Source organism: Helianthus annuus, chromosome 17 (assembly GCF_002127325.2).
Source record: "Helianthus annuus cultivar XRQ/B chromosome 17, HanXRQr2.0-SUNRISE, whole genome shotgun sequence".
Lineage (NCBI taxonomy): Eukaryota > Viridiplantae > Streptophyta > Magnoliopsida > Asterales > Asteraceae > Helianthus > Helianthus annuus.
This window is the reverse complement of record NC_035449.2, coordinates 191,352,442-191,424,530: the sequence shown is the minus strand read 5'-3', so window position 1 is coordinate 191,424,530 and position 72,089 is coordinate 191,352,442. Positions and strand designations below refer to the sequence as shown.

The 72,089-nt window shown below is 36.4% G+C and overlaps 3 protein-coding genes across 3 annotated transcripts; 1 reads left to right on the top strand and 2 right to left on the bottom strand.

Annotated features, from left to right (window-relative positions):
- Nucleotides 1–16,074: 16,074 nt before the first annotated feature.
- Nucleotides 16,075–20,160, bottom strand: LOC110925535 (protein RICE SALT SENSITIVE 3). Its single transcript, XM_022169475.2, has 7 exons — nt 19,939–20,160; nt 19,752–19,805; nt 19,452–19,619; nt 19,236–19,341; nt 18,632–18,673; nt 18,457–18,513; nt 16,075–16,663 (listed from the first exon to the last, which is right to left on the bottom strand). Exons 1-7 carry the CDS (start codon nt 20,073–20,075, stop codon nt 16,175–16,177), a joined length of 1,053 nt encoding a protein of 350 aa, XP_022025167.1. The 5' UTR covers nt 20,076–20,160; the 3' UTR covers nt 16,075–16,174.
- Nucleotides 20,161–37,504: 17,344 nt separating this feature from the next.
- Nucleotides 37,505–49,682, bottom strand: LOC110926184 (spermidine synthase 1). Its single transcript, XM_022169939.2, has 9 exons — nt 49,322–49,682; nt 45,348–45,424; nt 44,777–44,899; nt 43,996–44,100; nt 42,940–43,012; nt 42,774–42,845; nt 40,875–41,070; nt 39,192–39,321; nt 37,505–37,902 (listed from the first exon to the last, which is right to left on the bottom strand). Exons 1-9 carry the CDS (start codon nt 49,473–49,475, stop codon nt 37,834–37,836), a joined length of 999 nt encoding a protein of 332 aa, XP_022025631.1. The 5' UTR covers nt 49,476–49,682; the 3' UTR covers nt 37,505–37,833.
- A 17,555-nt stretch (nt 49,683–67,237) lies between these two features.
- On the top strand, nt 67,238–70,951 carry LOC110925459 (DNA ligase 1-like). Its single transcript, XM_022169413.1, has 5 exons — nt 67,238–68,222; nt 68,257–68,393; nt 68,451–68,864; nt 68,973–69,160; nt 70,567–70,951. The coding sequence occupies exons 1-5, from the start codon at nt 67,238–67,240 to the stop codon at nt 70,949–70,951; spliced, it is 2,109 nt and encodes a 702-aa protein (XP_022025105.1).
- The last annotated feature ends 1,138 nt before the right edge of the window (nt 70,952–72,089 follow it).

Sequence of the window (72,089 nt, the reverse complement as noted above, 5' to 3'; positions counted from 1 at the left end):
TGGTCGCTGGAGACGGCAACCTGCCGTCTATCTTTCTCTCTCGTCTCTGCGTCTCCCTCTCTCTCTCGTCTGCCATCACTGCGGCGCGCCGCCACCATAACGCGGCGGCCGGCCGTTTGTTTGAGGGGAAACAGGGATGAGGGGTCGGTAGGTGTGGTTGGGGTGTGGCCGGAAAAATGGCCGGGGTCTCTCCGGTCGCCGAAGGTAAGAGAGGGTGCAGATGGTGTCATTGTGTGTTAGGGTTTGGTTGCAGAGATTTGAATGAAGAGTAACTGGATTTTTAGAGATGTATGTGTATATATGATATATATTATTATATATAACAAAATAATAATCATTATTAATATTATATATATATGGCAAATTGGAAATATATAATCCCAACTCACTGTTATTGGCCGATAATAATCCCAACTCATTTAATCACCAATAATAATCCGAACTATTCACTTTTGTTTGTAAAATACTCCCATGTTAAAAAAACACTAACTAGGTTAAAATATTGCTGATGTGGCTTAACATGTGTGTACTGATGTGGCTGGTTGTAACACCCCGTGTTTTCCAAAGTCAAAGTCAAAGTCAAGTGTTGACTGTTATTGGAATTAAAGATTAATAAAGATTAATTTCATTTTAGTTTCATTTTGATTTTCATATTATTTGGAGTAAGTGTTGTATAATCAAACTAATCGACCGATAATCGAACTGTGAATCAACGACCGACTGTAAATGATAGGAAGTAACAATGCAATAAAGCTAGTCAATCAATAATCAAGCTAATCAAATCAATCATCGAACTCAAGTGTGGGGATTTTAGTACTTTTTATACGTGTGTGTGTGCCTTATGTGTTACTTGTGCATGTTTACTTTTATGTTAAAGTGTGTGGTGAATCAATCAAATCAATCAAGACTCAAAGGTGAATCAAACTCAATGGAAATCGAACCCGAAATGGTTGTAAGGATGCTTGTATGTTAGATATAGTAGTTGGGACTAAAAGTAATTTGATTAGGAATTCTATCATCCTCAAATCATCGTTCTAAGTCGGAATATCAAAAATCGTCGCGAAACACTCAAAACCAGGCAAGCCGATCGAACAGGGCAACCTGATCGAACAGGCTAGCCGATCGAACAGGGCAACCTGATCGAACAGGCTAGCCGATCGAACAGGGCAACCTGATCGAACAGGCTAGCCGATCGAACAGGCTGTTCGATCGGACAGCTGCTCGATCAGGGATGCTGTTCGATCAGCTGACCCTTTCCTCTTTTGGAAGCCTATAAATAGGGCTGTCCTTGTCAAGCTTTCCACTTTTGGAAAAGCTCTGACCGACCAGCCTCTTCTTCTCACTAAATCTCAGATTTCTCTCAAACCGGTAAGTATTTCACTCTAATCCTTGTACGTTTTTGTTCATTAATCGATTCTCCACCTTTCTATCTTTCAAAATCTGAATTTCAACCATGAAATCACCAAGATCTAGGTGTTCTTGAGTGATGTCATCATGGTGTTCTTGGTGTTCATCAAGAACTTCATGTTCTTGACTTCATTCAACCATGAATAGGCTAGATCTAACCGATTTCCACATCAATAACTTAAAATCTACCAAAGATCTTAACATTTCACGGTGAAAAAGGATTGGAAGATGGGTTTCATCTATCTTTCAACTCTTTTACACTCAAAAAGGTGAAAACGAGACTTGAACCGATTTATAAACCATTCTAAACAAACACATGGTTCAAGATCCGGGTTTTACCGAGGGATATACCGATTTCGGGTTAAACGTTAAACTTAGGTTCCAAACCGTCTCTGACCGAGTTTGGGTGATTCCTGCTCGAGTCAGTAGACTAAGTAGGGACTTCAGCTTTGTGGTTCAACTCGTAGTCAAACTATCTCCAAATCACACCAAGTAACGGGAATAACCAAGTGTTAGGTGATAGGTTAACCGAATCGAGAAGCTGGCCGAACGGCTAGGCTGTTCGATCGAACAGCCCAACCGAACGACTACGCCAGCCGATCGGCTAGGCTAACCGATCGACTAGCACTTAGGCCCTCAAACTCAAAGTGTATTATTGACAAAGTGATGTTCGATCGATCAAGCCACTCGATTGTAAGCATTACTACTCGAATCATGAGATACTACACTTCAACACTTAGACTTTTCGAAACATTGGAATGTCACCCGATCGAACATGCTAACCGATCGAGTGACATATTTGAAAACAATGCAATGCTAACCGATCGGTTGGGCTAACCGATCGAACAGCTGTTCGATCGGCCAACTTGAAAGGTAGTACAAACCATCATACACGAACACATCCTTCTCATCAAAGGAAGAAACAATCCACTTGAAGGAACCAGCCGATCGAGCCAGCCAGCCGATCGAATGGATGTTCGAACGGACTTTCAAACCAATCGAACAGCCCACTCGATCGAACTGCTGTCCGATCGAATGGCCTACTCGATCCAAGTACATTGTTTACTTTTTCCGCGTTACTCATCGTTGTGTTATCGAACTATTCAGGCTAACCTATTCTCAGTGCTCCCTTCAATCCACCATCAACCACTGTGAGTATACTCGATCCCTTTTTGCTTTCAGCACTTTTGGGTGTTACATACGTAATCTATCAAATTCACAAACAACACAAACTATTTGAACGCTAACCTACTTGCATGTATTACTTGTCTAAATGATTGCTGTTTATTATGTTTACACGTGGAGTGCTATCTGCCTGCTTTAGCAACGTAGTACTATAGTTTGGACTCAGCACCCGTTCACACGGGGGTTGCTAAGGACAATTACTTGCATGGATTACAGTGGTAATCATGTATCGCGAACTGTCTCGGACAGTCAACTCGAAGTCGTTGGTATCGATGGTCCCATGTTGATAATTTACATGCATCGTTTGCCCTTGTGTACGTGCTTGGTTATGCGTAAACTTTCGAACTCTATATGCTATATCAAACTTGTGTACTCACCTTTACATTATATGTATTGACTTTTATTTTAACGTATGTGACAGGTGTTTAAGCTACTAGCGTGCTAGGGAAGCGAGGCAATAATAAGCTTCTAGGAGCCTGTGACTTTAGGACAGTGTCCATATACCTGCTCCAGGGCCATAATTATTTGTAGATCTTGTACTGGCACCTGTAGTCAGTGAGATCTACATTTAGCCGTCTAGAAGTCTTAAAACAATATTTACATTTGGTCTGTAATAATTAAGAATTTGAGTTGTCGGAACAGTTCCCATATTGTTTAGTTGATTTCTATGATAACTTGTTATTATTTGGGACACGGTATGGGACGTGTCATATAACTAAATTGTATGATAGTTGTTGTGGAAACTTCTGAACAATCTGTTTCGCTCAGTGCCGCGCCCCGATGATTCCGCCATCGGTTGGGGTGTGACAGATTGGTATCAGATCCATAACTATAGGGAATTAGGTTAGACACGATCTAGTCCGGATCGCTGTCTTAGAGACCTAGACTATAGTTAGGAACCAAGAGACCAAGTTTATGTGCTTATTTTATGTTGTACCTTCTATTCTATCATTACATCCGAACTCCGAGCCAAATTTTGTAATTTGGACGGGATTAGGAGTGAAACCCGCAAATTCCTGCCTAAATTACAAAATTTTGCCAATTATTTTGTGCAAATTTCTATCAACAAACGGGGGAGAATTATACCAAATCAGGGTTGAAACCCGCAATTTGATGAAAACTTTCCTCTAGATTTTCTTAAAACAAGGAAGAAATTGCTGAGCTAGGGGTGAAACCCTAACCTTGGCAGTTATTCCGACTTTATTTTATCTCGCCAAGGCAATTGACGGACTCCAACGACCTGAACTCACGAGTATGGCCTAGAATGCGCATGCATAATGCCCAAGAATCGAGGCAGAAACATGTCCCCTAGAGTCGAAAGTGACGACAAGTCAACTGTGAATAGTTAAATTGCCATGGTTAGTCAAAGTCTAGTAGCCGCAGACAATCCATTTTCCGATTTTGAGTATTGCTTCGTTGATTTTATATGATTTACCTGTTTACGTGTTTTAAGATTTGTTGGTTACTCCATTTGTTATCAATCCGCGTGACTTTTGTTGCTATCCTATCTCGATTCAAATCCCTGTTGATGTGATCTAAACGAAACCAGTGTGCTATGCTACGCTATACGACTAAGTTAGACGATACAATGTGATGCTATCCGATACGCAAAACGAACGACACTCGACTTGTGGTTATAGGTTTCTGTTTTCTGACTACCTCTGTGATAAAATTGCGTACGTGTTTAGGAAATTAAGTGCTCTATTTGCTTAATTGCTTATGTGCTCTAATTGCTTCTGTGCTTATGTGCCTCTATGATTATGTGCTTATGTGATTATATATGTTACGTGACGTGAGATGCGACGTGATTCTAAGCTTTAGTAAACTAAGACGTGCGAGATTCGAATTCGTTGTGTTGAGCCCTATGGCGATGTCTATTGCAGACCATGTCGTCATCATCAAGGCCTCGCCAACCTCTTACCCGTCAGGAAAAGAGAGATCGACGTCTCGCCGCGATCATCTCAAGGTCTGTGGCAAAAGCCGTCAGTGATGTGTTCGAGAACGCAAGCAAGTCATCTGAGGAATCCCGAACCCTCACGCCCAAAGACTCCAACAAAGCTACTTTTAGCTTCAAACAATTCAAGGCATGTGGGCCAAAAGAGTTTACCGGTGAAGATGGCCCTACGGCTCTGTTTCATTGGTTTGACTCGGTAGAAGTCACCCTTCGTCAAAGCGGATGCCCAGATCACCTCCGTACTCTCAATGCTACCGGAGTCTTCCAGTCGCGAGCTTTGGACTGGTGGACCGCAGAAAGGAACAAGCGTGGGAACGACGCTGCATACGAGCTGACGTGGAAAGAATTGAAAGCGATCATGATGGACGAGTTCTGTCCTCCCCACGAACGCCAAAAGTTGGAGGATGAGTTCTGGACCATCAAGCAGAAGGAGGGCGACAACGCTGGTCTCACCGCCCGTTTCAAACAACTGAGCATTATCTGTCCAGACCAGGTCAAGACTCCCGAGATGACCATCAAGAAATACATCCGTGCTCTTCCGGATTGTGTTGCAGATTATGTGTTCGCCGCCAAACCCGCATCAATCGAGGAAACCTACCTACTCGCTGCTGAGATTAACGACAAGCGAGTTAAGGCTGGTGTCTGGGATAAGCCATCCAAGTCGTTGCATCAAGTTACTGCCGCATCAACCGACAACCCTACTGCTCAAGCCTCCAAGTCCTCGAGAAGAAGAAAGAAGAACAAGAATTGCGCTGCTGCAACCAATGCTACTCCTCTTCAGTCAGTACCGCCACAACAGCATCAACCACAGCGCACTGCGCCAGTGATCAATGCGCCGCCAGCGAAGCGTGCGTACACCGGCCCCCACCCACTCTGTGCTACATGTTCTTATCATCACCCGGTGGGTGTGGCCTGCCGTTTCTGTGTCCACTGCAACGTTTACGGGCATTTCACTGCGAATTGCCGCTATGGTCCGCGTCAAACGCAAGCTCAAGCCGCTGTTAACCAAGCCCTGCTACCAGCTCCTCAAGCTCCTCAAGCTGCACAGGCCCCGGCAAACAATGTTCGGACCTGCTTTGCATGTGGTGACCCTAACCACTTCGCAAACCGGTGCCCGAACAGGGTGGTGAAACAAGAAGCTCAACAACCCTAGCAACAACAACAACAGCCTCAACAACAAGCCGCTCACGCCAGAACTTTCAACATCAACGCACGCCAGGCTCAAGCTGATAACAACGTGGTCAACGGTACGTTCCTCGTGAATGGTATATATGCATCATGTTTGTTTGATACTGGAGCCGATAACTGCTTTGTGTCATTTGAATTTGAGAAGCTTCTTAGACGTAAGCGCTCTTATCTTTCGTCACCCTTCGAAGTAGAAGTCGCTACCGGAAGAACCATTGCTGTAAATTCTGTGCTCCGTGATTGTACTCTCGAGCTCAACAATCATGTATTTCCGATTAATCTCATTCCAATGCAGCTCGGAAGTTTCGATGTCATAGTAGGCATGGACTTTCTTCGTGAAAACCGTGCTGAAGTTGTGTGTTCCGATAAAATGATTCGTTTTGTGCTAGCTAGTGGTGATATTCTATGTGTTTATGGTGAAACTACTGCAAAAGATCTCAAGCTCATGTCCTGTCTTCAAGCTCGCAAATATCTCCGCAAGGAATATCGAGCCTTCTTGGCCAACATTGTTGTAGCTGAGACGGACAAGAAAAAGAAAGTTGAAGTCAAGGATGTCCCCGTTGTCCGAGAATTTCCTCAGGTGTTCCCTGATGATCTTCCTGGATTACCTCCTAGTCGTGATATCGACTTTCGAATCGACCTTATTCCAGGAGCCAACCCAGTGGCCAAAGCTCCGTATCGACTCGCTCCATCTGAGATGCGAGAACTCTCAAACCAACTCCAAGAGTTACTTGAAAAAGGCTTCATTCGCCCGAGCACTTCTCCATGGGGCGCACCAGTCCTTTTTGTCAAAAAGAAGGACGGATCGTTCCGAATGTGCATCGACTACCGGGAATTGAACAAGCTGACCATCAAGAACCGATACCCCTTACCAAGAATCGACGATCTGTTTGACCAATTACAAGGTGCTCAGTGTTTCTCCAAGATTGATCTACGTTCAGGCTATCATCAGTTGCGGATTCAAGAGGAAGACATACCCAAAACCGCTTTTCGAACCCGATACGGCCACTACGAATTTGTTGTCATGCCTTTTGGTTTGACCAACGCACCCGCGGTCTTTATGGATCTGATGAATCGCGTGTGTAAACCGTTCTTAGACCGTTTCGTCATTGTATTCATCGACGATGTCCTGATTTATTCCAGATCGAGGGCCGAACATGCGCAGCATTTGCGATTGGTTCTCGAGTTGCTTCAGGGAAACCAACTCTACGCCAAATTCTCCAAGTGTGAGTTCTGGTTGGAGGAAGTTCAATTTCTGGGTCACATTGTGAATAGTCGGGGTATACACGTTGATCCTGCAAAGATTGAGGCAGTCAAGGGATGGGTTACGCCAAAGAATCCGTCAGAAGTTCGCTCTTTTCTCGGATTAGCTGGTTACTACCGGCGATTCATCGAAGGATTCTCAAAGATTGCTGTACCGCTTACCTCCCTTACTCATAAAGACAAGCCTTTTGTGTGGGGAACCGCACAGGAGACTGCTTTCCAAACCCTCAAACACATGCTGTGCCATGCACCAGTTCTTACACTGCCGGACGGAAGCGATGACTTCGTTGTCTATTGTGATGCTTCAAACCTTGGACTTGGCTGTGTTCTCATGCAACGAGACAAGGTTATAGCTTACGCATCTCGACAGCTCAAAATCCACGAGAAAAACTATACAACCCATGACCTTGAGCTAGGCGCAGTTGTCTTTGCCTTAAAGATTTGGCGACACTACCTGTACGGTACAAAGTGTACGATCTTCACCGATCACAAAAGCCTACAACATATCTTTAACCAGAGAGAACTCAATATGCGTCAACGCCGATGGGTAGAACTTCTCAACGATTACGACTGTGAGATCCGTTATCACCCAGGCAAGGCGAATGTAGTTGCAGACGCCCTCAGCAGAAAGAATTACGTGATAGGTGTTCGAAACATCCAGGCTCAGTATAACCTCGAAGCTCTCATCCGCGAAGCACAACACGCTTGCTTTAACGAGCGTACGTTGAAGAAAGAACGAATCTATCACGATGGAACTCAGCTCGTGAGCAAAGCCAACGGGATATTCTATTATCTGGACCGAATCTGGGTTCCGAGGAGGACAGATTTGCGAAAGATCATCATGAACGAAGCCCACAAATCCCGATATTCCATTCATCCCGGTGCGGACAAAATGTACCAGGACCTTCGCTACAAGTACTGGTGGCCTGGGATGAAAAGGGATATTGCTCTATATGTTGGTAGCTGTTTAACTTGTGCAAGAGTCAAGGCTGAACACCAAAGACCCTCAGGCTTACTCGAACAATCGCCGATACCCGTATGGAAGTGGGAAAGCATAGCTATGGATTTCATAACTAAGCTTCCGACCACGCCATCAGGTTACGACAGTATTTGGGTTATAGTCGACCGTCTAACCAAATCAGCCCACTTTCTGCCAATACGAGAAGACTATAAGGTGGCCAAACTAGCCCAAATCTACACCGACGAGATCATTAAGAATCATGGTACGCCTCGAGACATCATTTCTGATCGCGATGCTCGGTTTACATCGAGATTGTGGGAAACTTTTCAAGCAGCTCTTGGTACGACGCTGAATTTGAGTACCGCATTCCACCCGCAAACCGACGGGCAGACTGAAAGAACGATTCGTACTATTGAAGACATGCTCCGTGCGTGTGTTATCGATTTTGGTGGTAGTTGGAGCAAACACCTACCGTTGGTCGAATTTTCGTACAATAATAGCTATCACTCCAGCATCGAAATGGCACCTTTCGAAGCCTTGTATGGTAGGAGATGTCGCTCGCCTATTGTATGGCACGAGGTCGGTCATTCACAATTGACTGGGCCCGAGATTCTGCAAGAAACGACTGACAAGATCCACCAGATAAGGGAAAATTTGGTAAAGGCCCGGGACAGACAAAAGATGTACGCCGATAAACGACGCAGGCCCCGCGAATTTGCAGTTGGCGACTACGTGCTCCTAAAGGTATCACCTTGGAAGGGAGTAGTCCGATTCGGCAAAAGAGGGAAACTTGCGCCTCGATTTGTTGGACCTTTTAAGATTATGGAAAGGATCGGTAAAGTTGCCTACAAACTCGAATTACCGGAGGAACTCAGCAATGTCCACCCGACTTTCCATATTTCAAACCTTCGAAAATGCGTAGCCGACCACGACGCAATAATACCACTCGACGATCTTCAGGTCAATGAGACGCTACACTTCGTGGAAAAGCCTGTCGAGATCATGGACCGACAGACCAAGCAACTCAGACGCTCTCGCATTCCTATTGTAAAAGTACGATGGGAAGGCAAACGAGGCGCGGAGTTCACTTGGGAACTCGAAAGTGACATGAAGGCCAAGTACCCGCAGTTGTTCAGATAGATCTGAAGCATCAAATAGGTAAAAATCACACGGCGATGTACGGTTCTCGGCCTAATTTCGGGACGAAATTCCCTAAAGGAGGGGAGACTGTAACACCCCGTGTTTTCCAAAGTCAAAGTCAAAGTCAAGTGTTGACTGTTATTGGAATTAAAGATTAATAAAGATTAATTTCATTTTAGTTTCATTTTGATTTTCATATTATTTGGAGTAAGTGTTGTATAATCAAACTAATCGACCGATAATCGAACTGTGAATCAACGACCGACTGTAAATGATAGGAAGTAACAATGCAATAAAGCTAGTCAATCAATAATCAAGCTAATCAAATCAATCATCGAACTCAAGTGTGGGGATTTTAGTACTTTTTATACGTGTGTGTGTGCCTTATGTGTTACTTGTGCATGTTTACTTTTATGTTAAAGTGTGTGGTGAATCAATCAAATCAATCAAGACTCAAAGGTGAATCAAACTCAATGGAAATCGAACCCGAAATGGTTGTAAGGATGCTTGTATGTTAGATATAGTAGTTGGGACTAAAAGTAATTTGATTAGGAATTCTATCATCCTCAAATCATCGTTCTAAGTCGGAATATCAAAAATCGTCGCGAAACACTCAAAACCAGGCAAGCCGATCGAACAGGGCAACCTGATCGAACAGGCTAGCCGATCGAACAGGGCAACCTGATCGAACAGGCTAGCCGATCGAACAGGGCAACCTGATCGAACAGGCTAGCCGATCGAACAGGCTGTTCGATCGGACAGCTGCTCGATCAGGGATGCTGTTCGATCAGCTGACCCTTTCCTCTTTTGGAAGCCTATAAATAGGGCTGTCCTTGTCAAGCTTTCCACTTTTGGAAAAGCTCTGACCGACCAGCCTCTTCTTCTCACTAAATCTCAGATTTCTCTCAAACCGGTAAGTATTTCACTCTAATCCTTGTACGTTTTTGTTCATTAATCGATTCTCCACCTTTCTATCTTTCAAAATCTGAATTTCAACCATGAAATCACCAAGATCTAGGTGTTCTTGAGTGATGTCATCATGGTGTTCTTGGTGTTCATCAAGAACTTCATGTTCTTGACTTCATTCAACCATGAATAGGCTAGATCTAACCGATTTCCACATCAATAACTTAAAATCTACCAAAGATCTTAACATTTCACGGTGAAAAAGGATTGGAAGATGGGTTTCATCTATCTTTCAACTCTTTTACACTCAAAAAGGTGAAAACGAGACTTGAACCGATTTATAAACCATTCTAAACAAACACATGGTTCAAGATCCGGGTTTTACCGAGGGATATACCGATTTCGGGTTAAACGTTAAACTTAGGTTCCAAACCGTCTCTGACCGAGTTTGGGTGATTCCTGCTCGAGTCAGTAGACTAAGTAGGGACTTCAGCTTTGTGGTTCAACTCGTAGTCAAACTATCTCCAAATCACACCAAGTAACGGGAATAACCAAGTGTTAGGTGATAGGTTAACCGAATCGAGAAGCTGGCCGAACGGCTAGGCTGTTCGATCGAACAGCCCAACCGAACGACTACGCCAGCCGATCGGCTAGGCTAACCGATCGACTAGCACTTAGGCCCTCAAACTCAAAGTGTATTATTGACAAAGTGATGTTCGATCGATCAAGCCACTCGATTGTAAGCATTACTACTCGAATCATGAGATACTACACTTCAACACTTAGACTTTTCGAAACATTGGAATGTCACCCGATCGAACATGCTAACCGATCGAGTGACATATTTGAAAACAATGCAATGCTAACCGATCGGTTGGGCTAACCGATCGAACAGCTGTTCGATCGGCCAACTTGAAAGGTAGTACAAACCATCATACACGAACACATCCTTCTCATCAAAGGAAGAAACAATCCACTTGAAGGAACCAGCCGATCGAGCCAGCCAGCCGATCGAATGGATGTTCGAACGGACTTTCAAACCAATCGAACAGCCCACTCGATCGAACTGCTGTCCGATCGAATGGCCTACTCGATCCAAGTACATTGTTTACTTTTTCCGCGTTACTCATCGTTGTGTTATCGAACTATTCAGGCTAACCTATTCTCAGTGCTCCCTTCAATCCACCATCAACCACTGTGAGTATACTCGATCCCTTTTTGCTTTCAGCACTTTTGGGTGTTACATACGTAATCTATCAAATTCACAAACAACACAAACTATTTGAACGCTAACCTACTTGCATGTATTACTTGTCTAAATGATTGCTGTTTATTATGTTTACACGTGGAGTGCTATCTGCCTGCTTTAGCAACGTAGTACTATAGTTTGGACTCAGCACCCGTTCACACGGGGGTTGCTAAGGACAATTACTTGCATGGATTACAGTGGTAATCATGTATCGCGAACTGTCTCGGACAGTCAACTCGAAGTCGTTGGTATCGATGGTCCCATGTTGATAATTTACATGCATCGTTTGCCCTTGTGTACGTGCTTGGTTATGCGTAAACTTTCGAACTCTATATGCTATATCAAACTTGTGTACTCACCTTTACATTATATGTATTGACTTTTATTTTAACGTATGTGACAGGTGTTTAAGCTACTAGCGTGCTAGGGAAGCGAGGCAATAATAAGCTTCTAGGAGCCTGTGACTTTAGGACAGTGTCCATATACCTGCTCCAGGGCCATAATTATTTGTAGATCTTGTACTGGCACCTGTAGTCAGTGAGATCTACATTTAGCCGTCTAGAAGTCTTAAAACAATATTTACATTTGGTCTGTAATAATTAAGAATTTGAGTTGTCGGAACAGTTCCCATATTGTTTAGTTGATTTCTATGATAACTTGTTATTATTTGGGACACGGTATGGGACGTGTCATATAACTAAATTGTATGATAGTTGTTGTGGAAACTTCTGAACAATCTGTTTCGCTCAGTGCCGCGCCCCGATGATTCCGCCATCGGTTGGGGTGTGACACTGGTTAACATCTTACATGTGTATAAAATGATTATCAGACTCATTTGCACACATAATCGCACTCTCCTTCAAAACCCTAATTCTACAAATTGGGCAAATTCAGTCGATTGTGTGTGCAAATGAGGCTGATAATCATTTTATACATAGGTAAGATGTTAACCAGCCACGTCAGTCCACACATGTTAAGCCACATCAGCAATATTTTAACCTAGTTAGTGTTTTTTTAACGTGGGAGTATTTTACATACAAAAGTGAATAGTTCGGATTATTATTGGTGATTAAATGAGTTGGGATTATTATTGGCCAGTAACAGTGAGTTGGGATTATTTATTTCCAATTTGCCTATATATATATATATATATATATATATATATATATATATATATTTGTTTTTTTAAGAATTGGATCAAAATGGCAACTGAAAAGATTTAAATTGAAAAGAGTAACTGGATTTTTAGATGGAGTTAGGCAAAGTGATCAAAATGGCAATAAAAGGGAAAAGTCAGGGACCCAGATGCAAAAAAAAAAAAAAAAACTATTTGGATCAAAATGACAAATTTGAACAAAACTCAGGGACTAAAATGGCAATTTACTCTTTACTTTTTTATTGTTAAGGGCAGTATAGTAATTTAATATATGTCTAAATGAGATATTTAAGATAGGTTAGTGATAGGGATCACCTGGATGTAAAAATTACAACCACCAGGATTAAGTGTGTAATTATTTAATAACTGAGACAAAGTCTGCAATATTAGCAAATCACATAGACCAACCAAATATTTAACTCGAAACTTTAATTAAACAAGATTACATGTTAATAGAAACTAGAACAATCAAAGTGCATGCATTCCTAAAACTTGGCTACGGTATAAAAAAAACCTGTCATACCAATTTTTAAACCAAATTAATAGTTTGGGCTTTACTTTTTGGGCCGACCTATTTTGTTGACCTTCACAATTCACATTCCGTCACAGAACTGCAAAAGTATTTCCCCCTTTTGGGCCTACCTATTTTAGAAACCTCCAAAAATATTTTTAAGAATTAATTAGGTTGTTGGCTTTGTAAAGATTTGCCATAAGATTGCATAAGTAGATAGAGAGAGAGAGATAGAGATAGAGAGAGAGAGAGAGAGAGAGAGGTTTAGCTTGTTGTCTATTTTGCAAGGATAATGGATAATTTTAGTTTCTTATATATGATGAAATGTAATCACACTTGTTTGAAGATTTAAAATATTTGGATCTTATGTATTCTAAGTTGTTACGCTATATCTTATTAGGCAAATTGGAAAATAATAATCACATGTTTCTGAAATTGGCCGATAATAATCCCAAGTTAGTTATTAGCCAATAATAATCCGACCTCATCCAATTTTTTTGTAAAATAGTCTGCCGTTAAAATAAGCTTAACGGAGTTAAGTGTTTTTCCGAATTACAAACCGATGTTTTAGGGCTTTTGATCAGAACGAGGATACGAGTCGATTGATGTAAAACTTACCTCGAAATTGTGTTCGAAATGGCTTGAATTTTGTTAATTGGAAGTTAAACACCCGAATTGAAGCACCGTTTTCGTGGGTTGGGGGCAGTATTTCGAGGTAAGTTTTACATCAATCGACTCGTATCCTCGTTCTGATGAGAAGCCCTAAAACATCGGTTTGTAATTCGGAAAAACACTTAACTCCGTTAATCTATTTTAACGTCAGACTATTTTACAAAAAAACTGGACGAGGTCGGATTATTATTGGCTAATAACCGACTTGGGATTATTATCGGCCAATTTCAGAAAGATGGGATTATTATTTTCCAATTTGCCTATCTTATTAACATTTTTTAATGATTGGTTTGATGCACACAAACATAGATTATAGTCCATTACGTGGATTAGAGGTATAAACATAACTAATTAGTAATTACAATTATGTTGTAACTTGTAAGCTTGCACATCACTAGGGCATGCACTGTGTTCTCTTATATACAAGTGGACGTTTGGTGATATGCATATTCTAGTAGATCATGGGGTAGTGAGAAAAGTAGAAAAATTTAAGCGTTGCGAAGCGGATTGAGCCTGATAATTGGTTGTTAGCAAAGTAGTAAAACACATGGTATTTAAAATTTGGGAATTTTTAACTTTCTGAAATGATTATACTTCTATGTTCCTAAAAACGTCGGAGCGTCCCTAAGATTTTGGATGTCTTGTGCAACAAGTAAAAATGGGCTCCTTTATTGGTTATCCACACGGACGATTGTATGTAGGACCGAGGAGATAAATTGTTAATCGCCTAAGTTGTCAACCTCAGTTCTTCTTCATCGTTATTCGAATACAATGTTAGATTACACGTTTAAATTTACGCGAATTCGTATATAAAGAAAATTTATACATATGTAAGTTTGGCATTTACACATGTGTAAATTTGTTATATTTACACATGTGTAAAAATCTATAAGAGTGATTTTGAGATGATAAATGAATTATTTAATATTGTAAATTCTTTTTTTGATGTTGTACACTAACTACAAGCGAAAACTCATTTTATTGTGAAAACTTAAAAACTAACTAAAAAATCCTCAAAAACATACATTTTTTTAATAAATTTTCGCTACTTTATATATATAAAAAAATTCAAAAAAAAATTGTACTGCACATGTGCAATAATACGGAAAAGCCTAAACTACCTGACCCCCCCCCAACAAAAAAAAAAAAACCTAAAAATAAACCCAAAAGCTAACTTTAAGTATATAATGAACATGTGCAGTACATTTTTTTTTTGAAAAAAGATTTTTTTTTCTATATATAAAAAGTAGCAAAAGTTTGTAAAAAAAAAAAAATAAAACTGACATATTTTTTAGACTTTTTTAGTTAATTTTCAAGTTTTCACTTTAATTAGGGGTTTTTAATTAAACCATCCCCTATATATAAGGGTGCACGGGGTGTATTCGGTGAGTGCATTCGGTGACCACATTCACCTAAGGGGAACACCGCCGCCATCCCTTAGGTGAGTGGTTTAGGGGAGTGAAATGGGTGGGGATTCACCGAAGAGAGGGGGAGGAGAGAGGGAGGAGAGAGAATGAGTGGACCAATGAGAGATTTTCTTGCTTTTTTTTTTTTAATAAAAAACCAAGTCACCTAAGAGGGGAGTGCCGCCATCAATTTAGGGTGTTAGGGGAGTTTAAGAGGGGAGTTGACGTGACACACGAGTATTGGTTTGGCGTAAGAGAGGAGACTCACCTCTTAGGTGAGCACCCCTTACACCCTAAGCCTCCTATCTTTATGAGCAAACGATTTGGTAATTTAGTCATTTTCGCATATGACGTTAAGATCAAATAGTTAGGGGAAGGTTCATTTGAGAAGAAATTTAATGTGAGAAGAAAAAGAAGAAATGGCATATTAGTAAAATACTATTTCATTTATAACTCATAGCATTAATTTTTCTCTCTTTAATTAATTAGCCAACTAATCATTAATTATCCTACATATAATCTACAAAACCTACACATATCAAAATTTTCCTACATATACCCTACACAATATAGAATTTTATCCTACACAGTCGAAATTTATCCTACACACCTCGAAATATATCTTACACAACTCGTAATTTATCCTACACACCTAGTAATTTATTTTACACTTTAAATTAAGTTGTTTTTTGAAATTGAAAAAAATATATATTTTGAAAAGAAGTTACAAATTCAATTTAGTTAGTTATTAAAGAGGAAGAATACAAATTAATGATTTATGTAAGTTTACCAATATACCCTTATATTAAAATTAAATACAAATATTAAATGAAATAAAATGAAGCATTCTTATTAGTTGAAACTTTTTCTTTTTTCTTCTTTCAAAAAAATTCTTCTCATTTAAACCCTCTACCAAATAATTATACACAAAAAAACCATTAAAAGCTAGATTTGAAGCTGAGGACTCAAGTGTTTCTTACCACGTAGCTACTTGAAGGCTCCTTAGCATTATTTATGTCATTAAAATTAAAAATAAAAAGTAACAAAATGCTCAAGAGAAAAAAAAAAGATATTATACATATGAAAAAAGACATGCTAATTAATATATGATTAGTTAGAACTACTACATACATAATTAAGCACTAGTAATTATCAACTAATTCAACTACATATAAGTAACTAATACCTATTATTGGTCATGCAACTACTTACATTTAAATCATGATGTTGAAAATGCTGATGGTGATGACCATAAGATGACATAGAACTGCTGCACTCTCCCACATCTTTAACCTCCTCCTCCTCTTCATCCCCCTCCTTTACCACCTCCTTCTCCGGTTCAACCGCCACAAACTGTGGTTGTGTCGCCTCGCAATATGGTGGAGCTGGTAGCGTTGATGAAGAAACCGGCACGACTGATGGGAGTTTTGATAGGAGAGCCTCAAGACTGCTCATGGAAGGAGTTATGTTGGTTGGTGGAATGTAAACTGCTTGTAAATCACCACCGCCGCTGCCGCCATGGAATGGCCATGCTTCTAGCATGTTGCACCCTTCTGGTTTAAAAGGGTACAATGAGGATGATGGGTGTGGTAATAGTACCCCTGGGATGCTCTCTATGTAGCTTAGTTTCTTTCTTAGCATCACAACAAAGTTCAAATCTTCTATCACCTTTAATTAATATCAAGTAGACATAAAAAATGAACAAAATTTGGAATTATCAACTTATAAAAATGCAATTAAAAAATCTAGTTGTAGGGATTCACTACTAGAAAAAAAAACTATTACTAACAATCAGAGCGGATCCAGCCTTGTTTTGTGGGTTCACATGAACCCACACGGCTTGGAAAAAAAACAGTGAGAACCGTGTGCGATTTGGAAAAAAATAGTGAAAATCTACCAAAACGAACCCACTGGAAAAAGTTCCTGAATCCACCACTGCTAATAGTACATTACCTGTTGGTAACCGGTCGGTGATATTAATCAAGTGGTAATATTCATCGGTGAAGACATTACTAACGCATGGTTTCCCAGCGGATCTTTACAGACGGATTAAATCCGTAAACCCTACCTTAACCGGGTGATAACCGACATATTTAGTTATTTAACATGGTTGATACAAAACAGGAAATTGAGGTTTTTAAGACTTAAGTTTGTAGTGATGAGCATTGTATTTTCAAAGATGCATGCAAGAGTATTTTGTAAATAAGGGCATTTTCCTAATTTCAAGAACAAGTATTTAATTACCTTGAGATCCCATTTAGGATCAGGTATATATATAGTGACAAATTAAGTAAAATGCAGTTTAACTGAACAATTATGAATAATGAATATCTTTAATTTTTATATGTTCACAATATTATTTTATATGAAACTCTAAAATTAGATGAGAAAGTCATAAGGATTCTTAAAGTTAATTTACAAATTTTTAGACATTAAAATGTGTAGTATTTTTAGACATTTTTATGATTTTTTCTAAAAGTAAAATACAATGTTCTCTTCATAACTAGCTTTGTAGAAAATTAAAAAAAATGTTATTATCGTGTGTTTACTATTATTGTATAATAATTATTTTTCATGATTACCATTACTACATTTATTATTTATCTATTACATGATATGATATGACCACACATGTGACATGTCGATTGTGTTTCAACAACAACTGTAAATTGACGTAGGACACATTAATCATGTTCAGGTGTCCGTAAATGTATCAGCTTTTAAAACATCCATGTCTTACATTTTGCAACTCTCTGCAACTCATAACAAACTTTCTCATTACTTTTGTTTATATATATTTAAAGTCTTTTACTGTTTGATAAACATTTGCGAAATAATTATTATTATTATTATTATTATTATTATTATTATTATTATTATTATTATTATTATTATTATGTTTAAGTTTAAGTATTTGATCCATGCTACTAAGAATTATTAGTTTTATTCTTTGTTAAATATTTATAATAAGAACATTAACATGTTTATATATCATTGAAATGATTTATCCATTGTTTACTAGAAATAACAAAATTTAATATAAAAATTAAATGATTTTAAAAGTATTATAAAAGAAAACATCTTAATAAAAAGTTTGAATAAACATTAAAATAGATTAGAAGGTTAGATTTAATTATGTGAACAATATTAATTAAAAAAGACTAAATATATTAACATAAATGTAAACATTTAAAAAGATTCGTAAAATTTGAATTATACTGTTTATTTTTGAATCATACATAACTTGTTTCAAAAACCGAAAAACCAAACCGAACCGTTGCTAAAACCGAAAGAAACGAAACAGAAAAAACCAAAACCGAACGCGAACGGTTTTAAAAAAACCGAAAACCAAACTTTTGGTTACAGTTTCGGTTTTACCAAAAACCGAACCGAACCGTGCACACCCCTAACTCAGTGTGTGTGTGTGTGTATGTATATATATATAGAGAGAGAGAGGCAACCTTGTTAATGGATCCCAGTTGAATAACACCTTCTCTTACAGCAATCAAAGCAATAGTCTTGTAGAAAAAACATTAAAGTAATTTAGATATAATTAGTTAAGAAGATGTATATATATGTGTGCTTTTGTATATACACATATATAGTTCTGTAAATTATGTTCTACTGTATTTATACCTTTATACCAGCTTGAAACTGAGCCTCCCATGTCCTAGGATGCTGTAATTCAAGCAAATAAAGAAGTACCCATAAATAAATAAATGATCTCATTTATAATCAATTTAACTAACCCTACCTAAAAGAGAATGAGAACCCTAGCTAGAAAAACTTTGGTTGATTCTATAAATTTATTTATCTTAACTAGTGAACTTTATGCATTAATACAGTGGAAGTTGGTAGTCACAAATCAGATAGATTTCCTTTAACTACAAATATGAACTTTTAAACATAGTTAAAAAATATTTCAGTTGTGCTTAAAACTGGTTAATGAGTAATTGAATGACTTACTATATTTAATTCTTAAGCAGTCAAAATCTAGAAAATCAACAATGTGATCCATAGCAAACCGATTAGCGACGAAGTGAATTGATAGCTACGGACCAGTTCCATAGCAAGGTGTTTTTTTTTTCGATCTATGGATATGAATATAGCACATACCAGTTTTTGTAGCCGAAGATATTAAAAATATACGTATCGCTTCTATTCCTACAGGGTAGAGGTAAGGTTGTCTACATCTTACCTTCTTCAGAGACCTTATCTTAGCTTTGCTATGATGACTTACCGAGTCTGCTGAGTTATTCCAAGCAGATAAAAAGCTATTTTCTTGATCACTTGGCTCTTTAAAAATCCACTTATGACTATGATCTGCTGCTACTTTCCCAATTAATCTGAAAAACAAATAAAAAAATTAAATAACCCTCAATGAAGATGTTGTAACTAATTGCATGCACCCAAGCAGTTACATGGTAAAATAGAAAAATAATTACAAAAAATATACCCTTCTCCGTAATTGTAGATTTCATGGGACATCTTGAAGAAAAGCTCCGGTTGAAGGCCTTGCGATTGTTGGTATTCGTGGTTTGGATATGCCAGACGGTCGCCGGAGCTCATCTCTCCGGCTGTTGAGGCTGCAAAATTACAGAAACCATCCTCCCATGCCAATATCCTATTCATTTATTTATAAAAAAAAAAATATATTAAGTATTTGGTTAAGCAAGAACTTGTAAATAGTTAACTAAAGCAAAAATATTATGATTGAAAAATAAGAATAGATTAATAAATAAATAAATAAATGTACCAGTTTCTTCTGTTGCCTCTTGACCTATCATATGCTCCACCTTGAGTATCCCATCTGATTGAGAATATATAAGAACATGATACATATGCCTAACTTTGTTTTCAGTTTTTATTGCATATATTGATTGATATATACAACAAAAGAAACTTGCTAAAATTAAAAAAAAAAATGTATAAAAATATTGTACTTAGGAGGAGGATAATTTCTAGGCAAGATCCTCCAAAAAACAGCATACACCCACTGTGAGTTTTCATGGATGCAAAAGCTTCTCAATGTGTGTTGAAGGAGATGAGTTATAGTTGATTGGCTTAGTTGCTCCTCCATTCTCTCTCTCTAATCTTTCTCTCTCTAAAAACACTCACTTGTATATATCTTTCTCTCCAGAGCAAATATTAAACCAAAACACCCTTTTCTCCCTTTATATAATGTCTTCTAAAACACCTCTCTCTCTCTCTCTCACAGTATGTATATATATGTGTGTGTGACATGCATAAGGGCGGACCTAGGTGAAGCCCAGGGTGGGCGGGCGCATCCTTTGAAAAAGTCCCTTGAAAAAGAAATTTAGTGTATTTTTTAGGCAAAAAACCCGACCGAAGCCCCTGAAAATATGCTTGAACCACTCATCCGCACCCCAGCAAATAATTTCTGGGTCCGCCACTAGACATGCAATTTATTTTTTCTATATGTATATTACACACACATACATAATATACTTGTGTTTGTGTAAGTGTGTTAAGAGAAAAATAGATAAATAAAGAGGGGTATTGGATTTTAATAATCCCAAGTTTCACTGATTGGCCGGTAATAATCCCAACTTTAAAAATTGCCTACAACAGTCCCAACTTGTAAGATTTTGGCCACCAATGATCCTTGTCTAACTAGGTTATAACCCAGTTAGTTTTTTGAAGTTTTGAGCGGCGGAGAAGGTCACTAGAGGTTGGAGATGACAAGTGGTGGTCTCCTTTGGTGGTTTCAGGGGTAAAGAAGGTCGTCGGAATAAGTTGCAGGTCACCGGAGTTGCGTAGATGGTGGAAATTTTAAACTTTTGAGAAGCGGAGAAGATTACAGGAGGTCGGAGATGATTGGTGGTGGTCTCGTTTGGTGGTTTCAGGGGTAAAACGGGTCGCCGAAATAAGTTGCAGGTCACCAGTCCAACAAGGTTATAACCCAGTTAGACAAGGATCATTGGTGGCCAAAATCTTATAAGTTGGGACTGTTGTAGGCAATTTTTGAAGTTGGGATTATTACCAGCCAATTAGTGAAACTTGGGATTATTAAAATCCAATACCCTAAATAAAGAGGACATACCAAGCTAAGAGGTTATGATTAAACTCTAGCATTTAAATATGAGAACCTCACTTACTTTTGATTTTCTTAGATCTGCTTACAAATAATGAATGGAAGATAGTAGAATATGAGTTCATTTTTATGAAATGGACCAATCCTAATAAGCATAAAGTAGTAGTTGACTGACAATTATAACAGTCCTTTTGAGTTTTGACCATTCAATTCATCATCATTTATGTCACATATATAGCAAGGTACACCTCTTTTATAAAAGCTCTTGTTTTATTTTTTTATCTTAATAGCTGTGTATGTAACGTTGTCTAGATAACTTGGTCTAGTGGTTAGTTACTTGGTATCTTTTATTAGATCCCAAGTTAACTCTCACTAGCATCACTTTGAAGGATATTGGTGGTTGCAATAAAGTTTAGAACTAGGCCTCTCTGGAGGCCGTTAGTTCGAAACCAAGCCGAACGGGGTTTTACCATAGTGGGCCTTTGGGCGGGCGGGTTTTTACCGGAACTGGTGGCTTGGTGGTTCAGGTATATATGCATCCAACTCTGGCCGTTATGGAGAAGGAAATGCATTTGCTCGATTAAAGGCATCCCGGGATATCCGATGATTTAGTTTAACATTAAAAAAAGTTATGTATCTAATGTTGAGTTAAAGGAAAAAACACGCTTCCTTGCACGAAGAGTTTTTTAAGCTAATTTTGTCATATTAATGTCTTTTTAGTAAAAAAAAAAAAATACATGAAAAGTCTCTCAAGACTCCTTTTACTATATGAAAGTACTTAATAATTTGTCTAAAACACATACAAATGAAAAAAGTTCAAATAATAAGCTTGTCATTGTATCAAAATAAGATGTTACGCGTATCTAATTATTTATTTGTGTGTCATTAATATTATTTTGAAAATGTTGAGAAAATTGACAATTTTAATTGGTAACAAGTCATTATATAAAAATGATTAACAAATATGTGCATTTTAAATAAGCTTAGGATTTTCAATATGACAAAATTAAGTAAAAAAAATAATTTCATATATTTTTAACAAATTTATAGATTTTAGTGTACCAAAATTTAGTTGGGTCACTTTTTTTTATAAACCCTTTATTATAATAGATTTTCATTAAAACAGAGACGATTACAGATTAATGGCAGGTAAACGGGCAAAAAGCTGTATCGCTACCTCCTTATGAATAGCAAACAAGTTGTGTCACTTTTCCATGCAAAATAAGAATATATGTTGGTTTACATACATATATAGTGGTATAAGATTAAGTATAAACAACAACTTTGAAGAAGAAATATCATCTTTACACTTGTGTTATGTATTACCAACATTTTCTTCTTCTTCTTTGTGAAGCATACATAAAAATGTTGTACTACTTTCGTGATTTCTTGTTAAATCTCCCTATATATGTTTACAGTTTGAAAATTATATCAACTGTATCACTTCAAACTACTCTCCATTTGGGGCAAATAATAGTAGGTTGGTTCTCATATTCTATGCTTTTTTGTTCTATTATCCTTGCTTCTAAATATATTTGAAAAGAGAAGTGATGATATATGAGAATCATGAGAACTACTATCATCAATCAGTTTTATTTTTTTATTTTCTCTAATTAAAAGGTTAGTATTACAAAAATAATATATATATATATATATCTCATCCTATATATATAGATTCATTTGTGTGTGTTTGTTTATTTTATCAATTCATGTATATGTGTAAAGTGATAAGGAGACAAGAAAGGAGGCAAAAATCTCAGTGTGTAACACTTCATCTCCAAGGTTTCGAGCATAATCCTCTCATGCTTAGGTGTTTATTTTTTTCATGTTTATTCTAGTCATATAATAATATTTTGGAATGTCTGAAATTGTACTTACATTGTCTTCTTCTACTTTATTTAAATCTATATATATTAAAATATGTAGAGATATGTGTTCTACTGATTAAAATCCAAATATATAAATTTCAGTGACTTTCTTGGAGTGCTAAAATCGCAACCCCTATAAACATAAGTGATTGGTTTGTTCCTAATTCTTTATACTTTTCTAATATACCAAAAATTGTTCAATTTCCAACATATGGTATGGTGTACCTGCAACTCTTGTCACCTTCTAAAATCATAAAAAACACATAAATAAAAACTAACACGTCGTTAAGGAAGGTAGTGTAGTGGTAAGTATTTGTCTTTCGTACCAAAAAATGAATGATTTAAATCCTGTAAGGTGCAAGTATAAATATATGTTGGAGTAGGTTGATTCGTCGTTCAATATAATAAGGTGTGATCATCTTAATAAGATCACATGCGACATAATGTTTTCTCCATCATACTCTTCTTTTTTTCCGTGTGATTTGATCATCATGCATTTTTAAAAACCATAATACAAAACCTATACAATACAAAAGGCGAAATTGTGTGATTGATTAAGACTGTTGGAAGTGTTGGGGCACGCGCATCTATATATTGGTGTTGTGCCCAGCAACGAATGATGTTGGTAGGGTGGTTTCGTATTCGTCTAATCGTCTCCAACAAAAAAGTAAAGAAAAAAATGCATGAAATAATCTTTGAAATAACAATATATTCACTTGAAAAGTATGAATAATATGTATAATTATGTTTACTGAAAGGCTAAAACCATATATGGCTATATATATGCTGTGTCAGGATATTATTATTACTTGATATTGAAACTTATATATTTAAATTCGTTTTAACTATTCTGTCAACAACAAATTTCAAACTACAAAAGAACAAGTACTTTTGATACCCTAAATTTCGGTTTCAAATCCTTCAAAATTTTTGAAAATTAAATAAATCATAACTAGTTTAGTTATAATGTCGATTGCAAAAACATTCGCAAATTTTACAATGTTTCAATTGATTGACGAGGCACTCGAAAAAATAATAAAATAAAATATAAAATAAAATGCCAGTGGCAAACCTGTATCAAATTTGTAAAATAAATAATATAAAAATTAAATTCCAGTCACAAACAGTTGTAAAATCAATTTTGACAAGGGTTTAAGCGGGCATCAAAACCGATTGCTTTATGACAAATTCTATGGAAGCAAATGAGTATAAACCGATTTCTTTACATTTAGTAAAAATGTTAAACTCCTTTGTCCTATTAACTCCATAAGAAAAATACCTTTGCATCATTTAACTATTTATATGGCTTCATTATACGTTGAGTGCAATAGATAGTTAATGCTATACAATATAATCATTCATATGCATGCATTAGCATGAATTATTTAGTAGATGTGTTAGTCCTTTCTGAAACGGAAAATGATGAATGTTGCTGGTAGCATCAATTATAGTAATAGTAATAGTAATAATAGTAATAATAATAATAATAATAATAATAATAATAATAATAATAATAATAATAATAATAATAATAATAAAAATTATCTTAATCTTTTAATTTTGTTAATTATTGTATAATTTTACTTTTATTTTACAATGTGAGTTTACCATATAGCCTAAAACTTATATAATATCATAGTTACATGACCAAATAATATAATATCATATTTACTTGACAAAATAATAAATGTCAAATATACTTGTTCAGAACACTTAAATTATAAAATATTCAAGGAAAAGCTTATGTGAAATTCAAGAGAAACATATTACTGTTTAACAAATACAAGAAAAAGTTTAGACAAAAAAAATAAATAAATGATTATGATGGAGGGATGGTTAAAGTATGGAAGAAAATTATATAGATAATTAAAAAAGATATCTTTTTTAAACAAATAAATATCCAAGTTCAATTTCCATATGTGCACACGTGAACAACTTAAAAAATTACCTCATTTTCAATGTTCATAACCATTAAAATCGGTGTTCACATGTGAGCACATCATCTAAATCCCAAGAAAGGAAAAGACGAGAAGAGAAAATAGAGGCCACTAATATGTGATTTCATATGTAAACATTCGATTTTATGTATTTCACATTTAGTCATCATATACAATTTTTAATTAATTCTAGGATTATACACCAACACGCGATGCTCATGAGTGTCGGATTAACCGAGGCTCAGATGACGTTTTATACAACACAGCCACGAACACCTAACCAATATGCTCCTGGTGGAGGTTGCATTGTTCGCGAGAATGCACAATATACTAAGGATGGTATAATATAACTTAAATATATGGAAGGATACAAGGAAGAAGCCATCAAAGTGAACAGGGTACCAAGCACACATACGTTAAGAATTATGTTATCAAGATAGATATAAAGCTTACAAGTTTTCGTTGGGGAATTTTGTAAACGGATAATCAGAGAGACGGGTAATCACTCTTAAATCAAATTATTTCGGTATTTCTCCCAAATAATTTAATCGGATACAACTCTAAATTCGAGAACATAACATAGTATGTGTGTATTGCAAATTCGTGAATGAACCACTAAATGTGACCAAGAACCCTAATTTCGAAGTTGGGGATGAAAGGCTGGTAACTTCTTGTTGGCAGATATTATTTTTAAAATTAAAATACCTCTAAAAATGGCCTTATTTTCCATTAAGAAATTATGTTCTAATTTCTGGAAGATTAAATTTTAAGCCATTTTTAATAATTTTTAATAAAGTAATTTAATAGAAATAAACTTTTTTCCAACTGACCTAGCAACTCGATCCCAGTTAGGGGCTCTACCCCTTGGACCCTGCTTTTGAGGGCGCTGCCCCCGGAGCCCCCGCCACCTTGGAACCCCCATTCGGGGCTCCGCCGGAACACTTAGAATTATAACAACTCGAACAAGTGTGCACTCCGCACCTCTTAACTTGTTCGATGTTTATTTAAATTCTCTTTAATTATCAAGTTAATCTCGATTACACTAAAATATCTAACAGTTTATAGATGAATAAAACCATAGTTTTTTCAATGATTTTCAATGAAGACGATGTTCACAAGTTAACTGCGTCAAGAAGGTTGACTTTCAGTCAACAACACATGATATGTAGTTTGTCTAATATAAACATTGGAGTTAATTATTGTTTTCGTCCCTGTGGTTTGGAGTTAATTATTGTTTTCGTCCCTGTGGTTTGTCAAAAATTACTATTTCAGTCTATTAGTTTAAAAATTGTGATTTCAGTCCCTGTGGTTTCACTTTCGTAACCATTTCAGTCCACCTCGTAAGCATTTTAGTCCTGTACTTAACAGAATAATGGACTGAAATGGTTACGAAAGTGAAACCACAGGGACTGAAATGGTTACGAAAGTGAAACCACAGGGACTGAAATCGCAATTTTAAACTAATGGACTAAAATAGTGATTTTTGACAAACCACAGGGACGAAAACAATAATTAACTCTAAACATTGGTCCTATTAAGTCGTTCATTATAACAAGGACTTTATATAGTTTATTTGATGATGTTGGAATAAATGTGATTGATTGTAAATATTATAAAGGGGGCATCAATTATTTAGCTTATTTAATGAAAAGAATGATGTGGAGATGGTAAACAAATCTTGGGTAAAAAAAAATTATTTATCTTGGGTAAAAAAATTTAAAAACTAGACAACTTATAAGGCTTCAATACAAACCAATAAAGCAAAGAAAATAAAAGGAAAGGCATATGTTCAGCCTTTCTTCCCTTATGAAAACCCTTTTCACCGAGGGTAAAAACAGAACTTCTGAACTTTATATTTTAAAAGGAAATTATTCTTCAATTTTTACAGAACTTCTGAACTTTATATTTTAAAAGGAAATTATTCTTCAATTTTTATTTATCTTTACTTCTAAAGTTTTACCTCCTTTCATTCATAAAAGCTATGATATTGATTTGCATTTACAAGATATTGTTTTATTTTAAACTACAACAGATATATTAAACTTAACTTATTATAAATATTAAAACATTTTTCTACAAAAATGCATTTTTAAAGCATTTTAATTTCTATGCAAATGAGATAGAAACTCTTTGTTTTCTAAATGTTATGCTTGTTTTATTTAACAAACACTTAAATTTAGTAGCGTCTATAAGCGTCTCTGATAATTCATGTAGCTTTTTCGAACTCGAAAAAATATAATCTTCCGTAATGTTTTATTATTATTTTTTAAAATCAAATCGGTATTGGACTCACTAAACCTAATGGCAATGGGCTAAGTTCTAAACCATAACTATTTAAAAAAAAATAACATATATATATATCGGATTTTTTTTTTAAAAAAACATGTGCCCCTCGAAATCACGGGCCCAGTACGGTGGTCCTCCTTGCACACCCTCATCACCGCTACTGCTTAAATTCATAACTAACATTGCATTTGTAAAGATTTGAACTTGCACTATTTTTTTGTAAAGCAAGCACCATACCAATTGAGTTGCAATTAAAAGAAAACATCACACCAATAGATCACTAAACCATGAGTCTAAAACTTCTACCTTTTTAACGGAAACGTTACTCCTACTCTATTACACAAATAATTCTAATTATTCTCCTTTGCTTAGGTTTGAACTTGAGACCTCTCCTTTAAAAGACATATGTCTCTACCAAGTGGACTAACCCCACGTCGACAATCTTTTACTTAGCTTAACATTTCACTAAAGTCATTTAATAATTTGTGTTTTGCAGCTCGCTCATTGAACTGTATGAATTAGCTAGTTGGAAAATTAAAGTTCGCTTGAGCTCGCTAACTCGTATAAATCGGAACAAATAACGCAACAATGTTCAGCAAGAATCAAATACCAACCCTGACCAGAACATGCATCAAACACAAGCAGAAGAATCAACAATGTTCCGCAAGCTAAAGGAAAAAAGACAGAAGAATGGATTATGAAGATGGTGATACTCTGACCAGATGCTCGGAGTGTCGCGCTCCGGTCAAAGATAAGATTTATAAGCCCTAATTACCCTTAACGATAGCTAGTGGTAGTAAGGGGTCGAACCACGAAGAGTATGTGGTTTGTGAATGGACTTGAGTGAATTTAAACAAATGTCACTTTTATGAAGCTTGTTAAATTGTTTTTATGGTTTTTTTGTTTATTAAAGAGATGTTAAATAAAATTACTAAGGTGATTGGATTGATTAACTAACTAAAGATTAACAATTGCAAGAATGTAATTAAGGGTTTAAACAAAGATAGAGAAAACAAGGTTCACACCCGGTTAAACAAATGCAAGACCTAGGGTTATTACACATTTTAACTTGGTTTAATCGAATTAGTTCATTAATGTCACACCCCGATTTCCACGTGTTTCACCGGTGGGCCCGGTGGGGGATTACCGTGACGTAGTTGGCAACAATATAGTCAAACCACACAATATTTAAATGCACAGCGGAAGCATAAAGATAGATATATTCCAACTATCGAATGTAATATCCAAGTATCACAAGTAGTCGAAATGTATCCACAGGGGATCAAAAATAAAAAGAAATATTGTTCAACAGATAATGGCATCTAAAGCTTGCGAGACTCTAACGATGCTAAGGAGTGGCCAGCCTATTTCGTGTAGAACCTGCATTTAATCTTTTGGGGAAAATACGTCAGTTTACACTGGTAAATACATTCAATCGACACTTTTGAAAAAGGTTTAATAAAATTGATTTGAATGCACAAGGCACAAACTCTTTGTAACTTGTGATAATTTATAAATTAAATCTTGTAAAAGAATTAGATGTTCACTATGCGTTCAGTCGCCCGAGTCGTGCCGGGTTTAAGGTTAATAGACACGCCACATAGCATAAAGCCGTGGCGGGAAAACCAACGGTTATACCTTTAATAATATAGACACATTGTCGGGTGTACGCCTACACCCACGTGTCGGGGTCGTGGCCATTTCGTAAAATGATGCCAAGGATATCCGGGACATGGTCATTAAGCTCCCAAAGGCGTAAAGCCAACAAAACAAATTTTTAAACGGGTCACATTGACAATACCCAACTACTAATGAGTTGGGGTCAATTGCCCGACCAAGCGGTATTTTTATATACCGTAACCCAAGCCCGTATAACGGAAAATAAGTTAAAAGTATTTACCTGAGCAAGTAATAACCTCAATCAAACAAATACAAGTATCTTTTACTGGTATCCTAATCTGGAACGAAGGTTTATAACAACCTATTAGAATCCCAACGGGTCTTTAATTTAGCCTTAGCTTAGACCGGTCAGTTTCAAAGGATATATACGGTTTAATCGTGTGAAAGGCGAAAACCGGGAATGGAATGTGGTTTGGACCCAACAAGTTTGAAGACTTGTTTTATATGGGGATAATAACCACATTCTGGATTTTGAAGTGAAAACGATAAGGTTTGACCCGTTTCGGCTAGTTTATGTAAACTAGTTACATAAACCGAACCGTGCGCGCAAAAGGCGTAACGGGTAACCGTAAGAGTCCTACATGGGTTTCCTAAGTTAATATGCTTTAAAGAGGTTGTGGTATCAGTAGGATACCTTCCATAATGCCCGTAACGAGTTTAATTCCAATATATGCCCCGTAGGGGTATTTCGGTGATTTTAAAGATTATAAAAGAGGTTTCCGAGTTCTCCAGGAAATCTGAGTTTTCTGAACAGTTTATAAAGTTCAAAATACTTTATTTTTTTATTTAAAATCAGTAGCAACTGGAATCGGGTCAAAATACCATGTAGAACTCAAGTTATGTTCGAAAAGGGTATATTCGGTATTTACCGAATCGACGCCATAACCGCAGGTTATGAGCAGGTTAAAAATAATTAAAAATCTTTAAAAACCCCGAAATATTATTCTATATCAGTGTGTAAAAGGTTTGGTGTCGAAATTTGGGTTTAGATAGGCTTTATGCTACCTGCGCCGTTTAATTACTAAAGTTTCCGTAATTGCGCTATTTAGCATAACTCCTATTCTAGACCTCGGATTGACATGAAATTTTAGGGACATGCTTAGAAATCAGTAACTAAGGTTATTGTCCTTTCACATGTCCAAAATTATCGTTTTAAAGTAAAAAGGGCGTTATGGTCAACTTGTAGGCATTTAACGGAAATGTGCAAAAGACTCGGACAAACAACGAACCGGTCACAGAGGGTTATACCATCATGTAACCTGGTCCTAAGAGAGTCCTAAGGCATATCTAAATCATACCATAACGGGTCAGAACTGAAGTCAAAGCAAAAGTCAAAGTTTTGCGACTTTCGGTTCCGAACCGGGTCAAAATAGTAAATGGTCGAATCAAACAAGCTTAGACTAGTTAATATACTTATTATCATGTTATATGAGTGTTAAAACAGATTACACGCCATCTACATTGCTGATTATGCATAAAATCGCAAATTAGCATTCTGTTGACTTTTTCTAAGCAAGTTTGACTCGACATTCGGACTAGTTAGAGTGGGAATCAGAGGGTGCCCTTTTAGGGGTTTAATGCCCACATGATTACCAACATATAACTACCTTTGATTTGACAAACCACTGGACCATTTGTGATTTATCGTTAAGTCAATCGTTAATTACGACGGATTGACTTTTAAGCTATAACTATGCAAAAACTAAACCACAAAGGGTGGAGCATACTTACAAGAGTCCTATGCACGACCAGGGATGAGAAATGAAGGCACTTGAGCTCCAGAAATGATCAGAAGAGTTGTTTGAAGGTGTGAAGAACAATGGTGCACTAAATGGCCTTTTATAGTAAACTTCACATCTTAGATCATTGACAACTAAGGCTACAAGTGTTCTTGGATGATCACCAAGTGTCCCTGAGTGCTAGGGGACGTTTAGGGGGCGCCCATGCTCTCATAATTGCTTCATAAGTCGGTTAAAACAGCAAACAGTGCTCCTGTCCGACTTTTCTGTATCTGGGGGGCTGACGCGGCCCGCGTTAAGGATCATGCAACCTTTACGCGGGTCGCCTGAATCCATTCGTCAGAGCCCATATCTTTACTGACAATGCGGCCCGCGTAAGATCCTTTGTAATCTTTACGCGGCCCGCTTGAGACTTGTTTTTCAAGATTTTCAAATCTTTTTAATTATTGCACTTGGCCTTTGGGTTTCGAAGGGGTAACTTTGCGTTTTGGGCCTCTTTTATTTACGAATAAGGGCCTCGGAACTTTTACCCAACTTATCAACCCTTGGTTAATTTATTATTACCAGAAAAGTCATAACTTTCAATGTTGACGCTTTTAACCCCTCGCATACGATTTTGATCATAACTTTCTCGTTTTAAAACGGAACTTCGTGAAATTTATATCGCGCATTCTAGTGAGTATAATTTACCATTACAAAGCCTCGGGTATGCCCAAAGGTCACTCAGAGGTATAACTTAAACATGTTGACACATTTGGCCCCTGTAGTTTGTAATTCCTCACTTTCTTCCACAATTCGTTCCGTACGATCCATGATTCATTCGTTTGAAGGTACGAGCATCACTTAGGGTTACTGTCCAGTATATTTATCCCTTGTTGACATTTTTAACCCTCGAATTTACATACTTTCAATGTTTGTCAGCTTTAGTCCTTTATTTAGTATTTAATACCACGTGTAAACCTAAGACACGTGTCAATACATTATTTGACACAAAATTTCGGGGTGTTACAATTAACGGTTTGACAATCACAAAGCTTAGGTGCCAATCACTATCGACGTTATAGACAACGGACCACGATGCACTTCGTTACTTTGGACAAGTAAATCCTATCAAAAGACAAGCCATAAATACGCATATTCATTTCACAAACTCAAATTTAATCATTCATTCGATAATTCGCAAATACAATACAAACGTATGACAATTATCCAATGATTCAAATGCAATTCAATTAGTCACAAACCAAGTATCAAACAAATAATAAACCCTAAACCTTACAAAAGTCTACACCGGGGTGAAACCTCCAAGAAATTAGCCGCGCATGATCGAAAGGACTTGATCAACTGATGATTGAGACTTGAATTGGATCATCTTGAGCTTGTGGAATGATGGAAGGATGATGGTTTGGGTTTTGGTAAATGATGGTGATGAGAGGATGGTGGAATGGATGAACTAGGGTTTGGGGATTGATGATGATGGTAAATTGAGTTTATGATTCGGGTTGGTTATGGATGATAGGGATGTTAGAGATGGATTGGTTGGTGATGAGATGATGTTAGTGAAAAGATAATGGAATGTTGTGGCTCCAAGAGATGATTCAGAACTCCAAAATTATGTGTAACCCCCGGAATAATGCTCAAGATATGTTTTAAACTCATCCCCCAACAACCAAAACTAAAATTCGCGATCACAAGATCAGGGGGCCGTCGCCGACGACCATATGGTCCGTCGCCGACGGTGTGTGCAATTTCCGAAAACAGCCGACGACCTAACACGCTGTCTACGGCAACTTCTGGCGATGGAATTCTTCAGTCGGCGACGGCATGTGCAAACCTCAACTCCTGTTTTTCGCGTTCCTTGCTCCTAGTTGACCCGTTGCGCGTCCCGGTGGTTCGTTTCTCGTCCCGGTGACCCGTAAAGCTCTCGAAAAGCTCCTTAAACTCCGTTAAACCTGCGAAACACAAATTTAATTAAAAGTAGGCTATTCAAGATTAAAAGTCAAGTAAAAACTCAAACTTAAACATAAACGAGCACCGTTATTCGACCACGTATCACTAGAGGCGTGGCTTAGTGTAAAGTGGGGGGTGCACCCGCCCCCCGAATGTTTCGGTTAGAAGTGTAAAATTTCCTATTTTTCGACCGAAAATTTTAAAATTATATAGAATTGTCCCCCAATTATTTTGTCTAAATATTTATACAATATATAAATTTGGTCTCATGACTTTCCGCCTCCTCAAAACTTTTGGTCAAGCTCAGCCACTGAGTCTGACCACTGTTTCTCACATACTTGATTTGCTACACTTTGTTTCAAGCTACACGTTGCTTCAAACATCCAACTCAATGTTAACCTGGTTAACTATTTAATTTAATATTTATCTTTAATTTGTTTATTAGTTTTATTATCTCTGATTTGAATATTAGGATAGGGATTAGGATCAAATACAAAGGCTCCTAATTATAAGAAGGGTATAAAGGCTCCTAAAAAACCCAATACACAAAAAAAAAAAAAAAAAAAAAAAAAAAAAAACTCAAATATCCACCACCACCCAAAAATCTTAACCCCCACCCTCACCCACCCCTTCCCCCATCACCCACCCAAAAAAAATAATAATAATATTTTTTTTTGGCTGAGGGGGTGTGGGGGTGGATGTTTAGTTTTTTTTAGATTTTTTTTTTTTTTTTTGGGAGGGGGGGGGGTGGTTAGGTTTTTGGGGGTGGGGTGGGGATTAGGTTTTTGGGGGGTGGGTTTAGGTTTTTTGGTGAGGTATAGTTTTTTTTTTTTTTTTTTGCCGGCCGGGGGGGGGGGGGGGGGGTTGTTAGGTTTTTGGATGGTGGTGGGGTGGGGTGGGGGTGGGTGTTTAGGTTTTGGGTGATGATGTAGTGGGTTTATTTTAGGTTATTGGACACTTGTCACTCTATAAATCCTTCTTACACTTCTTATAATTAGGAGCCTTTATAGAATAACATGACCCATTAGGATACTTAAGATTTATAAGTATTCTTTTCATTTTGATTTTACTCTTTGGTGAAACAATACACAAAATATTATTCACCAGTATTCTTTAAATCTCTCTCTGAATTGTTTTAGGTTCGAGGCTGAATTTATGTTGGCTAATAAACGTCCCTACATATGATGTGTGGTAGTGATGGAAGAGTAAGTAAATGTGGGTCAAAAGTTGATAGCATCAAAGATAGTATTCGTGAATTTAGTACATGATGATAAACACATTAAGATATGTTGATGCTCTTTTGGACCCACTTACCCTTATCATGTTAGGCTTCCTTCCCCTCATTTTCTATATTTTTTTGGACATTATTATTAAACTATTTCATTTTAACTTATACATTCATAATCACCAAAGTAAAAAATAAAATAAAAAAAACATAACCCGTACAAAATGCATAATAATTATTAGTTTGTACTTAAAAGATGATAATAACAAATTGTCCGTTATAATCGACAAATTTCTAGAAAATCTATTTCGCTATATACGCCAATATATCACTTGAAAAATGTGACGATTTGTGACAGGACTCGTTTTTTTTAAGTATACAGCCTTCGAAGAAGCTCATTTTGGTTCTTTTTGAAAAGCATAATATTTGCATTAATATCAAAAGAATGATCTACTTGCATATTTTATATTCATATTTTGAGAGACATGATGAGTTCATAAGTTAAGGACGATTATAAATATCATATTATACAATATATATTTTCATGAATAATATAATTTTAAAGGAATATAAAAGTACCCAAAAGAAGTTACACATGTGAAGATGGTTACATGTGTTGTACATTTGGTACAAATGATTGATGTAAGGAAGCTTCTGATGTTAGCTTTTTGTGTGTCGTACATCAAGTCATGATAATTGGTCAAACTTTGGCTAAACAAATTTTCAACCATTTTTTCATGACGATGGTATTATGAGAATGGAATGGACCCACTAAGGACAACCCATAAAATGACCCAATTCAAAGAAAAAAATAATGTTAAGTTGATTTTTTAATCCGTTCCTTGACTATATAAAAACTTGTCATTTAAGTATCTATAGACCAAATCTTTATAGCATTAACCATAAGTATTTTCTTATATCATGGATCATGTGAAACGTAATTTGCATTGATATTATGACTTTCAAAAAGTTAAAGACGGGAATCAGTAGAAGTTGGATTCAAGAGTTAAATGTCATTTTAGTCCCTGTGGTTTAGGTCATTTTGCCAATTTAGTCCAAATGTTTCATTTTTCGCCTGTGGGTCCAAAAAGGTTTCATTGTTGCCATTTTAGTTCACTGAGTTAACTTCATCCATTATTTCTGTTAACGAGAAGGGCGATTTGGTCATTTTATATGGCCGAATTGTCTTTCTAGTTAACAGAATTACATATAAAATGACCGAATCGCCCATCTGGTTAACAGAAAAAATGGATGAAGTTAACACAGTGGACCCACAGGAGAAAAATGAAACCTTTGGACTAAACAGGCAAAATAACTCAAACCACATAGCCTAAAATGGCATTTAACTCTGGATTCAAACATTCGGTCTCTTCAAGCCAAACATTTACGATCATGTCACTTCAATATAGATTTCATGACTAAAGAAATGTCGTAACCAATGTTTCTTTTCACACTCGTATGTCAATATTTTCTACATCCTAAACAAATAATGGAACAAAGGTTAATTACATCAAACTTACATTCAACAATTTTATACGAAAACATACTTTCTTGCTAGCAACTTTTAGTGAACCGCTAACCCATCATTGAGCCGTTTCTACATACGTTACTTTAACATAAAACATTTTTTCTTATGTAACATACTTTAGTAAAATGTATGTAAGCAACTTTATATAGCAAGTAATTTTTTTCTTATGTAACATACTCAGGGGCGGACTCAAAGTAAGCCCAAGGTGGGCGGGCGCACCTCCGGGAAAAAAAAAATTAGTGCTAATTTCCGTCGAAAATCCCGTCCGCACCCCTTGAAATTTTTCGTCCGCACCCCTTGGAATTTTCCGTCCGCACCTCTTAGGTAAAAAGTGTTATCGATTTATATTTAAATTTTTTAGTAAACTCTTATTTTTTTAAAAACACTACCTAAATTAAATAACTTTTAATACCTAAATAACTAAACTCAAATACCTAATACCTTTAACTAGCCCACTCCTAAGTCTTAGCCCAATAAACAAACCCAACAATCAACAATATTTCAAACTAAAATAAAATAAACAAACCCAAAACCCTTACATATTCTCTCCCGCTCTCTATCATCCCCGCACGCACGCCAGCGATCAGAACATCAGCGACAACAGCAGCCGCATAGCACCGTAATCAGCCATCATACCACCACGTACCGATCAAATACGGGTAACTTTATTTGTTATTTTTGATGATTTTTGGTTGTTTTTTAATGATTTTTTGGTTGATTTTTGGTGGGGTGGGACGGAACCGGTAGCCACTGGAAGTGAATTTTTGATGGCAAGAGATATGTGTGCTTCTTGTTAGTGATGATATGTTATTTTGTGGGAGTTATATATGTATATTTTGTTAGTGATGATGATGATATTTTGTCTTTTTTTTGTGGATTATATACGATCAGACCTGATATTTGGGTTTTTTTTAAATGGTGTATATGATGTTTAGATGAATTTTAGTGTGATTTACATTATGATTTATGGGGCTTGAATACTTGATACATTATGTAATATGTTATGGAGCCATGAACTTATATATCAATTTGTTTGTGATAGCCGATAAGAACCATGAGTAGGGACGTTATGGCGCGATTTCTCTAGAGGAAAGTTGATACATCTTCCGAATTCGTTGATTTGGCGATGAGAACTTAAGTGATAGTTGTATACGTTATATAGAGAAAGAGTTGCTTAAGAAAGTAGGTTTAGATGATGTTTTGGATAGATTTCAAAAAATGAAAACTCGTAGACATTTTGGTTATGTTTATAACAAGGTTTGACATGTTTTGATGATTATATAAATTTAGTTTGATGTTCTTTTGTTTTACATGACCCGACCCGACACGAACCAATTTTTTTTACTTATATACCTTAGGGCCTAAAATTTTTAAAAAAGTTCCGCACCCCCATGAAAATATTCCTGGGTCCGCCACTGAACAGACTTTAGTAAAATGTATGTAAGCAACTTTATATAGAAAGTAAAAACGCCAACACAACATTGTGCTATTGTTATTTTAAATGCTATAGAATGTTAACATAAGGATAATAAATAAATTATAATAAAAAAAAACTATAAATATATTACATGTATACATATAGGGATGTCTAAAAAGTTCGCGGCTCAGAGCTCGCTCAGATTTAGCTCGAAAAAAACTCATGACTCGGTTTAAAAGTGAGCTGAGCCGGCTTGACTCGGTTATAAAGTAAGCCTAGCACAGATCGGCTCGTAACGAGCCAATTGGCTCGCTTGTTAGCCCGGCTTGGCTTAGCTCAGATTATTATAGAAAGTTGGTTATTATTTGCAAGTTATTTAGAAGTGCACTTAGATGTCTATAACATATTTAGGGGTTAATTGAGATGGTAATGAACTTATATCATATTTCGCTATGATTTAAAACTTATTTCGTATTTGATTGAACTTGACTTTGGCTTATAATATAGTAGGTTGAACTCATTTTGGACATGTCGTTTTGAACTATTGAATGATTTTTTAGACTATTTCGAAACCTATGTATTATTAATATTTATTTTTTAATTCAAGTCAAACTGAACCGAGACGAGCTGGCTCGGTTAATAACCAAACCGAGCTCGAGCTAATATTTTCAGCTCGATTTCAAATCGGAACCGAGCCAGCTGGCTCGGTTAATAACCGAAAGGTCAATTTTTATCAGTTGTCCTACGATGAAAGAAAAGGGCTACATAGAAGCCCATCCCATTTACACAGTGATCAGACACGTAAATATGAAATAATACAAAAAAAAACATAAAAAGCCCAAAATATATTGGGTTTAAACTTTAAAGTCTCAATAAAATCTATGGAAAGAAAATAAATTGGACATAAGATAAGTGATGCTTATATGCATCTCATGAGAAGCAGTAAATTAAAATTTAGAAGTACCATCAATCAAATACAAAAACAGACACAACTCATGACCCGTTATCGTCACAAAAACTTCATATTATTCTGATTCTGATTGATCTTGAAGATAAGCGAGCCGAACCAAACCGTCTTCAATCAACAATTGGAAGCCAGGAAGCTTTTACATGAGAGAGCTATTTTGCCTCTTTTGATATTTTATATATTTTTTTAGTTTTTAGTTTTGGACTCGATCACCTTCTTGGCAAAAGAAGGCAAGCAAAAAGCAGCGGCGTGAATCTGTATGCGGAAACAGTTGAATAGTTTTACAACAGATAATTAAGAATTAAGAGGGCGTTCGGGAATTGAGATTGCGTATTCAAACTGTTGATTTGCATACTTAGTTCTCATGCATCAATAAGTTCTATAAATTATATTTATATCCTATTTTAGCAGTTAAACACTACATTAAGCGCAAAGTTGAAACCAATTACCGATTTTAACCACCAAATTGCATTCATTACTAGGGCTGTTCATTTTTATCCGAAACCCGACCCAACGTTGAAGCCACCCGAACCCAAAGTAGAGAATACCCGAAAAACCCGAACCCGAATACCCGAACCCGACCAACCCAAACCTTAAATGGGTTGGTTATCGGGTCACTTTTTCCCAACCAAAAACCCGAAAAACCCGACCCGAAAAAACCCAAATCTGAAACCCGAAAAAAACCCCGAACATTTAATGTCTTTTTTCGGTAGATGTGTTTTGGGTTAGAGTTTTTGGTATCTTAAAGACAAAAACATTATGTTTTAGAACATCTGAACATTATCATGTCATATTGTCAAATATTGTTTTAATTTTGATAATATTTTTTAAGTAGAATGATGAATTTTCATTATATATTGCAAAAAAAAAACATTTTTTAATATTACATCTAAACCCGAAAACCGAACACCCCGACCCGAACTAGCCCAAACCCGATCAACCCGAGCTTTAAATGGTTTGGTTATCGGGTCACTTTTTCCTAGCCAAAAACCCGAACAACCCGACTCGAAAAACCCGAAACCCGAGAAAAAAAACCCGAAGAACACCCCTATTCATTACCGGCTGTAACAACCAAGAGGCATGTCATTTCTATGCCGATCTTCAAAAACGTTGTGTGACATCTTATCGGTGATAAATTGTAATTTGGTTTCGGTTTTGCGTCAAATATAAAAATAGTTGCTAAAATCAAAAAATATGTAAATTTCGTTTTGAATTAGTGCAGTTTGCGCATAAACACTACTTATCTGAATTCTTGCAAGTGAAATAAGCAGTTTAAAGTAGGGATGAGCTCGGTACCGAAATTCGTCAAATATGGTTACCAGTACAAAAAATGTTCAGTACGGTACAGTACCGGTATTTGAAGGTAAAATTCGATAAATACCGGTTTGGTACCGGTACCAAGTACCAAATGCTCATTCCTAGTTTAAAGTAGCCAGTTACAAAACGGCTTGTTTTATAAACCAATAAGCAGATAATCGGTTTTAATAAGCAAATCCAAACACCTCTACACGCGTTAAAATATTTTGAGAGTGATTGAAAAATACCTCACGGTTGTAGAACTTCAATGGTGGCGTAGATGTGTTTTGGTTTTCCTTTTCATCTATTGGGTTGATTGGGTTCTTGAAATCAACTTCCGGTCCCTCAGTTGAACATACCATGAAGCCAATGACCCCACTGACGGTCAAGTTGGAATCAAATATTAGAAGAATTAAACAAAATCCCAAAAGAACGAAAAACCTCTAAACAATAATACACCATTGAAAAGAATAAATCCTACTTCGATTGTTCGGGTTCAGATCAAAACAGGACATTGTCTAGTACAGGAAGTGTCCGGTAAAAGTGACTGAAAGTGTCTAGAATACTTTTCTGATTTTTATTAATATTTTGTGCGTTAATACAATTACGAGAAAAATATTACTACAATAATTCTTTCTTTAAAAATGCCATATAGTAGGTTGTAAGATTAATTCTGGCAACTTCCGTTTTATATTTACCCATTTGAAACAAGTCGGGTCAAAAACAAAGCATTGGATCAGGTTGACCAGAAGCACATTTTAAAAAAAATAGAGTAAAATGCACGGATAGTCCCTGTGGTTTGGTGAAATTTCACCTTTAGTCCTCAACTTTTTAAAATTACACTTTTAGTCCCTGTGGTTTGACAAGTTGTTACTCGGATAGTCCCCAAAGCGGATGGAGGTTAGTTTTTCTGGTTAAGTGGGTGTGAAATGACAAGGACTATCCAAGTAACAACTTGTCAAACTACAGGGACTATCCGAGTAACCTTCATCCGCTTTAGGGACTATCCAAGTAACAACTTGTCACACACAAGGACTAAGAGTGTAATTCTGAAAAGTTAGAGACTAAAGGTGAAATTTCACCAAACCACAGGGACTATCCGTGCATTTTACTCAAAAAAATATTAATGTTTAACATAAATATAAGATTGGGGCAGGTTAAAGTACAATAGCCCCTTAACGTGCGGCGATGCGAAGTGAATTTCACATGTTCATTTTAAAATACGCACGTTATTTGCATAATTACGCATGGGTTGGGTTAAACCCTAATTACACACTTTATTTGCATAATTACACATGGGTTGGGTTAACCCTAATTACAGACGTTAATTGCATAATTACACACGTCATTGATCACTCCAGCACCGCCGCACGTTAAGACCCTTTTCTATTTGAAACTTTCACTATAAGATTAATAATATTATTACAACAACAATCTCAATGTTGAGTATAAGCGGTTTAGTTTGTTGCATGAATTCACATTACACTCTGTTCGTCTTTAGAACCCTTTCCTTTTTATTTAGAGTTAATTGCTCGGATGGTCCCTGTGGTTTCACATTTTTTCACATTTAGTCCTCACCTTTTGAAAATAGCAGGTATGCTCCCTATGGTTTGTCATTTTGTTACTCGGATAGTCCCTGAGTAGATGTCAGTTAGTTTAGAAATAGCAGGTATGCTCCCTATGGTTTGTCATTTTGTTACTCGGATAGTCCCCAGAGTAAATGTTTGAGGACCATCCGAGTAACAAAATGACAAACCATAGGGAGCATACATGTTATTTTCAAAAGGTGGGGACTAAACGTGAAAAAGCGTGAAACCACAGGGACCATCCGGGCAATTAACTCTTTTATTTAATATATTTTATTCTACCAATATGATCTGTTTGAGATAAGATAAACCCACATCAAGCCGTTCATATTAAATATTAGTTACCTTGGATATGTAGGAACCGTGGTCCATGCATAGTTAACGGAACCTTTAAAGATCTGGCGGCAATTTGCAACAATGTTTTCAATGATATGCATGTGGAGCCATATGCTTTCAGCCTGAGTACACATAACGCCACCTGGACGGAGCGCTTTTGCAACCGACTCAAAAAACGGTTTCTCAAATAGTTCTTGTGCAGGCCCTGAAATTGAAATTAAAATTTTACTTTAATTACTTTTATATTCCAAGATTATTGTCTGAAAACTTAAGAAACACAACTTAAGTTGTGCAATTAAAGCAAGTTTTAGTTAGCAGAACTTCATTTTTAGGCTTGATGCAGCTAAGAGTGCCATTATAGTGTTAATCATGAGGGTAGTTGAAGGAATAAAGGGAAAATAATAACTACACGATTGTAAAAAGAAAAAACGGATAATAATTTTGGGACAAGCTAAATTAGTAAAGGAGTAAAATGCAGGGATAGTCCCTGTGGTTTGGTGAAATTTCACCTTTAGTCCCCAACTTTTCAAAATTACACTCTTAGTCCCTGTGGTTTGACAAGTTGTTACTCGGATAGTCCCCAAAGCGGATGGAGGTTAGTTTTTCTGGTTAAGTGGGTGTGAAATGACAAGGACTATCCGAGTAACAACTTGTCAAACCACAGGGACTATCCGAGTAACAACTTGTCAAACCACAGGGACTATCCGAGTAACCTTCATCCGCTTTGGGGACTATCCGAGTAACAACTTGTCAAACCACAGAGACTAAGAGTGTAATTTTGAAAAGTTGGGGACTAAAGGTGAAATTTCACCAAACCACAGGGACTATCCGTGCATTTTACTCTTAGTAAAGAGTAAAGTACACAGATGGTCCCTGTGGTTTACCAAATATTGGATTTGGTCCCTAGCATTCCAAAAGTATACGAATGGTCCATGTGGTTTGCACTTTGTAACGCATTTAGTCCCTAACTTGGACCTGATGAAACCTTTAGGTTTGGCTGTTGGGGACTAAATACGTTACAAAGTGCAAACCACAGGGACCAACATATACTTTACTCAAATAGTAATATGGACAATAATTTTGTGATGTAGAATAAGTGATCAATGTGCTATATTTAATAACTAAAAAAGCTATACTGTTAAAATAACAATTTAATTGGATTCCCACAAATTAAAGGAAAATAGAGTAATTTAGAAAATTTTAATCATTTGAAAACATTTTGAGCAACTTTTAACCCGTTTGACACGGTCTACGAGTAAGATATTTTACCCACTTGCTTTATTGATAAGTTTTACAGGTTTCACCTATAGGAACTAGGGGTGCTAAACGAGTCGTGTTCGTGGGTTGGTGGGGTCGACCCGACCCGACCCGAACCAAACCTGAACACAACCCAAACCCAACCATCGTGTCATACATATGAACCCGAACACAACCCGAATATTTGCCGATTGACCCGAATACGACCCGTTCTACCCGAAATTGTATATATTTTTTTCACAAAATCATATACTAAAATTAAAATTTTACTACAAAAACACAAGTGTATATAATACAAATGCGTTTTAATTATAAAATCTTATGTCAATTTCTCTTTTTAAGTTATAATTATAATTATGGCATAAAATACCCACCGAATTTAATAATAGTTTACGACATAAAACATATTGTAAAAAATAAAATATAATACAAATGGTTTAAACGGGTCAACCCGCCAGGGTTGACACGAACCAGACCCGTTTAGCTACACGGACTCGCGGGTTCAAACTGAAACTACCCCGAACCCATGTAGACTAAACCCAAACCCACGAATTTCATGTTAGGTCTGTGTCGTGTTTTCGGGTCGTGTCAGAAATTCACACCTAGGAATATGCAAATACAACAAAAAATGCAACCTCTATAGGAGTATACCTATTGGATCGGAAGAATCAACAATAACAGCATCGTAACTTCCTTCTTGGGCAGCCTTTAGAAATGCGACTCCTGACAGATTAAAAATCATACGAAAATCAAATCTTAATGAATTTAAACATAAAAACTAGTTGTTGAAAACAAGATTTTAGTGCATGGGTAATACCATCACCAACATGGAGTGTGACACGAGGATCTTCATAGCCGACAGCTACATCGGGAAAATATTCTTTGGAAACCTGAAAAGAACTTCAAATTTATACTTTTTGACGTGTATATGTTACGACTTACATTTACTGTTAACCAATGTTTTGAAAACCTGACCAGGAACCAGGGGTCTGACCTGTCCGGTTCACCATATCAGACTCGTTTTGGGTTGAAACAGAAACCGGCGGCCGGAACGGAAAACCGGCCGGTTGAACCGGATTTTTATTAAAAAAAAAACTTCATTTTACACAATTTATTTTTATGATATTTATGGCATCACCCGGTTCTTATATCCAGCCCGACCAATGGACCGGTAAAGAGACCGGTTTGACGTCAGCTCTGGTTCTGAAAACATTGCTGTTAAATTTCTATAAAAACTTCTTATTTACATATTAAAAATCACAATGATAAACCATGGTTTAATGACTCGGATAGGGGTGTAAACGAGCCGGGCCGAGCCCGAGCTCGACCAGGCTTGAGCTCGGCTCGTTAGGTTTTATGAAGCTCGAGCTCGAGCTCGGCTCGGTTCGAACCTTCTTCTTTGAGCTCGAGCTCGGCTCGCGAGTAAAACCCAAAGCTCGAGCTCGGCTCGACTTGGCTCGAACTATTTTGAGAACAACCTTAAACGAGCTAAAAGATGGGCTCGAGCTCACTTCAACATCGCTTAAACGAGCCAAAGCTCGGCTTATCAATGTTATCATCATTATTAATATATATTATATATAAAAAAATTTAAATTTTGTGTGGGCTCGTTTAGGCTCGCGAGCCTAAACAAGCTTTGTATTTCAGGCTCGAGCTCGAGCTCGATAACAAAACGAGCTCTATTTCAGGCTCGAGCTCGGGCTCGTTAAGGCTCGGCTCGTTCGAGCTTTTAACCGAGCCGATCACGAGTAGCTCTCGAGCCTCTGAGCTTGTTTACACCCCTAAATGCGATATGTGAAAAGGATGTTGACATCTTATGCAAAAACACATAAAAAATTGATAAACTAAAGTTAAAGGGATCATGAAGACTCACATCAACTACCATTTTATCAATCTCGCATATATCAATATGCTCAACCGAAGAATGACGAGCCACTTCACGCAAGACACCACCGTCTCCACCTCCAATAACCAAAACCTGAAAATAAAAACGTTTAAGGCAAAATCAACCTAAAATTAAAAAAAAAAAAAAAAAAAAAAACCGTGTATTTTTGCAAGCAAGTTTGCAAATAGTATTTCGCACACATCTTTAGAGACCACAAAACTTTTAATACAAAGTTTAAAATAAATAAAAAACAAAAAAAATGTTAATAGTAAAGATTTACCCATCAAAGAGTAAATTTTTCGTGTGAAGGACACAAATGGTCACTGTGGTTTGCACTTTGTAACGCATTCAATCCCCAGCATTTTCCAAAAGTACATGAATGGTCCTTGTGGTTCGCGCTTTGTAACGCACTTAGTCCCTAACTTGGACCTGCTAAAACTTTTAGATATGTTGATTGGGGACTAACTGTGTTTCAAAATGCAAACAACAAGAGCCATCCATGTACTTTTAGAAAGCTAGGGACCAAATCCAAAATTTTGGTAAACCACAAGGACCATCCATGTACTATACTCAAATTTTTCGTAGTTTCTAAGAGCTAGCAAACTTGATATATGAGAACCTTTTCTTAACATTATGTTAATTGTGTTGAGTATTTCACACACATTTACACACAGCCATGAAGTTTTTAATACGTAGATGAAGGAAAAAATTTGTTGCCGACACTGTATACATAAATTCGAAACATAACGGTTATAAGAGTCTGTAAAACCTTCTTAGGATTGGGAATTGAACACAGTGGAAGATGAGTAATCATTTCTTGATATGCACATTCGTCTCTTTCGGTAAGTTGAATAACACCATCCAAAACAAGAACTTTTCCATATGTTGCAGACTGAAACAAGTGGAGATCAAATAACAAACTATTAGAACAAAAAACAGAAATAATATCATGCAGAATTATTATATATAGGTTATCGCGGTGGGATATCGGTAATTTTAATATCATGCAGAATTTTTATATATAGCAATATAACACTAAGAATTTTAGCAAGTAGGAACTGATTAAGACTTAAAACACCAACATTTAACAATTAACAATTTAAAGACTTAAAACACTAATAGCAGCAATAAGAAGAAAGACGAATGGTAGAGCTAAAAAGAAATTTACTGATATCGAGAAAATCGGCGATATATCGGTCAATATCACCAATAATATTGGTGCCGATATTAAATATTTGACACCGATATTTTACATGGGGACCGATATATCAACGATATTAACTGCATAGAAGTAACACAATACAAATAACAAAAGTGAAAATATATATATATATATATACCTGAAAAACCATAACATCTTGATAATCAGATTTGCCCTGAAATAGTATCTTTTCAACCTTCAAAGAGTGTGCTTCTCCTGCATGTACCACGAAAGGTCAAAAAGGTAATTTAGTTCACTGATTAGTCGATTCTCATAGTCTTATACATCCGCCCAGGGCCGTCTCCGAAGATCGCAACAAAAAAAATTGGCCCTATGCGAGATAAAAAAATTTTGGGCCCTATTTGCAAATTGTCATGTATTATAAACTCATCAATTATTTAATCACTAAATTTTATGTGAAAGTAATTTAAATAGTTATTTTTAGCTAAGTTTAGATAGTAATTTATTAATTAAAGGGAAGATGTAGTTGACAAAATTAGGCATTAAAAGCCATATGCAGCTAACAAAAAAAAACAAAAAATGAAGCTAATATAGAGAATTTAGAGACGCCAGGATTAGAACCCGTGTCTCCTTGTTGTTTAAGCAAGGCAGTAACCACCTCGACAAGAGCTTGTTTGTGTCATCTATCAATTCAGTGCATATATATACTAGCTTATACAACGTAAATTCTATATAAAATTAAAAAGATTTCGGCCCCCGGAGGGTTTGGGCCTTGTGCCGTCGCCCACCCCGCACTCCCTCCGGGCCGGCCTTGCATTCGCCTGATACGAATTCGCCAAGCCATACACGACCAGCACTTTCTATCATGAAAAGTATAACACACAAGCAAAATTTGCTTATTTAATGTTTGTTTACAAGAAATAATGTTAATCTTTGTATACAGGATTTGATTGTTTAGTTAACGCTTAACGGTAAAATCACTCTCTAACTACGTGCAGAGTCAAATATCAAAATTTTCATAGACTCCATAATACACTATATATCGTAAGAATCCACTATACATTCCTAAAAATAAAAAATCCCGAGTGAATTTCAAGGATTGTCCTTTATCTTTATACCTATTTTCAGACGCTGTCCTTTATGTTCAAAATTGACGAGTTTTGTCCTTTATGTTTTCATATCATACACGTTTTGTCCTTTAGGCCTAACCCAGTTAGTTTTTTCAGTTAAATTTGGTCATGTGCTTTGCAAATGAAGGCATTTTTATCAATTCAAAGGTTGCAGAAGCTTTGAGCTGTAAATCTGTCGTTGAACTTACCTTTGAATTGACAAAAATGCCCTCACGTGCAAAGCACATGACCAAATTTAACTGAAAAAACTAACTGGGTTAGGCCTAAAGGACAAAACGTGTATGATATGAAAACATAAAGAACAAAACTCGTCAATTTTGAACATAAATGACAGCGCCTGAAAATGAGTATAAAGATAAAGGACAATCCTTGAAATTCACTCTAAAAATCCCCCTTTACTAGACACTTAAAACTGTACATATAAGCGTACCTTAATGACGATACATCATCAAAATGAAGCGTCATGTATCATGTGTTTGAGTTTGACCACTAAATGTCAACAGATGATTAATGATTTAACAGGCGTAAAATTCGATAATTATCTATAAATAAGTACCAAGACTTTAAAGTATTAGATTTCAAAATGAAAAGGTAATTCGTACAAATTTCATTGTTAAAACATCACCTATTGCACTCACAAATGTCAAATATTTGACTCTTGTAGCTTTTATAAAGTGAGTACCAGACAACATGAATGATTATTTCTACACAACTTTAAGCACATGCTCACCTGAATTGACAATTTAGTTTTTTGTTCACACGTACCAGTGAGACAATAGTAATCATAACCCCCCCCCCCCCCCCCCCAAGTGCAGAAAATCTCCAATATTAATTTTGAATAAAAAATGGGAAATTGGCTTGTAATAATCCCACCTAGATCTTAATTGGCCATTAATAATCCCATTTCAGAATATTCCCCCCACCAGTCCCACCTTTCACCTATTTTTCCTACAATGGTCCCCTGTTAAAAAAACTTAACAGAGTTAAGCTTTTTTTCCAAATTACAAACAGATTTTTAGGGCTTTTGATTAGAACGACGATACGAGTCCATTGATGTAAAACTTGCCTTGAAACGGTGCTCCAAACGATGAAAACGGCGCTTCAATTCGGGTGTTTAAATTTCCAATTAACCAAGATCAAGTCACTTGGAGCACCATTTCGAAGTAAGTTTTACATCAATGGACTCGTATCATCGTTCTGATCAAAAGCCCTAAAAATCTGTTTGTAATTTGGAAAAAAAGCTTAACTCTGTTAAGTTTTTTTAACAGAGGACCATTGTGGGAAAAATAGGTGAAAGGTGGGACTGGTGGGGGAAATATTCTGAGGTGGGATTATTAATGGCCAATAAGGTCTAGGAGAGATTATTACAGGCCAATTCCCCTAAAAAATTGCTTGCAAATCAGCACAAAGTGCAAAGTGAAACATCATAACAAAATAGAAATATATTAAACCACATAATACTATAATAGCCTATAACCATATATGTATATTCTAAGCAAATTAAGGTTTTCATAAAAATCATTGTTCGAAAATACGAATTGCCCACAAGGCCACTATCAAAACAGAGCAACTTTATTCATTACGTGCATTTTCAATGATGAAAATCAAGCTAATATCCACAAAAGGATGTACACTCTGGGCCGAAGCAACAAAAACGGTTTACAGCTCAATGATGCATGGTAATAACACGAACCCGCAAGTCACTTTTTAGAAGTACAAATCAAAAGAAATGATTAGATAACTTTCAAGGTTTTTCAGATCAAATAGATTTATAATAAACATTCAAGATTCCAAATAATTAAATTATTTTTGCATCAACATGAAGTAGATATCACAGATTAATCATCATTTATTAAACACCCTTAATAACAGTGGCGAAGCTTGAAAAATTACACCGGGGGTCGGAAGTCACCGGACCTAAAAATTCTATATACGTAATTTTTTTATAAAACCGGGGGGTCGAAAACGTATATACCTAAAAAATTCTATACGAAACGTACATAGTACATACATAACACTACATAGTACATAAAAATAGTATCTTTTTTAAGTTAATAACTACTAGGGCTGCAAACGAACTGAACTTTCAACGAACAATTCATACACTGTTCGGCAGGAAGTTCGTTTGTGTCCGTTCATTTATTAAATGAACGATTATGAACAAAAAAAACTGTGTTTGTTTAGTTAAATGAACGAACATGAACAGAGGCCACGTTAAGTTTATTTATGTTCGTGAACATTCGCTAACGTGTTCGTTTGTTTGTGTTCATTTGTGTTCGTTTGGGGTTTTTAATTTTTTATATCTATTAATAACTTATGATATATCTTTATTTATTTTATATTTTATCAGCCAAATAATATATATATTTATTCCTTTATTATATTTATATATAATATATATAACGTCCGTTATGGCGTTATGTTGTTTATGTTCATGAACGCTTGTTTGTGTTTGTGTGTGTTCATGAACGCCCATTTTTATTCGTGTGCGTTCATGAACGTTCGTTTGTGTTTGGTACCTAAAATTAACAAACAAACAAACACGAACAAGTTCATTTCCTTCATGAACGAACACGAACATAAAATCTCGTTCGGTAAGCGTTTGTGAACTGTTCGTGAACACACGTTGGTATATCCTTAACAAACGAACACCTGTTCGTTCGTTCGTTTCGTTTGCAGCCCTAATAACTACCCTAAAATCAAACCGAAAATGACATAAACATATAAAATTGTTTTATAAAAAGCTAATTACCACTCAACAAACAATCATAGCTTACAACTAACAAGTACACAAATATTAATTAAACTATAAACTATAAACAATACAATCTGTTAAATAATCAATAAGAAAACCCTAAAATCAATAAAAAAAACATAAAAAAATACAAAAACAGAGTTGCTCTGTAAACAATCCATAATCAAACCTTCAAAGTTTGAATAATAATAAATTAAAAAAAAAAAAACAAAACAAATGAAAATATATTCAAGAAAAATAATAATAAATTAAAAAAAAAAAACTCACCAGGCCACATTGGGCTAATCTCTGAAAACCAGCCGGGAATAACAGAGGATATGTTTCCGCCACCGTTAACGGCGGCGGCGGCGCCGTTATCGTCACCGTCTTTGAGCTTTTTCATGGGAGAACCGGTGACGGCGGTAGCGTTGTGTTCAGCCATTTGTGTGTGTGGGTGCGTATAAACCCTAACGACGCAAACGTAAATAGAGAAAGTGTGAATTGAACAGAGTGGTGGAGATTCTGCTTACGAAAGACGCGTGGATATTTATAGATATCTTTCTGTTTATGGGGGGATTAAAAAAATATATAAAATGAAAGCAAATGATATGCTACTTGATTAGGGTTTCCACTTCATGATGGACATCATATCTATCTCTTGCTTTTAACTTTTATATAATATAAGGGTAAGTAAAAAAGTTTAGGAAATTAGTGAATATGGTAAGTTAGAGTAAAAAAGTTACAAACTTTTCATTTTTATTAGGGTGAAGGGGGCATGGCTTGGGATGGGTTCGGGTTGTGATGGGTACTGTAAATAGTATGTGAAGAAACACCAAGTCTAAATTGTGGGTTTATCTTTGTGGGAATGGTCTCGTCAAGGAGATTATGGAGCAGTGAATAGCACACGTTGATTGGTTACATGTCCTTGTCCTTCTGCACTTCTTGTCTCCTGGCGCACACTGGTTGGCTACAGCTCATGCCCTATGTACTATTTGTATTTGTATTAGTTGTCAACGCATTGTATGCACGGATGAGGGCTTGCACGCTAGCTCTGGTGATGGTTGAGTGTTTTGTTGGTGTTTTGGGTATGGCCTGCTGCGTGCATGGCTTGTAATGTCCTACGCAGGATTTAGGACAATACCCCTTTAGCACGAGGTGGGATTTCTTGATGGTGAACACCAGGTGGTGTTAGAAATAACTCGTTGATGTGGCCTTTCGGATCATTTGAGTAACGTTACCAATATGACATAACTAGTCTCCGACAATTACTTGATGGTAGTAATTGTAAATATTAAATAGTTTAAGGGGACAATTAAGATTTCCCTTTAGGTACCTTTTAATAAGAGAATGTATAGAGTTTTTCATAACCTACCATCACTTATGATCATTATATATTGATCATTGGTATTGATAAAGAAAAGGTATGCAAAACTCCTTAAGAACACCAAGAATATTCTCTAGTGTGATCCATCAACACAAGGTACCATAACGGGAATCATGACCTCATCTTTATCATCAAAGATAATCATCTCTACAAGTAAGTATCTTTAACTTGGCATCTATATTTACGTTATTACGTTATGATTGAATAAACATGATTAGGGTTCTTTATTTTTTGACCCATGTTTGATGATATAATCAACATGTAGTATCAGAGCTTGTGTTGATTATGTCTAATTCAATCATGTATTTGCAACTATAAATGAAAATGATTTGAACTTGATAAATAAATCAATATGTTTTCATAAGGATTTGCACAAATTGGTTGATGGATCAATTGATTAATGTTTTCTAAAATCGATGATGTCGTCATTGTGTTAATGGTTAATGGCTTCTTGAAATTTGCGAACCGTTTTTCTCAAACGATGATTTGTTTTATGTTTGAAATCCATATTATTAATTTATTTATGGTCCACCTTCCTGAAAATTATTAGGCTATAGGGTATGGGTTCGTCCCCTGCCCCGTCGAGGAACGGCGACGCCGTCGAACATCCTGCCCGCCCCCGTCCCCGTCCTCTACGTCCTGCTCAAGACGTTGCCGACGATCCAAAAATGGTGGGCCACATGATGATTTCGAGCGTTAGTAGTCAGCAATCTGTTCAACTTCTGCGCCGGTCATGGCTTCAAACCCTAATAGCACAGTTTACATCGGTATGTTCTAATCTTACTATATTTCTTTACCAATTTGATTGAATTCCTGCTCAGACATCTAATTGTCGACGGTTGGATGAGATAATTAATTAGGGCTTGTTAATTGTCTTTTTTTTAGTATTTTGCAGTCGCAATTCAGTTGGAATGGTTGATTGTTTGGTTAAAGCTAGTGATGATATTCATCAATTTCTGATTATATGTAACTAGTGAATGTTTTACCTAGGTCTTAATTGGGTTTTAGGTTATTATTAACGCCCAATAGTGTCAGTTTTCATATAGAATTTCTGATTATATGTAACTAGTGAATGTTTTACCTAGGTCGCAATTCAGTTGGAATGGTTGATTGTTAGGTTAAAGCTAGTGATGATATTCATCAATTTCTAGTTACTTGGTTAACAACTAGTATAAGTAATATGGATGGAGTCCGTTAGCATAAAGCATTTTCTATTTCATCTGCCAGCTAGCAACTGATGTTTAATTTTTATACTCAGGTAACTTGGATGAACGAGTAACTGATAGGGCGTTATATGATATCCTTATTCAAGCTGGGCGGGTGGTTGACTTGCACATTCCCCGTGATAGAGAAACGGATAAACCAAAAGGTTTCGCTTTTGCAGAATATGAAACCAAAGAAATTGCTGATTAACGAATGATTCGGTTTGGTTGTTTGTGTTAAAATGAGCATGGTTCTGATTTGTTGATAAATAGGGTCAAATTAATCGTAATTTGGGGCTGTCAGTAATGCATGTTTATTTGAATAATTCTCAGCACATTGTATGAATACAGGGTATCTATCAGATGATGGATCAGGCAGAGGGGACAAGCAGACATGTCTGTCTTTAGAACTGCTGTTGAGGATTGCTTAGATTATGAGCCTCAATCTTGTAAGAAAAATCTCAAATCTAACCGTGTAAAGAGCTCGAGTGACGTTGACGTTTAAAGACAACCTTCAACTTCAAAGAGAAAATGCAATCGGAAGGCATTGACATGGTTGAAAACCAGACAAATGTATTTAAGCCTGGACAGCCAAAGAAAGTTTTGTCCGTTGAGGGATTACGAAAGGCGTTAAGGTATACTTATTTATAATATTATTTTCAGTTAATTCCAAGTCTTGATGTCACCTAGCTTTTTTATTTTGTAGATCCTTTTATCCATAATCATTTTGATGTTGGTTTTGGAAGTTAATTTGTGTGATCGGATGAACTGCATTTTGTGGGTGTTGATTAAGAACCTTCAGGAATTACATTTTTGTAACTTTGGAATGAGCAAGCAATAGCATACCAAAAACTTCTTAGAAAGCTTATAGACTATAGTAATATCCAATAAAAGAGATAAAATCTGCTTATTGCAGCCGAACATTGGCATGTATAATAAACAGATGACTCTTCCAAGCTACCATTCTAATCTGTAGAATATATATCTACATATATTTTTTATTCCTTTGAAACATTCTTTTCAGTATTTGTGATCCATATTGAAACAATGAGTATCAAATGGTGTTTCCCATTGACTTTTGTGTTGCTGTTTGTGATTTGCAGTTTCACAGACATCGATTTTCTTTTCAGTAATGTTTTTTAATATTAATGAAAATATTTTGTTAGTTTATTTGTTAAATGTTAAAAAAAGTAGAAGATTATAAAAATAAAAAACATAAAAGTGGTGGGATAGGATCATCTAGGGCCATCCTCCATACCCTCTAGTTTTGTGGGATGGACCATCATTGGGAGGACTATGACGTGGCGCCTACATGGCGGATCATCCCCCCTTGGAGGACCATCACCATACCCTCTAGCCTTAGCAATATTATTTGATCATTATAACACCTACTTCTGCTATCTTAAATTGCAATTAATGGTGACTTTAATGACAATCTTTATTTTATACATTGGCATTCGTATTTTTTAACCATGTTGCATTTCTTACTTCACTGACATAATGATTTCTTTGTGTTGATGGTAAATTAATTTTTGTTTATGTCAATATCAATGCCAATAAGATACGTCAGTTGTTGTATGATTATTGTTATCATTATTATTTGTTTAAATTTCGTATTACAAAAGGAGTTAATTAAACGGTTGAAATTTTAGATATATGTTTTGACCCACTGTATTTCATCCGAAGCCCAAAACTAATATGTGATGTGATTTTGTTGAAAATCAGGTATTACATTGATTATTATATAAATATGGATAAATGAATAAGTTATCATTATCTATGCTTAGAATTTTTCAAATTCCTAAATACTATTTTGATAATCAGTCTGTTAGCATTTGACTGTAATCTAAAACATAAATATACACATACTTGATTAACGTGTAAAATGTGTATTTTTTACTTATATATCTTAAAATGAAATTTTGACTTAGAATTATATAATGGTATATTTCAATGTTGTTGATTAACCTTCTTTTTGTTTGACATTGAAATTTAAATGATACCATTTTATGTAATTATGTGTATTGTTTAACAATGAAACTTTCGACGACTCATTTGATTATACACAAAGTGAATTACTAGCCTAATTTACATAATATAGCATTTCTTGCCCAAAGATGTTATGTTATATTTATGTGCTTTATCTTATTGTGTATGTATGTTCATCATGATACATGAATTTTGGTCAAAGCCAAAGCGAAGCCAGAGTTCATGTAGAACAATGAGACAATTTATATTTATGTGTGTTCATAATATGTGAATTTTGGTCAAAGACAAAGCGAAGCCAGAATTCATGTAAAACACTAAAGACGGTCTATTATTTATCTCGTTCATAATGCTGAATTTTGGCCAAAGCCAAAGCGAAACCAAAATTTAGGTAGAACATTAAGCCGAGGTTTATTATTTTTATATCGTTCATAATGCGTGAATTTTGGTCAAAGCCAAAGCGAAGCCAAAATTCAGGCAGAACATTAAGTTAGGTTTTTTTATTTATGTATGTTCATAATACATAAATTTTGGTCAAAGACAAAGCGAAGCCAAATTTATGTAGAACATCAAGACAATCTGTTATTTATGTACGTTCATAATGTCTGAATTTTGGTTAAAGCCAAAGCGAAGCCAAAATTCAGGTAGAGCCTTAAATTAGTCTGTTATTTTGGTGTTACAGTAGACTATATGTTGGTGCATAATGTCTATAGCCTATGTCTAAAGTCTAGGTCATGTCGGTAGCTTGTAGTAGGGTTTGCAGGGTCAAAATTGTAATTTTATGTATTTTGTAGTGATTTCGCACGAAATAGCATGTGGCTATTTCGTGCGAAATCAAAGTTGCCTATTTCGTACGAAATGACACATGGTTATTTCGTGCGAAATCAGTCGCCTATATATATGGGTGTCATGCTTCTCATTTGGTACGAAATCAGTTGTGGTGTAACGAAGTGCTGCCCAATTTTCACCGTGTAATCAAGTCAAATATCAATGAGAAGCTTGTTTTAAGTATCATACTCTGTTTCTACACCTTTCTATCACTGATTCTAGGTTGTTTGACTGTTTCCGCCTTTCAAACAGCTTTATGTTAACTCTGAACGACTCATATAGGTCGTAAAACGATCCTACAAGTGGTATCAGAGCTCAGGATGAGTCAATACACTTGAATCAGTACTTTTTCTACTCATTTTTGGACTTCTGGACAAATTCATGGACAAAATGGACTGGTCTTTTGATATAACGTGTAAAATACAGTTTTAACAAACCCTTGAAAGAATCAGACCTAAATTCAGACTAAAAGTGACAAAAATGGGCCAAACAGTTGATTTCGTTTGAACGAGCATTTATTTCGTTTGAAAAGTTGAGGTCATTTCGCACGAAATGACTCATTTCGTTTGAAACTGTCATTTCGTTTGGCTATTTCGCACGAAAACAAGTCTTGTGTTGATTTCGTACGAAATGACACTTGATTTCGCATGAAAGTGTCATTTCGTTTGAAAAGTTGATTTCGTGTGAAAGTTGTTTTCGCATAAAAGTTGATTTCGCATGAAAGTCCATTTAGTTTGTGATTTCGTACGAAAGTCTATTTCGTGTAGAAACTGTTTTCGCTTGAAAGTGACATTTTTCAAAACTTGAAAAAATTTTCTGTAAACTGTTCTCGTAAAATGGATAACCAAGAGTTTTACAACTTGTTTGCCGATGGGGGAATGACGGCAGTGCAAAACCCAGCTAGTATCGTGCAAAATGTGAACATGGAGAATGAACTCGGTACGATGCAGAAACCGCTAAAGTTGATGAATATTGATGAGTATGCTGGCTGGTCAGGAAGGTTTAAGACGTGGGTGCAAGCAAACCATTTCGAATGTTGGATGAAAATCAAGTCGAAATATGTTCCTCCAAAGAATGGTTCGGGAATTGAAAAATCAATTAGCAGTTTGACTCCACTTGAACAAGATGATTTCAAGGCAGAAAAGAAAATGATGAGTATCCTACAACAAGCAATCAAAGAGGATATCTTAGTGTTACTGCAACATGATGACAATTCACAGTCCGTCTGGAATTCATTGAAAGTAAAGTTTCTTGGAAGCGTGTCTATGATTAAAAGCAAAACTGCTTTGCTGAAGAAAGAGTTTGATATCTTTACGGGTATAAAGGGTGAGACAACAAAACAGTTGATTGAAAGATACTGTCACATGGTTGTTGAGATGAAGCGGTTGGGCATTGAGAAAACTGATGAATAATGGGTTGATAAGTTGTCGGATGCTTTGCCATACGATGAATGGGGTACTTATCTGATGGTGTTGAAAAACAATTTGGAGTATATCGGATTCAACCTTAGCTCATTCATTGAAAATATTGAATCACATGAACTTGAACTGATGAAGATTAGAAAAATGAAGTCTTCAAATGTGCAACAAGATGTTTCATTGTATTACAAAGGAAGTTTGTCAGCAACATCAAATCTAAGCCCAAAGATCCAGACAGCTTTCGGTGCTGATTCGACATCCGGAGTTTCACCTGGCACATCAAGCAGCAATAATTCACCATTTGCAAGTTTTGAACCAAATCCAAAGGTTCAAAACTCACTAGATCAATCATATACCCAAAGTTCGTCAGGATCAAACAGACAAAGTCAAGGTCCAGGAATTCTGTGCAACATAGCAGTGAACATAAAGAATGCTCAAGACTTTACTGAATCATCAGCGAAACAACACATAGGACTACTTGCTTCGGTGCTTGAATCTTATGAAAGTTTCGTTGCAGGTAGAATTGGGAACCCTGATATGACAAAGGAAGATTATGATCAGATCGATCCAGAGGAGCTGGAATTGATCGATATCAAATGGGGAATGGCAAGCTTGGTCAGGAGAGCTCAAAGATTTATGGAGATAGCAGGTCGGAACAGTCTTTCAGGATCGGATCAAAAGCTTGGGTTTGATAAATCAAAAGTCACATGTTTCAAATGTAAAGAGAAAGGACATTTCAAACGGGAATGTCCAAATAGGGAGGTCAACAATCATCAAAACCCGTTCACAAACGACTACTACAAACAAGCAATTTATCACAAGACAAGTCAACAACCATTCACACAAAGACCTCAGATCGAAAACAAGCCTGAAAAAGCTCTTCTAGTCAATCAGGATGATGAAAAGGTTGCTGAACGTTTTAGTTAGGATAAGTATATCCCTGGTAGTGAGGGTATGGCCATGATGGCAGAAATTGTGGAAGAACCGGAATGCGTTGTTGAAACAGAAGAAGTCAGTGAAGTCGTATCTGAAGAGAACTTGGCTGCTCTTGAAGAGATAGCTGCAGAAGTTTACTACTATCAATCTGAACAGGAGATTATTGCTAGTTCTTTCAAATCAATAATGCCTCCTAATATGTTTGAATCTTTTGCAGGTTTTTTTGGCGAGCCAACTATCGGATTCTGCCCACAATACGATGTTGAGAAAGCTCCTGTTGAAGAGATAATAGACGTCTCCAAAGAAATGAATGAAGAGACTCTAAAAGAGATTGCTGACAAAGCATTGATAGGAAAGCTGAAAGAGGTAGAAACAAAATTTGTCAAAACGGAGTCTGTAGACACCGAGTCAGTTAAAAATGTGTCTGTCAAAACAGAGTCAGTTTAAAAGGAGTATGACGAGAAATCAGAAATTGAGGAGATCAAATCAGGAGAAGAGTCTGAGTCAGAGTCTGATGGGTGTGGTAAAACTGATATTAAAATTGACCAAGATGAAAAGGTTTCTGAGAAGGTTGATTCAATTCATGAAATTCCATGCAAACAATGTTCAAAACCCTACATGGATTGTCTTGAAAAAGACAACAAATTTCAAGAATTGAAGAAATTTACTAATGAAGTAAAATATGATCTCAGTGAGATAAAAGAAGCATATAACAGTTTGGCACGATCAATCAAAATGATTAAACAAGAAAGTCTTGAAAATGATAAAGCCACGAATTTGCTAAAATCTACTGTCATGGATAAACAAATGGAGATTAACATCCATCTAGACACAATTGCTTCGTTGAAAAAAGAACTTGAGTTAATGAAAATTGAAACTGAAAGAGTTGATAAGAAACTGATGAGTTATACTGCTTCATCATATGTTATTGATCAAATTGTTCCGAAACAACCTGATGCAAAACCTGTCTTCAAAAGTGTTCCACCCCCAATGTGGAATCATTACACTCAAAACTATCCAGATGGGGTGGAATCTGCTTTGAATCTCAAGCTGAGAACAGTTGAGAATGATTTGCCTGAAAGTATCGATGTTACATTTTCTCCATCCGACACTGACAACGAGTCACAGGTGATCAAAACCGTTGTTGACCAAGTGTTAGATGAAGAAAGTGATAACTTGGAGTTTGATACTGTGAAAACTCATTTTGAAAACTCCATTTCTGATTCTGAAGAAGATGGTAACTACTTGGACAAATTTATACCAAAAACAGATAAAGTTGTGAATGATGATTCGATCATTGTGGTTTACACAATGACCGGAACTGACAAACTTTATTCTGATTTTGAGTATCCAATTCAAAATGCCAGAATTGAAAATGTTGAAAAGGTGTTTAAACTGGTTGAAATTAACATTTCTAAGGTTAACAACAATGAGTTTCTTTCCAAACCGAAAAAGTCTTTTGTTAAATCACAACCAAACAACTCGGGAAAGAAAGAGTGGGTGAGCAATGGTGGTAATAACAGGAGAAATGGAAACAATTTCAAAAACAAAGGAGTTGGATTTGAAAAGAAAATGGCTAAGAAGAATGTCAAGCCAAAAGAAAAGTTGTGTGAGGTTTTTGTTGCTGGTAAGAACACGATTGATGAAAAGGATTATATTTTCAGTCAAAAAGTTGTTGACGATTTCAATGCAGCTAAGAAGTTAAGAGAAGAGACATACAAGTCAACTTTTGTCGAGTATGACAAAAGAATTTGTTACCGTTGTAATGAAATTGGTCATATGGCCAAGCAATGCGTGAAAAAGCTTGAGAAACCAGTTTTGCAAAAACCCAAACCTAAAACTCCAACTGATGTTAAGGGTAAAAAACCAATGGTTTCCCCCGTTCGAATTTTGAAAAGAGGTGAATCTTTGAAGTCCGAAGAAAAGCCGAAATCAATCTTTGAGATTGGCGAATCTTCGAAGACTCGAAAGACTTCAAAGGTTTATCCGAAGACAAAAATTTTTGAAAACCAATCATGGGTGGCAAAACCAAAACAGTCGGTTGAAGAGAAGAAGATGGAAAGTGAGCTAAAATCTGAACCAAAAGTTTTTGAAAATGATGTTGATAAACTGGAATTTGAACTAGACAAGTTGCTTGAAGAATTTCCACCAATTAAGAAGGAAGATTTAAAACCAAAAGTCAAAACTGATGTTCCGAATGTCATCTTTAACATTTCGAAAGTTGATGTGTCATGTGATCTTGTGTTTGGTAGTGTTCCAAAAGTAAAGAAATCATGGGCTCCATTGTTTGAATGAATTTCTTTGATGTATGCAGGGGCTTCCGAGGTCAATAATCTCGAAGTGGATCATGGACAGCGGAGCTTCAAGGCATATGACGGGAATGTTGGCTTTGCTCTATGACGTCAAATCTATCAACGAAGGATATATTGGATTTGCAGGGAATCAGGGCGGCAGAATAGTTGGTGAAGGAACTCTGACGAACGGAGTCGTCACGTTTGACAAAGTGAACTATATCATCAAACTTGAAAACAATTTGTTGAGCATCTCACAGATCTGTGACAAGTCTTTTACAGTACACTTTACAAAAAATGAATGTTTAATCATAAAACCTAGTTTTAAAATTCCTGAGGACATGGTGTTGATGCGAGCTCCACGCGAAAATGACTTGTATGTTCTCGATATAAGTGTCGCAACAACAACAGATCATAAAAAACAATGTTTTGTGACAAAAACAAAGGTGACTGAAAAAGAGTCAAGAATGTGGCATCAAAAGATGGGCCACATTCATATCAGAAAAATGAATTTTCTTGTGCACAATGATCTTGTAGAAGGTGTAAATCTGAAAATTTTTCATTTAAATGATGATTGTGTAGAGTGCAAGAAGGGAAAACAAACAAAGAAGGCACACCCACAGAAGCTGTTGAATTCAATCAGAATACCACTCGAAAGGCTCCACATGGACCTTTTTGGACCAGTTAATGTGAAAAGCTTGAGTGAAGATTTGTATTGTCTGGTGGTCACCGACGACTTCTCCAGATTTTCATGGGTGATGTGTATTGAAAGCACAGACCAAACGTTTGATTCGTTGATGGTACTGTTCAAGAAGATGGAGACGCTGTACAAATTACCGATCAGGAGAATACGAAGCGATAATGGAACGGAGTTAAAAAACAATCGCATGCTCGAGTTTTGTAACGAGAAAGGAATTCTTCATGAATTTAGTGCACCATACACTCCACAGCAAAATGGTGTAGTTGAACGAAAGAATCGCACCTTGATTAAAACAGCTCGAACAATGCTCGCCGATTCCAAGTTGCCAATATTTTTCTTCAGTGAAGAAGTTGCAGCAGCGTGTTATACACTAAATCGAGTCCTCACAGTGAAGAAATACAAGAAAACCTGTTTTGAACTTCTTCATCGTTATAAGCCGAATTTAAAGTTTTTAGAACCGTTTGGATCTCCTTGTACTTTTATAGACCCAGATAGCAAATTTGGTGCAAAATCTAATGAGGGTTTCTTTGTAGGTTATGTGAGTCCACTAAAGAGGGTGTTCGTTCCATTCCTGGGAAAGATAATTCAAGTTTAGCATGTCGATTGGCAGAAGCATACTGCTCCACCGCAACTTCCCAGACAAAGATTGCTTTTCGACTACGACAAACTTTGGGAGTCTTTCCAACTGCCGACTGAGCCAAGTGAAGAGGAACTAGCACTATTGTACCAATATCAGCAATCTATGTCACAAGAACAAGTGCCTAGACCGCTAGTAGTTTCTTCACCCACCGAGGGTTCAAAGAATCACGAGGCCGGTCCAAGTGGAACTGCTCATGAACCACCAGAGGAACCAACTCCAACATTTGATCAATCTGACGACTCAGAATCGGAATCCGGTCCGACTTTTGACGAGGAGCCAAATGTTGCAACTTCAGAAGCTGTTGATCACACCGGTGATCAAGACATCACTAACTTGCAATCGGAAGTGAATGTGCCTGACAATGTTATGCCAAGAACTTTGTCTTATCATCCTTCAGAGCAGATAATTGGTGATCTTCAGAGTGGAGTAAAAACGCGAGATCAGAGCAACAGAGCTCTTACATGTTTTTATACATCTGTTGCTCCTTTACAAGTTGATTTCTCACTAAAGTGTTTCATCTGGCAGATTGAACCAAAAACGTATAAAGAAGCTTTAACTCAAGAAAGCTGGGTGAACGCTATGCAGGAAGAGCTGCAGCAGTTTGAGAAGCTGGGAGTATGGAGATTGGTAGATCTTCCGGAAAATCAGAAGCTGATAAAGACAAAGTGGGTCTTTAAATGTAAAAGAGATGATAGAGGAGTGATCGTAAGAAATAAAGCACGATTGGTAGTACAGGGATTCAGTCAGCAAGAAGGCATTGACTTTACGGAAGTATATGCACCTGTTGCTAGACTCGAGGCGATAAGAATCTTCCTGGCATTCGCGTCCTGGAAAGGATTCAAAGTTTACCAGCTAGATGTGAAATCTGCATTCCTATATGGCAAAATCAAAGAAGAAGTGTATATTGGACAACCGCCGGGGTTCACAGATCCAGTACACAAAAACAAAGTCTATCTTCTCGATAAAGCGCTTTACGGATTACACCAGGCCCCGAGAGCCTGGTACGAGACGCTTTCCCAATATCTGCTGGCCAACAGGTTCACCAGAGGGACAGTTGATAGTATGTTGTTTACCAAAGAGGTTGCAGGGTATCTATTGATCGTGCAGATTTATGTCGATGATATCATCTTTGGATCGACAAATGATGATTTGTGTAAAGATTTTGAGAAAGTGATGAAAAGAAAGTTTGAGATGAGTTCGATCGGGGAGATGAAGCTCTTCCTAGGGCTGCAGGTGGATCAAATGCCCGAAGGAATCTTCATTCATCAAACCAAATACGTGAACGATGTTCTGGATAAGTTCAACATGTCTGAATCTACTCCAACATCAACCCCCTGGCTCAAAATCACGGGATCTGTCCAGATGAGAGTGGAGAGAAAGTGGACGAGACGTATTACCGGTCGATAATTGGGTCTTTAATGTATCTTACTGCATCCCGCCCAGACATCATGTATCCGACGTGTTTATGTGCCCATTATCAGTCTAGCCCAAGACAGTCACATCTGACGATCGTGAAACACATTTTACGGTATTTGAAAGGTTGCCCAAGCACCGGCTTGTGGTATCCTAAGTCTGGTGACTTCTCTCTCACAGGTTATGCTGATTTGGATTTTGGTAGCTGCAAGCAAAATGCTAAGTCCACCACTGCAGGTTGTCAGTTCTTCGGAACTCGACTGGTCACTTGGCAGTGCAAGAAACAAACCTCAGTAGCGCTCTTTACATGCGAGGCTGAATACGTTTCGGCCTCGAGCTGTTGCTCTCAGATCCTTTGGATCCAACAGCAGATACGAGACTTTGGTTTGCAGTTCTTGGACACGCCTATATTTGTGGACAATGAGGCAGTGATAAACATAACAAAAAACCCGGTTCACCATTCTAAAACAAAACATATAGAAATTCGACATCATTTCATCCCAGATTGTCACGAGAAGAAATTGATTCGAATCGAACATATACACACCGATGAACAGAGCGCTGATTTTTACACCAAACCGTTTGACAAAAAGAGATTTAACTATCTTTTGAAATTAAATGGGTTAAAAAATTTGCTTTCTGGGAGGGTTGTTGAATGTGAAGCCGAGGAGGACGGCGATCTCATGTTGTCAAAGTTTTTGTACAGTTTATTTTCTGCATTTGATAGAAACAAAAACACAAAAATATGTCTTTGATTTTAGGGGGAGAAAGTTTGCAAAAAATACAAAAACATGATAATTTAAAAATCCAAAAACATTAGAAAATCTGAAAAAAAAAAATTGAAAAACTGAAAAAGAGTTTGTGTAAAAAGGGGAAATGATAGTGCATCAGCTAGACAGATACAGTACGCTAAAGAAATGTAAAGTTAAAATGTGTTAAGCAGTCTTGCAAATGATGTGTCGATAGGTTTTTACACAATTAGTAGATTTGTTTGGGATATAAATATAAAATAACAACTTGTTTTTATGAGGGGAACATCTCCAGGATATATAGGTAACCCCTGGAATCTCGTTTGAAAGATCCTATTTCTGACATACTAGGTCTTTGTACGTGATGATATCTGGGGTATTATACCAGGACTTCTGATTTTGCGGAAGCAATAGCCTAGTCCTCGTATAATACTCTGCACAGCTTTACTCGTAAAGCCTCCCCTCAGCATAAAAATGATGATACATTGCAAAATGCTAATCATGTGCTGTTGTAAAAAAAGATTCCCAAAGGGAACCCACCGAAAGTCGAGCCATCTTCTCTCTGTACGAACGGAAGTTCTAGCCTGAGCTCTCATGGCCTCGCATTCACCCAATAACAGATATCATTAGTGTGCATTCACCTGTAAGACTGAATATAGTGATCTGGATACGGGAGTATATTCTGAGGTGGTACACGCGTAAAAGTTAAGATCTTAAGATATTAATCTGTATCCCGAATAGATTGAAAATTGTGTGAAAATTTAAGAGGATTAGTATATCGACAATCAAAGCGAATTGTTTAATGCTGAAAATGAAATCTAAGCTTAACGGTATTTGTGTCTTGTCGGAAGCTGATATGATCCCCTAACACGCTCACCAAAAATATTGTATGTACAGTTTGTTGCTTATCAAAAAATCCAAAAAGATTGTCTGTTTGTTTAGCATTTTATAAAATCCAAAAAGATTTGCATTTCATCTAATTTTCAACAATGGATGTTGGGGAACAAATGATCAAAGTCTTGTGTGCTGAGCTAGTTGGATCATGAGGGTTGGGTAAGCAGAAGGTTGAGAAAAAGTGATTGGTAATTGCTTGAAAGTTTAAAAGTGCATTAACTTGAACTTATATCTGTTTCAGAAAATCAGCATCTTCATAAACTGGTCAACCAAGGTCATTAACTTGGACTTGGTAGGCTAAACAGTTGACCAAGGTCATTAACTTGGACTTGGTTAATTGGGTGTGACGGTAAAATCTCAAAAAGTGAAAAAGTTTGAAAATTTTTGAAAAAGTGCCATTTCAAACGAAATGACTATTTCGCACGAAATAGCCATTTCGCTTGAAAATGTGATTTCGTTTCAATTGTGATTTTGCTTGAACTTGATTCCACTGGAACCGGTTATTTCGTTTGAAACTGCTGATGCGTGTGTAGTGTAATATAATTTAGATATATAATTAAGCCTTTTTTACACCTGTAGCCAAGTTTTAAATTTATAAAACACGATATTCACTAACACTAAACACACATATGGGCAAGTGCACCCATCGTGGACGTAGTATAGTGTTGGTAAGATACCGAGGTCGTCCAAGGACATAAGAGCTTTTAATACCGGTTTATCCTCAACGTCTAATCAAATCAAAAGTTAGAAAAAATGTTTTTAACTAAGAAAATATAACTAAGTAAATGCTGAAAAATAAAAATAAAATAAAAACAGATAGACAAGATGAATCACTTGGTTCCGACTCGTGTATTAGTATAACCTTTGATTATTTTCGCACTTTTGCACTTGTTTAAGAGATTATCTTAGTTATTGTAGTAGGCCCCTCTTTTGAAGGCGACGTTACCCTCAACCCAGTAGTTTGAGTCAGCAAGGATACAATCCTAAAGGGTTGGATTATTGGAAGATAATGAATTAAGTTATTAATGCAAATTATGGTAGGCCCCGCTTTTGGCGGTGACGTTACCCTCGACTAAGTAGTCTGAGTCAGCAGGGATACAGTCCTAAATAGCCGGGTTATAGTATTAATAGTAGTTAACTTATGAGGGGGTCAAAGAGTTTGGATCCCCGCCATCCAATACCTATGGGCATTGAAGGAGATCCTACTAAATTTGACCCAGGTCCCTTGCAGGACCTCTAAACGCTGAACAAGGGCAAGACCCTTACCAAACCGTTCCCTTAACCCCCGACCAGGTAGCCAACATACCTCCATATAGACCGTGGAGATATGAATGGTGAAAATCTTTTATTTTATATAGACAGTAAAATAATGCCAAGACACCACGGACAAACAATAAGGAAAGATCACCTTCAACATAAGCAACTAGTTATTAAAGTCATTAATACAAAACCAAATAAAAAGTGCAAAAGATTAAAAATAAAAAGTATTATACTAAACACTTGTCTTCACCAAGTGATGTAAGAGACTTAGGCAAACATGGCCTTGATTGTCAAGAACTCTTACTATCAATCTTGGATCCCGAGACGACTCACACACTCTACGATGGACAATGGATGATGGTGGTGGATGATGGTGTTATGGTGGTGGTGGGTGGTGGATGAAGTGTGAGAGAGGTGGTGTGCCAAGGGATGAGTTGGAATGAAACCAAGCACTCCTATTTATAGGCTAAACAGAAGGCTGGGCACGGCCCCGTGTCCGCTGGACACGCCCCCGTGCCCGTCTGACACTATCTCTCTTCATTAATTGTAATTCGCAATTACAATTAATGCGCCTGCTGTACTTTCACCACGCCCCCGTGCTCACTGGACAAGGCCCCGTGGTGGGCAATAGAAGCTTCTACAGGTTTGTCTTTTCTGCTGCTTCTTGGGCACGGCCCCGTGCTGGCTGAGCACGGGGCGTGTTCAGGCTTCTGTTTTCTCTTCTTTGCTTGGGGAGATGCCGTTGAGGGTTCGGGCAGTCTACTTTTATTCTTTTTCTTGTATTTATGTTAGAATTAACTGTCTTTTTGCTTCTTTTGTGAATTTGAGCTCATTTCATCCTGAAAATACAAAAGGAAGACAAAAACACTCTTTTTCCAACATTAGTACTTAAAAAGGGTTAGTTTTATGCCTTAATTGATGTCATTTATATGTTGCATTTTACACACATCAACTGCTCAATGCCTATTTCGCACGAAATAGGCACGTCTATAAATAGAGGAGGCATTTCGCTTGAACGAGTCATTTCTGTCATTTCGTTTCAAAGTTCCTGTCAGGCGATTTCAAACGAAACACCCATCACTTCGATTTTAAGCCGTTATTCTGCCCGATTTGTTGCTCGTAATCTGATTTTAGTTGGTTTACTCAACTATTATCATGGGAAAGGTGAGAAATCTTGTTGATTTGACCCAGATCTGAACTGATTTCGTTTAGTCGGCGATGAACATGATTTGAAACATAGATCTAGGGTTTATATGTATGTAAAAATGACCGATTAACACACCCATGGACTCAGAATATGTTATAGATCTTATCTAGGGTTCCAATTTGAGGTTGATGACATGTTTCCGTATGAAATCGGTAGATCTGAAACTTTGGACTTAGATCTAGGGTGTTTATGTGGTCTAAAATGTGAATAAAACACACCCTCATGCTCGGAATTCACTAAAGAACAAACCCAGAGAATCAATTTTATCATCTGATCATGATTGTTTTGTTGCCATTTTCAAACGAAACGACATGCTATTTCGCACGAAATAGCACACTGATGAAAGTGTCTATTTCGCACGAAATAACTATTTCGTTTAAATTTGATTTCGTACGAAATAGCCTATTTCGTTTGAAGTTGATTTCGTACGAAGTCAGGTTATTCCGTTTGAAATGGTGATTCCGCATGAACTGTGATTTCTCTTGTAAATATGATTTCGTTTGATCTGTTCATTTCGCTTGAAATGATATTTCGTTTGAAATAATTTTGCTTGAATGATGTGTTTGTGATGAAATTTTTTTAAGTGTTTGAATTGATTATATGTTGTTGTTTTTCAGGCTTCAAATGTGATATTTGATCCATTACACAACATTTGTTGTGTTTACGATGAGGAGAAGATACCAAAGATGGCCGAATTCAAGAGTATTATGGAGTTTATGAAAAGATTGCCGATTCAGAAAGCTTTGACAAATCAACATCTGGTTTTCAAATCATACATTGAACGTTTCTGGAAAAACGCAACATATGACGAAGAACACAAAACAATAAATTCAATTGTGAGCTTGAATGATAAAAACAAACCGATCATTATCACAGAGCAGCTTCTACGTGAGGTGATAGACTTTCCGGATGATGAAAATTCTCCGACAAAGTTCCCAGAGGGGATGGTCAAAGGTTGCATGGTGCGGATGGGTTATAGAGGACCACTGAACAAGGCTAACTACTTGAAAGCGTGTTTTTCTAAGCCTTACAAGTTTCTTATACATTCAGTGTTGCATGCTCTCAGTCATCGAAAAGGAGGTTATGATGTGATGCGGGATTATTAAATGAACATGGTGACTGCACTAGTGTTGAATAAGAAGTATAACTTTTCAAAGATTATTTTTCACTACATGGTAGAGAATATTACTTCAAAGACAAGACTTGGGTTTATCCACGATTTGTTCAGATGATGTTGGATCATGCTTATCCTGATTTGGAGAGAGATGAAACAATGAATTGTTGGAGTTATTCCACATGGATAATGAGTCTTTGAAACAATTGGCCAGATATCACCCAAACCATCCAGAGCCATCAACAAAAGCTGAATTCTTTGGGTTCATCAAAGACAAAAATTATCAAGATCCAGATCCTATTGAACATCAAAAGTGGAGGAATGACGAAGAAATAAAAGAAGCAAGTTATGCAGATGAGTTGAAAACACTTGCAAGCTTCAAAGAAACTAGAAATGAGTGGTTATTGAAAGAAGAGAAAAAGAAAAGAAGCAGGAAAACAACTCCAAAAGTTCAAGTAGAGGAGGGTTCATCTTCTCAACCAAAGAGAAAGCGTCAAAAGAAAAGTGTTGAGACTATGCTTGTTGATGAATCTGAGGAAGAAGATGAAGCTGAATGTGAAGCTGAAGTTAATGTTGAAGGAGATGTTCATTTATCTCCTGAATCTGCAAAGTTTTTGAAATCTCTTAACGAATATAATGCTGAAAAAGAGAAGACAGCTGGTGATGAAGGTGATAATGAAGATAAAAGTTCATCTGAAGAAGAAATTGATGAAACTGAACGTGCGAAAAGAATTAAAGCTGAAATAGAGAAAGAAAAGCAGCTCAAGAGAAAGAGGAGAGAGGATAAAGATGATGAATTGTACAATCCATCTCCTGAGCATGTTATAGAATCTCAGACACCTCCATCATCTGGTGGTAGGAAGAAGACCAATGCAAGAAAAAGTGTGGTTTCTCCTAAAGCAGCAAGAAGAAAGTTGACAATCAAGCTGCCTAAACGCACATCAAAACCAAAGTCAAAACCAAGTCAACCACCATCACCACCACCTGAACCATCACCACCTCAATCACCACATAAATCACCACCAAAACAACCTACACCACCACCATCACCTCTACCACATCTAGCACCACCACATCTTTCACCAATTCAAGAACAACCTGTTGTTACTTCACAACAAATCTTTCAAACACCACCATCCACACAACCACCTGTCACATCCACTCTTGGTTCTTCTGGATACAGAGATTTTCCCCATACCAGGGAATATTCCTCATGAAGACATTGGTGATTTCAATTTTGCAAGTGATGATCAAGTAAAAAGGTTGGAAAAGAAAGTTAAAGAAGTGTTGGTTGAGAACAAAAAGTTGGTGGATCGTGAGAAGAAACTAGAAAAGCGTGTACAGACAGTCGAAGCTGAAAACTCTTCATTGTTAAAGAAAGTTGAAGCTGATTAGGCAGAGATTGATATTCTTAAAGTAAAAGTTGCTGAGTTGGAAGAAGAGAAAGCACGCAGAGATGAGCAGAACAAATACTTAAAGAACAAAGAATTGGAAGCTGCTAAAGCAATGAAAGAACACGAGATATACATGATGAATAAAGTGTTAGAAAATTTGCTTGGAAAGTCTGTTGAGCAGAGATTTGAAGAGATTGAAGTCGAAGAGGTTAGAGCTCGACGTCAAGCTATGATTGATGCTGAGATGAAGAATAAAGGCAAGGGTGTTGAAGGTGTTTCGGATGTTTCTGAAAGATCAATTTTTCCATCAACTGTACTTGAATCTCCTGTTCAAAATCCACGTCCAATATCTGTCGTTTCTGGTATTTTTGAAGAAGACGTGTTAATTAATGATGTTATTGATGATGAGGAAGAGGTCGAGGAGGATGATAATGAAGAGGATGATGATGAAGAAAAAGGAGATGATGCAGACGATGTATTCTCTGCAAGTAGTCATAGTGATGATGATGATGATGATGGTCAGGGTGGTACAGGAATTAAAGTTTCTGAAGCATCAAATGAACAGAATGTCGAAGATTATCTTCACGACGATGCGAATGAAGAGCCTGAGGATGCTACAGGTGAGGAGGAGAACGTTGGTGATCAGAATGTTGATAAAAGAGAAAAGTTGATTTTGCGTATTGAGCCTGAAGTTGAGGAAGGAGAAATCAGGTGTCACACCCCAACCAATGGCGGAATCATTGGAGTGGGACTTGTTCAAGATTGTAAGAGACTTCATAACACTATTGGTGACAATATTTAATTCAACCGATTTCATTTCATAATAAATTGTCAAAACATTACAAGAAAAGCAAACAACAACATTGTTCAACATAACATAAACAAAATTTGATACAACACTTTAAACCTAAACGTCTAAGTGAGTATCTAGGCATCTTTGCTATCCATTTTCATAGGATCATCAATCATCAACCTGTAACATGTTTAAAATACAATTCAATGCAAAAGCAAAGGCGAGTATACAAGTTTAAGAATAAGTATAAGTATAAAGTTTAAAAAAAAAAAACAAATCCACATGGCAACTTTGTTTATACAAGATCAACCTAACATGGCATGCAATATTTCTAGCCAATCCTCTGTTTACGCAAGAAAGTTTAGTTAATTCGACATGAACACAAATTTAAGGGGGGCGGTGCGTTACTCCTATAGCGCTATACATGTCAAATGGAGGCTCGTGAAAGCTAATGACTAAAACATATCACATAAGTATGGTCCACGTAAGCATCAAGTATCATAACATAGTATTCATGTATAAGGATTGTTTTATGCATTGCATAAAGAATAAGTTTAAGTGTAGTTTAATAGTTAAACATGTTACACCCCGAAAAGTGGTAAACGTAAAGATGGGAATTCGAGTATACTCACATTGGTTGCGTAAGCGATTCCTCGAAATAACGCACGAGTAGGAATAGAGAATATCCAAGAGAACGAACGAGAGTGATTATCCTAGTTGTTAAAATACCACATACGATCTCGTTAAATAATATTCCTAATATTTTATAGTTTACGAGTTAATTAGTTTGGTATTTATAATTTAACATTTAATGTTATGACAAATTTAGAGAAAAGAATTAAATAGTAATAAAAGATAATTATTTGTGTATTTAATGGGTTTAAAGGTTAAATTTGTAGAAGAAGGGGAAGGATTAGAAGTAAAACTATTAATTAATATTATGTTTAAGGGTTTTATTGTAAAAGAAAACAATTAATGAAGAAAATAAAACCCCAAAAAAAAACGTCCAGACGAGGTTTGAACCCATGACCTTCGGGTTAACAAGTACCAACCAAGCAAACTGGACTACGTCTTTTGATTAGATATTATAAGGTTTTTATCTCATTTATACATTACTGCATTCAACCATATTGTGATTTTATAAAAAGAAAATATTGCAGCAATAATGCGGAGACCGGGACTCGAACCCGCGACCTCTTGGTCTTCTGCATGAATCTCAGCCGGTTGGGCTGGGATTTCATTTGTGATAAAACTTGTTTTGCTTTATTTTTAAACACAGAGTTCGCAGTCATCTTCTTCATTAAAAATTGGGGTGTGACATCAGGCATACTTACACCATGAATGATATTATCGAAATGACGCGTATTGATGATCCTAACTTCAAGTTTGACTTTGAAGAAGAGTTGAATGCGTTTGATATGAATCAACAGCCCGAGTATCAGTACAAGTATGTTGATGAAGCTGATAATTATGATAGGGTTGAGGTTGAAGACTGCAGCGACAAAGAGAATGTGAATGTAGATACTTCCAACTTTCCAACGCTTGTTGAGTTTTTCAGTCAAGAGAACGTAGATGAGTTGAGAAGGAAAGTTGTTGAATGTCTGAAAGATAAGAAATTTGATGGTACAACGAAAGATGCACAACGCGAAGAACGCAAGAAGTGGTTAAGAAAGAGTAATTTGTGTATGCCTTACTTGATTACCTCATAATGTAAATCACTCCAAGTTTCTTCTTAAGTTTGTATCTCATCTATTTTATCCACTCTAATTTCAAAACCTAAAATGTTTTGCTTACTAAAGAGTTTATACAAAATTTGCTCTTGTTGGATTGTTGATTATTTCTTAAGATATGACAATCCTACTGCTCTTTTCTGATATAAAAGTATTACAGAAGAAAACTAGAGCATGACTAGTGGGATAAGTCAAACATTATATCTCTTATGATAATCACGAACTCATTTTGTTATTGCTATCATGGGAGCTATTCTAGATTCTAAATTTCCCAAGACTAATCTGTTTTCTTTGGAAGAATCAAAATAACTCCTAAAACGAATGCATTACTCTAGTTTCTTACTATAAAGTTAGTGGTATATGTGAATACATCATGATGTACAATACCATGACCCATTACTTAAAGGTTTACACATGGAAATCAGTACACTTTTCTGATGCATTACATATAACTTTTCCACCAATACCATAAGTTGCCTTAAGAATCAACTATACCACTCAAGAGTACCAAAGGAAGATGAGTGTGTTGATTAGCAACATATGTACAAGAAAAGAAATGCATGAAACTGGAAAATTAGATGTTGTTCATCCCACCGCCACTAAACATAAAAGGAGGATACTTTTAAGATTCAGAGATAGTGTACAAGTACTACTTCCAGCTATAAGTTTCTTCAAAGAAAAGTCTCAATACAAATTTTGCCATTAACTAGACATGAGCGTCGAGACTATCCATAACTTAATGAGACAGCTAGCTAAAATAAGTAGTTAGATATTTATGATATTTGAGTCTGCTAATGATAATATTCCAATTAACACATGACGGGTTGAGTCTAGTTCTATACGTTTACTTACCAGAAATCAACAAATAATTAATTTGAGAATTAGTGGCAAAATTTTATGTTAAGACAATAAGAACCATAATAAACTATTTTATAATTGGGCTTTATGATACCTTATACATTCTGTAGATTATTCAGAATTTAGTATCAATATAAAAGCTACATTATGACAGTTGTGAGGTTTGCATGGTTAAAACAAAGTCACTCTTACCTTAAACTCTCATATTATTTGTCGTCTCAATCTGGATAGAAACCTTATAAGATAGAACTAGATGATG

Excerpts from the sequence above, each read along its gene's own strand:
- LOC110925535 (XM_022169475.2), bottom strand. The coding sequence starts at position 20,075 with ATGGAGGAGCAACTAAGCCAATCAACTATAACTCATCTCCTTCAACAC. Across the intron at positions 19,620-19,751 it reads AGAGGCAACAGAAGAAACTG|GATATTGGCATGGGAGGATG; the intron begins GTACATTTATTT and ends ATAAATGAATAG. Across the intron at positions 18,674-19,235 it reads GGAATAACTCAGCAGACTCG|CATCCTAGGACATGGGAGGC; the intron begins GTAAGTCATCAT and ends CTTGAATTACAG.
- LOC110926184 (XM_022169939.2), bottom strand. The coding sequence starts at position 49,475 with ATGGCTGAACACAACGCTACCGCCGTCACCGGTTCTCCCATGAAAAAG. Across the intron at positions 44,900-45,347 it reads AAGATGTTATGGTTTTTCAG|TCTGCAACATATGGAAAAGT; the intron begins GTATATATATAT and ends CACTTGTTTCAG. Across the intron at positions 37,903-39,191 it reads TGAAGTTCTACAACCGTGAG|ATTCACGCCGCTGCTTTTTG; the intron begins GTATTTTTCAAT and ends TTCCGCATACAG.
- LOC110925459 (XM_022169413.1), top strand. The coding sequence starts at position 67,238 with ATGGATAATGAGTCTTTGAAACAATTGGCCAGATATCACCCAAACCAT. Across the intron at positions 68,394-68,450 it reads AGAAGAAACTAGAAAAGCGT|GCAGAGATTGATATTCTTAA; the intron begins GTACAGACAGTC and ends GAAGCTGATTAG. Across the intron at positions 68,865-68,972 it reads TTATTGATGATGAGGAAGAG|GGTGGTACAGGAATTAAAGT; the intron begins GTCGAGGAGGAT and ends GATGATGGTCAG.